The sequence below is a fragment of the Lactuca serriola genome, chromosome 7, assembly GCF_051521515.1.
Source record: "Lactuca serriola cultivar US96UC23 chromosome 7, Lser_US96UC23_V15, whole genome shotgun sequence".
Lineage (NCBI taxonomy): Eukaryota > Viridiplantae > Streptophyta > Magnoliopsida > Asterales > Asteraceae > Lactuca > Lactuca serriola.
Genome location: NC_136414.1, coordinates 42,882,573 through 42,954,661, shown reverse-complemented (window position 1 = coordinate 42,954,661; position 72,089 = coordinate 42,882,573). Strand labels below are relative to the sequence as shown.

The 72,089-nt window shown below is 35.8% G+C and overlaps 1 long non-coding RNA gene across 3 annotated transcripts; it reads right to left on the bottom strand.

Annotated features, from left to right (window-relative positions):
- Positions 1-50,403: 50,403 nt before the first annotated feature.
- On the bottom strand, positions 50,404-52,905 carry LOC145062775 (uncharacterized). 3 transcript variants are annotated; one of them, XR_013687714.1, is made up of 7 exons: positions 52,575-52,905; positions 52,343-52,457; positions 52,026-52,100; positions 51,849-51,916; positions 51,656-51,756; positions 51,048-51,247; positions 50,404-50,707 (listed from the first exon to the last, which is right to left on the bottom strand). It is a non-coding gene; the product is annotated as an uncharacterized LOC145062775 (long non-coding RNA). The 3 variants fall into 3 exon arrangements; XR_013687713.1 differs by having other exon boundaries at positions 51,656-51,916; XR_013687715.1 differs by having other exon boundaries at positions 51,656-51,916; positions 52,026-52,091.
- Positions 52,906-72,089: the final 19,184 nt, after the last annotated feature.

Genomic DNA, 72,089 nt, shown 5'->3' with positions numbered 1-72,089 from the left:
GCTTTCAGTAGTACGGGACCAATGCTACCTTCCACACCTATCCGTACTTTCCTCAAGAATCCTCCCAATCCTCTAAGTCACAAAACTAAATCCAAAATACAGAATCCCTATGCTAATCATCATACAAATCCCATTATGGCACTCCCTAGGCTATCCTTGGAATCATCTACTCACTGGCCTCTGCAACACTAGAAATCTCTACCAACACCAATGGTTACCTTATGCATGCAAATTATATACAAAATTGGACCACATAGGCTGTCAAATCAATGCTTATAACCTAAGCCCACAACCAAACAAGGAACATGAAATAAGGCCAAACCAAACATTTTAGGGCTATATGATCCTAATTGTATACAATTTTTAAAGCATACACTTAGCAATTAACAGAGTCGATATAAATCCTGAGTAATATATAGTGTCGAATCCCCCTAGGCTATAAGGCATCACACAAATCAAGCAATTCTAGCATACAATTCCTGAAGGTATTCATAGCCCTACTCAGCATGCAATTCACATAACATGCATACTAGTCATAATACATTGGTATAGGTATTTTGGGAATCACTTACTTGAGCTCGGATGATTTCACACATCATACCCCCCTTTTCTTCTTAAAATCTTTTTAGAAAACTCATTTTTCTTTTGAAAAGATTATCAATTCCTCAGTTCGAGTTTTGATACACTCGAGAGTGTGCCCAAATCCCTCAAACCAAGGCTTTGACACCAACTTGTAACATTCCAAAAATGGTGATATTTTTTTTTCAGTTTAAAAATCATCAATTCATACATCAAGTGTCTCAAAATCAAGCACCATACAGTGTATCAAAATCATCAGAATAAAATAGTCATAAATGCGGAATCATGAGGTGGATGTTGTGCGATCATGTTAGGCCCTTCATTTTCGAACTGTAAGTACTTGAAAATGTTAACCCACAAAACTGTAAGCAAAAAGTTTAGTAAGTTTCTCAAAATACCACATACCATATGTTTCAGTCAAAAATTACACAAGTACTAATCAACCAAATTGAATGAGAGGTTGTGATGTTCGAATTGTGCAATAACAAATGATAAAAGAGAGTGACACAATGGTTGACAAGGAAAGCCCTTGATCCTTGCTAGGATCTCCAGCACAAAACCTTGGGAGGTGATAATGATCACCTGACTTGATGATTTTATTGATGTAAAATGGTAGTTACAAAGAATATTTCAGTCAGAACAAGTGACTTATTTCATAGAGTAAATTCAGAGTAAAAAACAGTGTGTTGTGTGCCAGATACAAGTGTCAATTTATAGTCTAAACTAGCTAACAAGATGTCCGATATTACTAGGATCCTCCATGACCAACTTCTTGAATGTTATTTAAGTTGGTATTCCAGGTCTTTAGCATAGTTGAGATGAAACTCTGTTGATACTAAGTCTTCTCTTGACTATTTCTACACATGTGTCGATTAAGAACAAAATATAACCGTTATAAATATTAGTAAATAATGATAACGGTAATAGTCGAGATATCGAGATAGTTGAGGATCCTGAAATTATATGAGGGTTGAGGATCCTGGCCCCAGCAAAGTCCAACAAACCTTCACTTCTTTCACAAGATCCAGTAAAAGGTGGTTTTTTCATCTTACCCAAAAGACAAGATTCCCATGCATCATCCGACCTTAGGTCAAATGATTACAACACTCCATCCTTTTGGAGTTGAGCGATGCGTTTCTTGTTGATGTGTCCACGACGACAACGCCACAAGCATGCTTTGTCTATACTATTAGATGAATCAATGTGAAATACACTATTGCCTAAATTGTCTCGACACATCACAGTTTCATACACACCATCACAAGGTAAAGATTCAAAATAAAAAACAACATATTTATAAGTAGAAACAGAACTATTCAAATCATTAAATGAATATCTAAACCCTTTTCTGAACAATGCATGAAAAGAGATAATGTTTCTTGTCATTTCTGATGAGTAACAACAATTGATTAAATCTAAACTAACACCATTATTAAGCACTAGACTATAAAATCTAATATTGGTAACATGAGAAGATCGCCTATTCCCCATGATCAGGTTCATTCTACCGTGCTCTACCTCCTCACTTCTTCTTAGTCCCTGTAAATCAAAACAAATGTGAAATCCACATCCTGTATCAAGGACCCAATAACAAGAAGATGATGAGTTATTAGATGAAGCAGTGTATATACCTGCAGAAGTTGGCTTCTCCTTGTCATCTTTTATCTCTTCCAGATACTTCAGGAAACTTTGTTTCCAATGCCCCTAGTCGTTGCAATAAAAGCAGATAACCTCTTTGGGGTCAGAAGAGGGTGGATGATCAAAACTGGACTTTCCTTTAGGAGCACTACTGGATGACCCTGCATGAGACTTTCCCTTCCAGTTTTGTTTGGGAGGGCGTTTCCTATTTTTCCCCTTTCCTTGTCCAATGGCTAGGACGGGAGCAGTTTCAGGAGTTGAGGAAATACTTTTTCCCTTCATTCTTTCTTTAGGTGTCTGCAGGAGGTTATGCAATTGAGCCAGGATGGTCTCACTGTTATTCAGATGATAGTTCAAAATGAACTGATCATAAAAACTAGGTAATGAGTTTAGGACTATGTCAATAGCCAACTCCTCATCAAAATGCACATTCAGCCTAACAAGTGATCCACGTAACGTTGCATCCTTTGTCTGTGGCAATATACAGATTCTCCCTCCTTCATCTTGCATGCCACGGGGGACTTGACCACTTCGTACTTTCCTTGACAAGCTCGCTTATGGTACTTTTCCACAAGGTCATTGTTCATCTCGTAGGGCCAGTAATCCTCATAAAATCTTTGCAGCCCATGGGTCATGGTGGCTACCATGATGCAAGAAACTTTTGTTTTATCATCGTAGTGCTTCTTGTAGGAGGCAAATTCTTTAGGAGTGGGCTTCTCTTTGTCAATCTCATTGAGTTTCTTGTCAATAACATATTCTTTGCTCTGAAATCGAAGGGCCATTTTGATATTACACATCTAATCATTGTAATTGGAACCATCCAATATGAATTTGGAGTATATGGAAAGCAAGGAGAAGTTATGGTGATTGGAGGAGGAGGAATCAAAAGCATTAGTTGGAGTAGACATCTATTAGTTAGATAAGAATAATCCTTAATATAATAACCCAAAATAAAATATTAAGGCTAGGATCCAACTATATAATTTACAACTTAGAAAAGGGATGTTGTAATCTAAATGTAAATTTTATAGAGGTAAGTAAATGACGATTTACCAATCCCACCAAAAGAAAATGAAATTTGAAAGAAATTAAGTTAAGAAAAATTCCTAGATCTTTTGAGGTTCATTGAAACTATTCAATGGCATATTTAATCTCAAATTATGGTCTTCTATTTGTGACTAGGATGCCAAGGATCACAAACAAGATGTGAATAACCATGCAAATGTGCTTGGTAACCTCAATGTTGTTTATCATCTCAATTGATGTGCTCGTAAACTACACACGCTCCATCAACAATGGTAATTTATGAGATACCCATTACAACTCTTTATTTGTCCCTATAAGTGTGCTAGTTAACCACACACACTCCACTAACGACTTATAAAGTGTAATGTGTAATTTCATTGGTTAGCATACAAAATCACATTTTTCTAAAGTAACTAAGATTGGGATTTTTAATAAAAAAAAAAGGTTTAGTTACTTTTAATAGCATTATACTTTTAATGATAATTAATTTTTCCTATCAAATTCGTTTGGCTAACAACCATCCACTAATCAAAGAAGCGGTGGGTGAGAGTAGACACTCATTCAACTACCATTTTATAGATAGTTTCCTTATACCCCCCTTATTGAGTAGCTTTGTAAATGAGACGTACTGGTGATTTGACTGACTTGGTCTTATACATATAGTAATAATTAAACTTTTACGTTTACTTATAGTATAAGGTGTATTTTAAACTTTTCAAAATACTAGGTTTATATTTTAAATTTTGAAATAATATTCAATTAATTAAATTTAAAATAAACTAATAAAGATTTATTTATTAACAATTAAATAAACTAAAGCAATTAAGGATTATATAATTAAATTAATCAAATAATTTAATCCTAATCCTTACCCTCTAACTTTCAAAAATTAGGGTGAAGGATTCAAATTTTATAATTATCCCTTTTAATCAAATTAAGCTAACAATTATCAAATATGGAAACCCTATAAGCCTATCATTTTCAAAATTACTTGGGGAGGAAGGCTAGGGTTTCAAAACCTTAGCCCTTAATTTTGAAATCCAAGGGGTGGAGGCTAGGGTTTCCAAAACTGTAGCCCTGGGTTAAACTATGGCCTCTTAGGGTTTAATTTCAATAAACCCTAATTGATATATCTTCTATTATAGCTATTCAAAAGAAAACAAACCAAATTCTCTTATACCACTGATGGGATTTAGATAAACAAATTAAAATAAAACCCTTAAGATTACATGCAACCTACATAAGATTTATGTTCTCTTTTGAACCCATAACTAAGAACATCAAAAAGAAACCTGCAAACCCTAGGCCATTTTTCGAAATTATGATGAGAGGGTTTTAGGATTACATAAATTTTAGTTGTTATAACAAACAACTAGAATTCCTCTTTGTTGATCTCTTGGAAGCAAGTGCCACAAGTGTCGTGCCTCTAATGGAATCACACCCAAACTAGCAAGAGAATGAATTAGGGGAGAAGAGAGGGATTTTCGTCCAAGGATTGTGGAGGGAAGGCATGGACGAAATCAAGAGCTGGGAGGCTTCTTATATAGTTGAGGAAACTTGGTTCCAAAGCTAGGGTTTAAGGGATAAGCATTAGATTCCCTTGCTTGGTGACCAAGCAGCCCAATCCCTTTATCCAAGGGGGCTTGGACGAAATCTTTTAGGTTTTCCCTAGAGATTTTCATCCACCTCTTTCATGAGGTTGTAGAGCCTTCCTTTCTCAAGTATTAATAAATAACAAAACAGTCCCTACACTTTTAATTAATCTGATTCATCCCAAAATTAATTCCAGTTATTTTCTTATTAATTATTAATTAAAGAATATAATTTCTAACTAATATATTATTTTCTTAACACATTAATAAATCATTTATTTAATATATAATTTACATAATAAATTAATCTCTCTCTCTCTCTCTCTCTCTTTCTCTGTCTCTCTCTCTCTCTCTTTACAATCAACCTGTCTAATTGCTAGGTTTGAGGGAAACCCAAAAGGATTGTGCTACAATCAATTCAAGTATATATCAATTTTAGTTATTGGTTTAGACACCTAATCAAATAAAATCAACCCATTGAGAGTTAAGGATTTAAACCCTAACTAACGATTTTGAATAATTGATATTTTACAGTTAGATTATAATGAATTAGGTACTGGGAAATGCTTAATTCATCAATTGAATGAGATTTTGAGATAGAGAATGAAAGATAGAGTTTTAACCCAATAAGTGGTTGTTTTGATATTAAGTGTAAATAAGCTTAATAGGCTAAGACAAGTATTAAAATGCTTGTGAATGTGTATGAATATACCTAAGAGCAAAAGATGGGTCAAGATGCAGAAATTGACAAAGGAGCTGAAGTGGGACAGTTAGTGTTTACTTACTGATACAATGAGTTATCACTCTCACTCTTTCTTTATGATTGTTATATGTTTGATTTTATATTTATGCATGTATGTATGAGAATCTTGAGGCTCTAAGTGAATTCCATGAAATTATGAGTTAAAGACAGAGCATGATTATACATAGTTAAACTGTTCACTTTCTTGGTATTGGTTCCATGATAGTTTTTGGGCCCAACTAAAAAGTTGGGCCGTATTAGGCTTTGGGTTACCATTTTGGGATTTTTGTGCTATTGGGTTGGGCCTTGGTTTTGGACCAAGTAGGAAAAAGGTAAAATGGTCTTTACCTTTTGGGAAGTTGCTTTATGGAGTGGGCCTCGGATTTTGGGTTATCAGGATAATTATTGATTAAGATTGTATGTTGTTAGTTGGCGCAAGGTTATCCGGTTCAGTGACCCGAGTAGTCAATCAAATATCAATGGATTGAGGTTAGTTTTCTCACCATGTTCATGGGTCGAAGGCACCAATGTCGGAGCATTACTTGTTATGTGTAATGTTAGTTGTCTCTATGATGCTTGCATGAAAGACAAGGATCCGACCCTAACATTTGTATGAAATACCATGGGGGTTACCCATGACACTTGTATGTAAGACCGGGACTTGGCCCTAGACATTGCAAGGAAAGACCATGGGGTTAGCCCATGACACTTGTATGTAAGACCGGGAGTTGGCCATTGGCATTGCAAGGAAAGACAATGGGGGTAGCCTATGGCATTTGTATGTTTTGGTCTGTGGTATTTTGGGGAACTCACAAAGCTTTGTTCTTACGGTTTTATGGTTATGTTTGCAGGTACTTATGGTTCAAAAGGGAAGGGTTCGTCTTGATCACGGCGCATCCACCCATGTTTCCGCCTTATGATGATTTTGGGATTGTACTCTAATAACTGTTTTCTTAGGAAATACTTTTGAATAATTAGAAAAAGGATAATGAATGTTTGGCTAAAAGATAACTAGTGTTTTGATCGAATTAAAAATGAATTTTTTACCTCGTAATGTTTGGGATGTTCCAAGTTGGTATCAGAGCCTTGGTTTTAGGGACTCAGGCACACTCTCGGGTGTGGATGGACTCAAACTGAAGAATTGGTAATTTTTTGTAAAAAGAAAATGATTTTCTAAAAGGATTTTTGTAAAATGGGAGAAATTTCTAAAAGGATTTTTGTATAGACATAGGGGGTGTGATGTGTGCAATCGGTCGAGCTCAAGTAAGTGATTCCTAAAATACCCATACATGTTTGTTATGATTATATGTTATGAGAATTGCATGCTAGGATAAGGGTAGGGATACTTTCAGGAATTTCATGATAAATTGGCATGATATGTGATGCCTTGTAGCCTAGGAAGCATTGGATGCTATGTTGGTAATATGTATTGTACCGGTATTTGCTAAATGTATGCTTTAAAATTTTTATACATCTAGGATCATATAGCCCTAGAATGATTGATTTGGACTTATTTCTTGTTCCTTGTTTGGTTGTAGTCCTAGGGTAGAGTCTTTTGTTCAACAGTCTATTTGATCCTGTATTGTGTATAATTTGCATGAATAAGGTAACTCTGCAGCAAGAGTGGAAGTTCCTAGCATGAGTTGTAGTATGTGAGTTTGAATGTTATTTGGTGATTCTATGGATTGGAGTGCTACTGCACAAATGTTGCTTGCTTTTGCTTTGTGGAACTCTTAAGTGATGTGAGTTAGCTATTAAGTGAATATAAGTCACATGTTAATGAGGTGTCCAAGGAACTGAACCTCTCATAACCAAAACTTGCACTTCGAGAACTTGTCATACAGTCGTTCTCGCCTCAAAACTCCCAATAGCACACGAAGATGCTCCTCATGCTGATCCCTGGTCTTGGAGTACACCAAGATGTCGTGTATAAATACAATAACCGAGCGATCAAGCATCGGTCTGCACACCCGATTCATCAAGTCCATAAACACTGTTGTCGCGTTGGTGAGGCCAAACAACATCACCACGAACTCGTAATGTCAATAACGAGTCCTTAACGCGGTCTTCTCCACGTCCTCCTCTCTAACCCTGACCTGATGGTATCCGTACCTCGGGTCTATCTTGGCGAACCAAGATGCTCCCTGCAGCTGATCGAAAAGATCATCTATCCTCAGGAGTGGATAACGGTTCTTCACCGTTAACTTGCTCAACTCCCAGTAATCAATGCACATCCGGTGTGAACCATCCTTCTTCCTAACGAAGAATATCGGCGCTCCCCATGGAGAATTGCTCAAGTGGATGAACTGCTTTCCTAACAGTTCCTGCAGCTGAGATGACAACTCCTGCATCTCAGATGGTGCCAATCGATATGACGCCTTGGTGATAGGGGCCACACCTGGCACTAGGTCGATCCTGAACTCGACCTGTCTCTCCGGAGGCACTCCGTGTAACTCCTCCGGAAACACATCAACGAACTCTCTGACAACCGGAACATCCAAAACCAAAACCTGATCCCTGAACCACATATCCACTACATACACTAAGTAACCCGCACACCCGTGCTTAATATACTGCCGAGCCCTGACAGCTGAGCAAAACCCTGAACCCAATCTGGTGCCCTCGTTGTAGATAATCTGTTCTCCCTTACTTGGGTTTCGAACTATTACCCGCTGACCCTCGCAGTCGATCATGGCACCGAAGCGACTCAACCAGTCCATACCCACAATCACACATACATTCCCCATGGGAATCAGAATCAAATCTATCGGGAATGACACCCTGAAGATCTCCAGAACACAACCCCGATAGACTGAAGATGCATAAATCCCATGTTCGTTGGAGATAGAGACTCGCAACAGACACTCTAGCTCTCCTACAGGCAAACCGAACTCCTTACTGAACGATCAAGAGACAAATGACCGACTCGCCCCCGAGTCAAATAATACCAAAGCATGTAAGGAGTTCACTAAAAATGTACCTAATCATAGGTACAAACATATATGCATAAAACAAATAAAATCAAAAAGATAAGGGATAGAAACAAACCAATAACCATATCTGGTGTTGTCCTAGCCTCCTCGGATGTAAGCTGAAAGGCACGTCCCCGAGCTTTTGGAGGCTCTGCTCTACCCTGACTCCCATTAGTAATCCTCAATGTAGCCGGCACTGGAGCCTGCGCCAGCCTGGCAACGAGCAATGGACAGTTGGTCTTCATGTGACCAACCTGATCGCAGTGATATCAAATCCTCATATTCTGAACCGGGGTTGGCTAGCAGCAATCCCTCGCAAATTGCCCCTCGTTGCCGCATTTGCGGCACACACTACCAGATCTACAAACTCCCGAATGACCCTTCGCGCACTTCCCATAAATGCGGCCACGCTGGCCCCATACCTAGAATCAGTGGTCTTGGGCCGCTTTGGCGCAGAATGCGACTGCGCCGAGGCCTGCCTCTGCTCCCGCAGCTGTAACTTAGTCTCAAGCTCACGCCGCCTAACGGCCTCCTGTAACTCTAGCAATGTATCACAACGCTGGGTGGCAACAAACTGACGAATGTCAAGGGGTATATAGGTAAAGTGTTAGTTTGGGCTTTTAAGAATATTGGGTTTTTTTCGGGAAGTTGTAAGCCAGGAATGAGTTGATAAAAATGTAGAACTTCTCGTTACCTTTCCGTAGATATAAGGATCGTCAGAATCGAACTTATAACAAGGAAGTTATGGCCTTCGGAAGTTTGGTGGTATTAGGGTTAAACCTAGTACGCGGGGCCTACATAAGAGTATGTTAGGCGTACTAGTGTTAAGCCTAGTATGCTGGTTGTACATTGGAGTATGTTGGGCGTACTAGGTAGAATGATCACAGATGCTTAAGGAAGTACGTTGTGCGTACCAGAAGTGTGCAAGGTGTACTCCAGTCAGACCCAAACCTTAATTTAGGGTCTTGGACCCTATTTAAGCTCCTTAACTCACCATCAAACCCTATTATCTCCAGCCTCCATCCCTTTCAACCCTAGAAATGCAACCTTAGTCCCCATTTGGGTGGTTTTTGAGCTTTTGGTGGTATTTTATGCTTTGTGGTGTTCATAGAAGAAGAAGGAACTTCTTAGAGAAATGTGGGATTGCTTAAAGATTGTGGATCCAGGCTTGTTGCATCTTGATCTACCTTTTGGAGGTATAAAGTTTCTATCTTGATGACTCTAGGTGTTAGATCTAGTATAAGGAGAATTTTAGGTGCATTTTGGTCCTTAGAGTCATCCTTGTGAGTATGAGCTACTCGACGAGCTTATAATTTTGGATCTTGGCCTTTGGGAGGTCCCTTGTTCATAAAAATGTCGTATTTATGGAGTATGTTGTCCCATGAATGTATTAAGACCCTTTTTAAGTTCTTTTTGAGCTCTTGAGTCCCAATAAGCCATGCATGAGTGTAAAGTTGTCAACTTTACGTGATATGTGGCCTTATGGAGTCAGATCTTCGAGTTTAGCATGCTATCTTAATCGATTGTGTGCTTATTTGAGTGAAAAGGTAGCCTAAGGAGTACGTTGGGTGTACATAAGTGTACACTCAACGTAATGCTGATTTATGTATTATGGGCTTGTACTCTGTGCTTCGAGGGTAAGTACGTGGGGCGTACTCCCCAATATGTCATTTTGGGCATTTTGTGGTTTAGGCCTTGTTGGCCCATTGGACTTCTGGATTATGGCCATGGTTAGACTGTAGGCTTTCTTGGTATTGGTCCCATGATAGTTTATGGGCACAATTAGGAAGTTGGGTCATATTGGACTTTGGGTTACCATTTTGGGGATTTTGTGCTATTGGGTTTGGCCTTGGTTTTGGGCCAAGTTGGAAAAAGGTAAAATGGTCTTTTACCCTTTAGGAAGTTGGTTTATGGAGTGGGCCTCAGATTTTAGGTTATTGGGATAATTATTGATAAAGATTATATGTTGTTAGTTGGTGCGAGGTTATTTGGTTCAGTGATCAGAGCAGTCATTCGATTATCAGCTGATTGAGGTGAGTTTTATCACCATGTTCATGGGTCGAAGGCACCAATGTCGGCCCATTACTTGTTATGTGGAATGCTAGTTGTCTCTGTGATGCTTGCATGAAAGACCAGGATCTGGCCCCTGACAATTATATGAAATATCATGGGGGTAGCCCATGGCACTTGTATGTAATATTAGGTTTTGGCCCTCGGCATTGGAAGTAAAGACCATAGGGGTAGGCCATGACACTTGTATGTAAGATCGGCATTTGGCCCTCGACATTGCAAGGAAAGACCATGGAAGTAGCCCATGGCATTTTTATGTTTTGGTCTGTGGTATTTTGGGGAACTCACTAAGCTTTGTGCTTATGGCTTTATGGTTATGTTTTAAGGTACTTTCAATTTGAAAGGGAAGGGCACGACTTGATCGCAACGCATCCACCCACGTTTCCGCCTTATGATGATTTTGAGATTGTACTCCAATAACTGTTTTCTTAGGAAATACTTTTGAATAATTAGAAAAGGGATAATGAATGTTTGGCTAAAAGACAAATAGTGTTTTGATCGAATTAAAAATGAAATTTTTACCTCGTGATTTTTGGGATGTTACAGTATTCAACAACCATGGTACTGGAAAAGAAGACACGAGCATAAGATCAATATTTAAATAGTAGGATGTTATTGTTGTATTCTTCATTTTATATAAATAGATAAATTTATATTGCGTTTGATTGATTCAACCTGGGATGTAAAAAGTTTAAAATTTTGAGAATACTTTCTGCTTTTGTAAATAAAATTTTGATAATTCTTAAAGATTAGATGTTAGAGATTAAGGGTGTCACATTGTGGAATTTTCCAATTAATCTCGTTGATTAATTAATATTCAAGCCCTTTAATTAATTAAAACAACTTAATTAATTACCAACAAAATTTCTAATTAATTTATTAATTCCTTGATAAACTAATAATTTGTTTTCTCCATTTCCTTAATGCTATTTGTGTCATGAGGCCAACCTAAAAGGACCCCACTATTATTAGAAATACTACTAAAACAGTTAATGACCTTGAACACCATTTCTAAAAGTCTCTCACTTGTACATGTCCTTAACTTCTCATGGTCAAAATATTTCACTAACAATCAAATGAAAGTAGTTGTCCAATGCAATTGCCAAACTATTATCATAATCAAAATTCAGTCCTTAGACAAGTGATTTTTTTTCTTTGTTCTAGATATTTCTATGAACATGAGACATGGATAAGGTCAATCTCGTGGTTCAACATTCTATTTCCCAATTACTGATTTCTGACGTTCACATCTGACTTCTAAATTGAACACATAAATTTAGTAAAGGCTCAGCCAAGCACTTCAAATGTTAGTACCAAATCATCGAGGGACCCATAGATATCGTTACCAATTACGAAAAGGAACAAATAGAATTTGACTACATAGTTTTTTTCCTACTTGTCTAATCACACATGGAATTACCCTTTATGACTACCAATTACGGATAACATTGAAGCACACCAACGCGCAATAGATTTCACAAAAAAAAAACCCATATGTATCTCAGTTTGAAGAATAAAAGATATTGTCATCTTAGAATTACTTGTGACCAGATCCATGAAGTAATCTCTAAGTACGAGTTGTTTCAATACATAAAGCTTTATTTTCAAGCACTCATGAATATTAGTGTAATCTCAATTACGATGTCCAAAACAACTTGTCCAATCAACCAATACTCATGACAATCTTAAATCACTCACTCACTTCCTAGAGTGTGACCGACTATGGATATTCGAATATAATTAAACATTATAGTAGGTTCAAAACATGCAAAAGTGAAACACAATATTTGAATTAACACAATTTGATAACACTGAAAAATCTCTTTATTAAGTCACTACGAAATAAACCTCAAATGGTTACAATTCATTCTATAAAGATGTTTAAAAGTTAATTCAAATAAAATGATGAAACTGTTACATCAAATCATTATCAAGTCTCATGTTAATGGTCCTCACATGAACATCATGTTTCTTTCTTGATAATGTCCCATAAGCTTGGTGTTCATGGGAATGGCTTACTCTAACCACAAGAGCTGTTATTTCAGACGTTTTGAGGTACTAAGAAACATAAAAATGTGATCTTAGTCCTTCTATACCTTCCATGTAAGAATTATGATGTCTTAATGGAATAATAAGTTAGGGTTTTAGCTTTTGGACGTTTTCTAGCCATGGAAAGTCATAAAGGTGGAAACTTTACGACTTAGAATGATGTTTTGGTTCTAGATCTGAATTTGGATGAAAAGTCTTTAAGAAATAAGTACTTAATGATAAGGAGTTGGTCCAGGCGGAGTACACCGAGCGTACCAAGTGGTACGCTACGCGTACGGGGCTAAAGGCCTGATAATTGCTTAGGTCGCGACTACGCCCTGCATAGTAATTCAGTACATGGGGTGTACTCAGTCAACTTGACTTTCCTTGACTTTTTGATTGTCTGACTTTGACCTTTGACCTGGGGTTTGACCAAGTTTGACCTAGGGGGTTTTGGGTATTTTGAGTTGTAGTTTGAGTTTACGTCACTATTTGTTGTATATGTGACCTGTAGAGTTGGCATTCGGAGCAATGTTCTTTTCTGCTATCTTTTCCGACTATGAGGTGAGTTTCTCCTTATTGCACTCGTGGGTCGCAGGCACCAATGTCGACCCACTAGGTTATGTATCCTAGTATATAGGATGATGTGATGTTCATTATATATATTGGATTAGTATATCTATATGATTACCTATATCTGCTAGTTATATGTTTATCTGTTACATATGTCGACATAGTGTGGGTAGGTTGAGGCTGTATTGCTTTGTGTTGTCGGCCAACAAACCCGGGCAATCCAATCGGGAGATTATTGGCTAGTGGTAATCCAATCGGGAGATTGTGGGCCAGAGTGGCAATCCAATCAGGAGATTGTGGGCCAAAGTTGCAATCCAAACAGGAGGTTATGGTCCAAGGTAATCCAGTCGGGAGACTGTGGACCCAACATGCATTTTGTATCTTTGCTTGGTTGTGTGTGGTATTTGGGGGAACTCGCTAAGCTTTGGCTTACGGTTTAAGTTTTATGTTTCAGGTCCTTTAGATGATTGAGGCAAGGCAAAGGGTTGATCGTGCATATCCTTCAGTTTTTATGAGATTTGATTTCGGGATACTTTGATTTGTGATTTTGATATTTGGAAACTATATTTCGTAAACATTTATGGTTGTGGTTTGGTTCTGAATTTTACCTTGATTTTTGGGATGTTACAATTAGGGTTTATACAAAAGTCACTAACCCTAGGAAAGGGGTTATGAATTTTATCCATATATATATATATATATATATATATATATATATATATATATATATATATAGAGAGAGAGAGAGAGAGAGAGAGAGAAAGAAAGAGAGAGAGAAAGATAGAGAGAGAGAGGGGGGGAGAGAGCATGGACGAAAGTATGAGTGAATCAACAACTAGGGTTTGACTTATTGCAATCTATTTATAGGCAACTGATGAAACCCTAAAGAATACAAACTCTTAAGGTTTATCCTTACCTTATTTGAAAGCTGCCTTATCCCTATCTGGGATGCAGTCAAAATCTTCCATATGAAGCTCTCCATGAGCTTCTAGAAATTTTCAATTAATCTCTTCAATTAATTAATATTCAAGCCCTTTAATTAATTAAAACAATTTAATTAATTATCAAAATAATTTTTAATTATAATACAAATATTAACATTTGATTATTCATATATTCAATAGAATGTTCTTATTCTACTATAACTTTATGTATGTGCTTTTTTGTAGTAAATTCTAATTTTAGTTTTAACCCGTGACTATTCATTTAATCATTGCTGAATAATGACATAAATTGTGGATATAAAATTCATTACAAAATAATAACATAAAAAATAGTGTTTTTACATTCTCATACTATTTACTGTTTTTACTTGAACTATATATATATATATATATATATAATTCTTTATGTCATTTGATTGACGAATCCATATGAACTGGTGTGAATCACATTTAGCTTATGAAGATATTAAGTTTTCATATACGTTTTCCAACAAAACTTTATCGATTCAAATGCATTAAACATAAGCTTGAAATAGAGCAAAAGCTATAACCATAAGTTTATTCGTTTCTTGTCATTTTAAGTTTTTTTCTTTGGTTTGTTTGTTTTTCTCACCTTTGACTTTTGGCTTATCTGTGGTGTAAGACTGTAGTCTATGTTCAGTTTATTCTTGTTGCACAATCAAATTTATATCTCAATAGATTAATACAAATATCTTTTGTATACGTTTTGAATAAAAGCTTATTCGTGTTGTTTTATATAAACAGTGATTTATATTTTAAAATCTTATATTGTATTTATCTATAAAACATAAATTAATATTATTGATAAAAATTGTTGTGTACGAAACAATTTTTTTGAAACAAGTAAAAAATATGTCTACTATTAAAGACAAAAAATGAAATGTCTTTTATATTAGATCGTTTAAACTGATATAAAAATAGTTGTGTATAACTTATTTTCTTTTAAATACATAACTACGAATAAAAAAATGTCTATTATTAAAGACAAAAGATGAAATGTATTTATATAAGATGTTTAAAATGATATAAAAAATCATTTGGAAGCAAAATCCATTGCAGATCTCAAACATAAGATGTTTAAATAAGTTTAATAACTTGAGAAATTTAATGATATTTATTGAAATAATTTAAAAGGTTAAAAGATAAATAATTGAATCATATTATTAATTTGGAATTAAATAAACAGAAAAAGAAAATGTATTATTAAGAGGAGAAGCAGGAGAGCAATATTCTCGGTGTTTTGGTGGGTCGACAAACGGACAAAATCTGCTGTCACATCAACCAATTCCACTTTACCACCCTAGACCTCTACACACCGAATCTTTTCTTTTACTATGTCCCCACTGCATTTATTTCCCTTCTTACTATTCATATATATTTTATATTTTTGCAAGTAGCAATAATATAGTCCGTTTACACTTTACACGTTAACATGTGTTATATTATTTCTTTATGTGAATTACCATAAATATTAAATTTAAAAAAATATATATTGAATCATATTAAAACAAATTATATTATTACAATATTATAACTTTTTTGAATAAAAAATTTCTATATTATTTTTAGTTACAAAATAAAATAAGTAAATTTTTTACATCATTAGACTATACGGTGTCAAACATTCTTTTCCAGCAACAAATCTATATGGACAATGTTACCAACGATAAACACCGCACCTTGACTAGTATTTTTACTGGTGGTGATTTTCATTTGCATATTATTACCAACGAAAAGGGATGATGTGCATGATAAACTTACACAACTAGCATTACATAAAATACATTATATGGATTTTATTTTTTTAATTAATAAAAAATTGGTAGGTACCACACCATATTCATACACAAAAAATACTCATACACAAAAATGGTGAGAATTACAAAGCTAACATAGCACCTATGTGCCATAATTTTTTCATATGTAATGTAACCTTGTAAAAACCACCTCAATCTTTATTCTTTTATTTTTCTCGGATGGAATCCACTCTTAGCATTTTTAAGAATGATATGTACGATACCTTTTACAACAAAGTTATATAACAAGTTAATTTTAATATCCTTTTTTTCGTGACTTCTACCTTTCTCTAGTTCTTTTTTTAAACCGGCCAATATTTTGATCCATAAAACAAAATTGACGTTACAATCATTGTATCGAATTTTCTCTTGTATTTTGAGTAGGACTTTTGACAAATTTTTCTAAAAAGTATTATTTTTTGAAAACTACTATAATTATGTAAACTAAAAAGGGATCAAATGGTGCCACGCTACCAAAACAATTTACTAAAGCATATTTGATTCAATGTCAACATTTAGAACCCATACACGTATTATGTCATGTCATGTTGAGTTATTAAATAGGTTGACATTAACCTCATCCAGTTAATTTTCATATCTTCGTCAAATATTTGTGACTTTCTAAAGACGATTAATATCAAAATAAGATAGCTGTTTCTAAGAAGAAGCTACAACTTCTTCAAAATAAACATAAGTCTTGGGTTGTAGATGGAAGGTCGAACAAAAAAAATTTAAGAAGCTGTCAAGTATGCGTGACTTTCTCAAGGTGATGCATATAAAAACGAGATGGTTGTTTTTAAGAAGTTCAACTTTTTAATAATAATCTTAAGTTTTGGGTTGTGGATATAAGGTCAACTCAAAAAGGGAAGAAAATTGGGCTTCAAAATAGAGAGAATTATATCGAGAACCTTATAAACAACAATACTGCTTCTTTAACCTAGTTGGACCCGATGTGACCCTAACAACATCTAATTTTTCTGTCCGCAATGAAAAAAATTTCAATTTTTCGATTTTTTTAATCTATTTTTCATGTATCGGCAACACCTACTATGTATTCATGCGTCTGCCCCTGGTTGGAGTAACGCATGAAGTGCCTAAAGGAATTGAAAAATCTTAATAGGTTAGAAGTTATGTATTTGATATGTAACGGGATAAAATTCTCATCATTTCATGATTTATTGAATAGAAAAGACAGACAAATTTTTATTAAAGGATTCTTGATTGATGTAAATAGATCAAGACAAATCTTCATAAATGGTTCATGTGATTTTCTAGAATATCAAATTTGTCTCAAATTTTTTCAGTATCATGGAAGGTCCATGTGGTTTCAATCCCTAACCCCCACTCCCTCTTCTCCCCCCATCAATTTAAATCCCTTCCCCTCTTCATCTTCATTGGTGACAAGAAATGAACTCGAGTGCCAAGTTAGAGAAAATGAAGGGCTCTGATTGTAACGACGTAAAATTTCAAACCAAAATTTTCAATTTAAACACACATTTACCGCAATAATAAAATCCCCAAATGTCACAAAGTCAAATCATCAATTCTCATAATAAAAAACAGTACGTATCAACTCCAGGATCCTCTAAAATATAACTCAATCTCTGAGGTGTGTACAACCAAGCCGGTGCCCTCCCGCGATCCAAATAAGAACCTGAAACACATAACACATAACACGGTAAACACGAGGCTTAGTGAGTTCCCCAAAATACCACATCCCATTAGCCACCCGAGGCTATAACATTGTAAGACCCTCCGGTCTGTGTGTCTCAGCGGGACCATCCAGTCCCATAGCTCGTTAGACCCCCTGGTTCGGTCTAGCTCGTTGTACCCTCCGGTCCGGTCTGTAAAGCTCCGCTGGCATAAATCACAAAGAAATAATGCACAACATAACACATAAGGCAGGATAACATAATACTCAATGTAAGCACATAAGACCTTCAGGTCACACATAACTACTACTCAAGGTAAAGTATAGTGAGAAGACTCACCTTGGATGATGAACAACCCCTATAAACGCTTTTGCTACGCACCGACCACTAACTCTGTGTCAAACCCAAAAATTATCTCAATTAGAAATTAAGTCCAAACTCTCACTCATTGGGTCTAGAGGTTAATCTATAACCAGCCCGTCAATGACCTAAAACCCATTGGTCCCACCAAGGCCCAATAATAAACGGGCTCTCCCAAGGCCCAATTCTCAATCTCCATGACAAGCCCAACACAAAGGCCCAAGGCATACTTATAATATTTCTCTGCTCATAGACTCTAATACACAAGCCCAAAGATTCAGGCCCAACCGCTAAGGCCCATTAATAAAGTCTAGCCCAAAAGCCCACAGAGAGGTTACGTTGGGCGTACCTCCTTTGGTACGCTCAGCATACTCAAGCATGCACAAATCAGACCGGGGACCTTAACCCAGTACGCGGGGCGTACTGGAATTACGCTGGGCGTACGCTCAGTTTTGCTTAGGCCATTTTCTTAGTCTTAACCCGTTAAGACCTTAACTCATTTCTCAGATCTGGACTTCCTAATAGCTCTTACTCCATAAAGTTTTGGACTTTAAGCCTTTGCATGGCTGATGTGGTCACAAACAAACAAAACACTCATTCTCTTTTCTTATTAAGCTCTTATCTCATGTATAACTTGATTCTAACATCCAAGATCTCATTTTTATGAAACTACTCCATCAAAAACACTCAAAAGGACAGATAATGGGCTATGGAGTTTAACAACTCACAAAGCTTCAAGATTTGGGACCAAAACCCTAAAATGAACCATACAATGCACAACTCAAAAAGGAATATGAAAGATTTGAGCTTTATACCTTCAAATGATGCTCCATCCCCATAAAAGTTCGGATCCAAAGCCTGGACTCCAACTCCTTTCCCCTTCAATGCTCCTTCTTCACTTCCAAGGACTCACAAGGTCACCCTAAGGGCTCCCATGCACTCACAAGCTCTTATGGACGAAGGTTTAGGGTTTTGGAGGGTTTGTTCTCTAAGAAAGGTGGCCAGGAATGAGGCCATTTCATTCCTTATATAAGGTCACTTAAAATATTAGGGTTTGCACACTGTGCCTAGTACTCCTAGTGTACCCTCTGGTACGCCCAACGTACTAGGTGGCTTTCGCTTAAGGATCACTCGCATTCGTACGCTAAGCGTCCACATATGTACGCCCAACGTACTCCGCTGCCACATTTCTTAACTTAGGGGCTTATCTTGCCAAATCTCCAAACTTCCATAGCTTTTTTGATACAATTTTGATTCCAAAGGTCCTCATACCTACGGAAAGGTGACAAGATGCCCTATGCTTCTAGCAACTCTTCGCAACCTCGAGGCTCCCTCCTGCCCGGTTTGCAGCCCATGAACTCTGATTAGGGATGAAAGTGGGTCCAAACCCGGAACCGGAAAACCCGGAACCGGTTAACGGGATTTTATAGAACCGGAAACCGGACCGGTATATAGGAACCGGTTCCGGTTCGGTTTCGGGTATGGTTCCGGGTAAAGTGGGTCTAGAACCGGAAAACCCGGAAACATCAAAGTGGGTAGGTTGGAACCGGATAAAGTGGGTTTAGGCCCGAAAAAACCGGAATTTTTTGGTAATTACTTACAACTTAGTGGGTTGAACTTTGAAAATTTTCATATTGATATCCCCACTTTGGGGGGCTGTTACTTATTAAATACGAAACCACAATTAACAAAATTAGAGTCTAAAATCATGTACAAACTCTAAAATACACTATGGAAAAACCCGCATGTTAATCCGAATTTAAACGAATGAGATATACTTGTGTTAATATTTTCACATAATACAAAGTACAAAAACAAATAGCTGAAAAGTTGAAAATTTTCAGTTTTGATATCCCGACTTCGGATGACTGTAAATCATTGAATGTTAAACCAAAAATGACAAAATTATAGTCTAAACTCATGTACAAACGGTAAACTAGAAGTTGGAAAAAACCACATGTCAATCCGACTTCAAACGAGTTAGATATGCATGCTTTAAAACTTTCACCGAATACAAAAAAACTAAAAAACTAAAAACTTTCAGCTTTGGTATCTCAACTTTTGAGGACTGTAAGTCAATGAATATAAAACTAAAAATGAAAAATTTATAGTCTAGAATCATGTACAAACTCTAAACTACATGTTGGAAAAAACCGTATGTCAATTGGAGTTGAAACGAATAAGATATGCATCTTGTAAACGTTTCACAAAAAGTGGTTCCGGCCCTAAAAGTGGTTCCGGTTCCAAAAATCGGTTCCGGATTTTAGACCCGGTTTACCCGGACCCAATGGACCCAAACCCGGATTACCTGGAACCCGGATAAAGCCAATTTTTAAACCCAGAACCGGAACCGGTTCTATATATTCCGGTTTTAACGGGTCCGGTTCCGGTTCTGGTCCGGTTTTTCAGTTCTAAATCTCATCCCTAACTCTGATCACAGACGATCCAAAACAAGATGTTACACTGATGAAAGGGTGTATGTGTATGTGAAATCGAAACTGAAATTGACTCCCTATTGAGTTTGAAAGTCCTTTACACTTGTGTATGTGTGTGTTGGCCCATGTTCCTCTAACATTGTTAGTGGTGAGGCGATGGTGATGAACATGGTAGTGGTTAGATTGTGGTTGGAAGATAGTAATTTATGGTGGTGATTTGAAGTTGTGGTGATGCTAGAATAGAGGGATAAGGGTTGTCAACGGTTCTTCCCCACCCTTTTTCACCACCGGCAACAACCATAAACACCTCAAGAATATCAAGACACGCCTATCAATTATGTTGTAGGTGTGTAATTTGTAGCCTATCCCTATCCTTTAAACCCAATTTCTAGAAATCTCAATGAAATTAAGACCCACTTTTACTTTCGTTGTGTGTGTCTAAGACACTGGTGTTTCCAATGAGACACCATCATTTTCAGCAATTGTAACCGTCGTCGAAGAGGTGGAGCTTGAGGATTTCTTTTCTATGTTGTTGTTGGTGGATGTAACATCTATTGCAGGTACTTGATCTTTCAATGTTTTGAATTAAATAAGAATAATAAATCCCAAATTGCAGAGGGTCACGACATGAGAAATGATGTCTCACGACGTGACATTCAGCTGAATCGCGTGACCATTTTGTAGGCTCACGACGTGACACGTAGGCGCTCACGTCGTGAGATTAGGCTAACCCTAATCCCTTGTTTTGGGACCTATTTCAGGGAAGTGTGAGGCTACGGTTTGCAAACCCTCAGCCTTCATCACATCCTTCCTGACCAAATCGATTTTAGCCTCAATTAGTGACCTTGAAGAGCTTTTAGTGGTGGTTTTGGCTCTTATAAAAAGAAGAAGACTCCTTGGATTCATCACTTTTGGCAAGAAAGTTCCTTACTCATCATCTTGTAGTGCTTTTGGACCTTTGTAAGTCCTAAAGCTCTTTCATGTATCTCTTATGCATTCTAGATCTAAGATTTATGCTTCTCTTTTCATGGTTGGGTTGGGTAGCATGCATGAGATCCATATAGTTAACAACTTTATCGTACATTGAGGTATTTTCTTTAGTATAAGTTTCAGATATAAGGTGTTGGTTTTAGATTCTAAGCATGAGTCTTAATCTCATTTTCCACTTATTGACCTAGTTAGTGTTCAAGCCATGCATTAGTCATCCATTATTGAAAAGCTATGATTTTTATGGTCCTTAGGGTTGGAGAAGACCCTTTGAAAAGTCTCAAGGAATGGCTTAACGGGTTACGAGCTTAATGCTCAAAGTTGTTCAGAATGAATCTCGCGACCTGAGGAATAGCATGTCACGTCGTGAGAATAGAGTCTCCACGATTATTTTGTCCTGGTTCAGTTATGACATGACCTATGGTTGGTCACAACGTGACCGTTGGCTAAATTTGACCATGGTTGGCTTTCTGGGTCAAACTAGGGTTTTAAGGATGTAGGCCGATAGGATATGACTTTATTGTTGTTAGGTATCTTGTTGCTCCTTTCTACTGTGTGTGTGAGAGATGTTGTATTTCTAACTGCTATTCGCGAGGTGAGTCTTCTCACTACTTATACTTGTATGGTATTTATGTTTGTGACTATCTAGGTCTTTATTGCTGATTGTTGTTATATCTGAATCGAATTGCTTATAACTTCGGGAGTTGCTGAGAATCCCTAGGGTTACTGATAACCCCTGAAACGTGTTGTTAACCCACAGGGCATGTTGTTAGCCCACTGGGACTGCTGATAATCCCCATGGTTGCTGATAACACATTGTTGTTTATTATGTTGTGTTGTATGGTTATTTTGAGAGGGACTCACTAAGCATTAAGCATATAATGTGGATTTAATGTGTTTCAGGTACCTCAGGTGATCGCGGTAATGCGAAGGCATGACTTTATACTCCGACTTGCAGATCTTTTTATGATTTCCATATTTGGTACTCTGATTTGGGATGATTGTATTGATTCACCTGGTATTTCTTGACTTGGTTTTATATGATATTCCAGGTTTTGCTAAAATAAAATTGAAAATTTTGTTGTAAAAATTTTGGTTATTACGGTGGAGTTGTTGATGGTGGTGAGGTTGCAGTGAAAACTGCTAGACTCAATGATGATATTGATGTGATGATGTATTGAACATTGCAAATAGAAGCTTTGTGTAAGTAAATTTAAGGTATGTTATGCTTAATTCAATATATAAGATTCATGGATTTGTTTGCTTTTATAACCTTTTGTTTCTTCATATCTATTACAAGATTGCTTAGATCTCAATTGAGTCCTAAAAAGGTTATTTGCTCATGCATTCAAGGTTATATATCTTGTTGTTTTCTTGTAAATGTTTTGGTTCTTTACCCATTTATGGTGTTGTTTTGGGGAAGGATGAGGGTTATTTATGAAGTTTAAATTTGTAATACACAATTGTTGTTTCTTTTTTACTAAGTAGTTAATACATACACCATGTCTTATTTTGTTAAGTTAAAGAAATAGACACTTTTTACCAAAGTTGTAAAAATCGCTCGGCGGTCGACTGGCGTAAGCGATTAATCGGTTTGGCGGAGATTAATTGGAGGACTAATCGGGGACCATAAATTACTAATAAAATTATTTTAAAACTTAATATATCCTAAGAAAAAAATAGTATTTGAAAATTTAAAATTTTAAAATTTTGAAATATTTGGTATAATATTTGAAAATTTGAATATTTAAACATTTAAAATTTTGAAGTTTTGAAAATTTTGGTGTAATATTTGAAATTTTGAATTTTTTAAAATCTTCCCGCAAAGGACCGCCGATGACCGCCTAGCTTGAGTTTGACCGCTATTGATCAATTTCCGCCAAGCACCCCTAATCGTAATCAGTTGCATACCGCCTAGCTCCTAGGCGCCGCCTAGGCCGATATTTACAACACTGCTTTTTACATATTTTCCCTTCCTATTCTCACCTTTGTTGGACTTAATTTATGTCAGGTGAAGAAGGGTGATGAAGATTGTGTTAGTGGTGGCTGGAATGGAGGGATAACGGTGGTGATGTAAGGTTAATAGTAATAATGGTTGTGGTGGTGGATAGGATCTTTGACGATGATTGTAATTTTTGGTGGTGCTTCGGTGACGGTAGATGTCCAGTATGGTGTCGGCATTGACTGATGGTGGTGGCCTATTGAAGAGGAGTATTGTAAAACAAAAGGGGAGGAGGGGTGGGGATGGGGTAGGTTAGTATTTATTTTTGTTTTTTAATTGTTGCAATAAAAAGAAAATAAAAAAGTTAAATAAGTCATTTTATATGGGTCAAGGATCAGCCACGATAGAAATTGAAACCCCATGGATCTTTCAAAAGACTAAAAACACTTAGGGACTAAACTTGATATTCTAGAAAACAGAAATGACCATCTATTAAGATTTGTCTTAGATTAACGAACCACTAAAAATCATTTTTTTGATCAAAAGTTAAGTTATCCTACTTTGGTACGACCCAGTAGATGAGCTCTCAATTCATGAAATAATCTTTTAGTCATGTTATTGTTATTGAAGATCCTTTTACTTTTGATGAAATAAAGAAAATTGTTTCACATTAGAATGTGGATAAAACCTTAGGTCCCTATGTGTAATGCACACAATTTCGAGCTAGAAGTATTAATTCTTAAATATAATTTTTCATCAGATTATTTAATTTATAGACTAATATTAAATAAAAAATAGTTTTTTTTTTCTGAATGGTGGAAATAAAATAACATAAAGAGCTAGCAAGATGCTAGAAACCGTTACAAGGTACAAATAAGAGTAGGAGAAATACACCAATCAAACCATCTTAACATGTTAAAACTAGCCCTATGTTTTATCCAACCAAAAGACAAGTTGCACATTATCTGCCATTCTCAATGAGTTGCCTTTTCTTTTCTTGAAAATAAGATCGTTTCTAGATTTTCATAAACACAACACCGAGTAAGATAAGGCCATGAACAATTTGTGTTTTCTTTTGTCCTCCTTCAAAGAACTAGCCACCGAGATCAAGGAAGAGAAGCCCTCTGGGGAAAAAGTTGAAAAGACCAGACCAGGAGCAAAACCACTTCCAAACCATAACAACAAACTCACACTTAAAAAACACATGCTCAACTTCTTCAACCTCCATGGAGAAATGCAGACATTAAACAAAATCCATGTTTAACCCTCTAAGAGAGAGATTAATCGCCAAAGGAATCCTATTTTACAAAAGTTTATTAAAATTTGAAATTTAGTTAGAACATCCATATTTTATGGGTAATTATTAATATAATAAAAATAATAGAATTTAGTCAACAAAAAATCATAATAAAGTGAATTTCATAAATTTAATGAAACTAATTAATGTTAAAAATTAGGTGTTGCTTAGTATTTAAAGAAAAAATATATATTTGTCACAACTAACATTTTGGCTAGGAAATTGTAGTCTCATGTAAACATCCTTTATTGTGATACTTGTAACCCTAATTTGATATTATACCCTATGCTTATTTAATGACAACAAACTTAATCAACATTCTTCAGTAAAGCTCAAAATCTTATACAATACATCTCCTATAGTCAATTAGGTGTTGCAAACCCTAGAAAAAATATCGGTTCAAGTTTAATATGAACTAAGATTCTCTTATTGGGCCTAATGGACCAATAAACCTTCAACTTGATTATCCTGGGCCTAGGAACCCTAATTGGGCTCTAATTGGACCCACATTCATGAAACTTTAGCATTTTGGACCATGTGAACCTAGAATAATACATCTTATCTATAATGGGCCTTGTTGGGCCATAAATGATTTCATTTGCCCTAATGGGTCGTAAACTCTTTAATTGGGCTTCATTGGTCCGAGAACCTTAATAAGGGCCTAATGGGCTGAAAAATATTATTAAGCTTCATAAAAAAAATTGAGCAAAACCAAGAATGGGCCCAAACTATTCCATTTCTCTTCTTCTTAGCCCAATTCTCGGCCCAAAACAAACAAAAAAAATAAATAAAGAAATGGAAGAAGGTTTGATTAAACGTTGACAACACATAATGTATCTAGATAATCACCTACCTCAAGGAGATCTATTATCCTTCATGCCAAATTCCTAATCTATTCTCCCTCTCTTCTTCTACTCCTCGGCTGAACACACCCTCCCACCACCTCCCATTTTCTTTCAAACACTTTCAAAACTATCTCAAGAACTCCTATCTGCTCCTCAAAATTTTGTGAGCTTTAGAGGGTGCTTCTAAGAAGTTTGCATCAAGTCCTCATCCATAATTGGTAATCTACACTTACTCAAGCAAGTTTAACTTCACAGTTTTGTTAAAACTTGTTACTTATTTGCTCCAAACTGTGGATCATACTTCACTAGAACCATCTAAGTTCAAAAATCATCTCAAGGAGCTTACTAGGGCCGAGAATCACATCATCTCTTTTCATCACTTCATCAAACCGAGTACTTCAAAGCAATGTGAATTTCATACCCCTTGTTTTCGGTTTTAACATGGTTTGGGGGAGAGTACAAGTTGCATATGTGGTAGATCTATGTATTTATGCATGTTATGCGTGTTTTACTTTATTTAAGTTGTGATTATGTGATGAAACGCTATAGATCTCGAAAATTCTAACCAAAAGTTGTGATATTTGTAAACTAAAACACTTCATACAACTTACTATAAAGATAAATGTGTTAAACATTTGAAGATTCATAAGAAACTAAACAAAATCTTGAAAAAGGGACATTTTTGACAAATAAACAAAAAAATGAGACCTTCTTGACATTTACGGTTTTTGCAAGGGTCAAAAGAGTCATATTCGATACAGATCATAAGCATAAACAATACAACATAGGCCTTACTAAATTATTTCGTATTTACATGCCTAAAATCCCTTAATCTCTCATCCCAAGACATCACATCTCCGCTCATGCGCCATTACCTGTAATACAAGAAACTGAGTTGGTCAGGCTTGGGATCCTGGTGAGCACATAGGGTTTTCAACCCACAATAAATAAGTTTATTAATTTCATCAATCAACAATAACCCGATTACCCATTCCCGTTATCCTCTCTTTACGTCCCTAAACACCTATCATAAGGGACCTAGCCTAAGGATCATCATCGGGATGGACACTACTACAAAGGGGATTCCTTACCAGTAAATGTCCTTAAGGCAACCATGTGGGGGATGGAGTACACCTAGTGAGCACACAGTTCAAATAAACACGAGGTTCAAATAAACACCTACAGGTTGCGAGCCTGCTAGCGTTCCACTGGACTGTCTAGAATAGTCCGTGGTCGTCATCTATCCTCCGCTAGATGACTGGATCATCAATAATATCTATAACGATGCCTATCATCATTTTATTTTGTCACACAGCAACTATTACATCTACCGATGTTTTACCCAACACATTTTGTAGATATAAAATACATATACAGTTTAAATCATTTAAAACATGTATAGAACTGTTCATCTAGCATAGATAGCAAGTATACAGATAATATGCACACACCGCACGTAATTTATATAAAATACTTCATATCTATGTGTAAGCTGAAAGTAACTATGCACTCACTTGATAAGGTGGTGACTTGGTACTCAGATAACGCTTCGTTTACTTTAAAATAGTTTCTTTCGACGAAACCTACTATTATTACCACTAGATTTTAGTTTAATATTTACTGTGACTAATTATTATTATTATTATTATTATTATTATTATTATTATTATTATTATTATTATATAAGTGTTTAAACAATACTTTCCAACCACTATGTACAGACAGGGGCATACATAAAACACCGGAAGGCAGGACCATTTTGGCATATAGCACTTCTGACATCCAACAACCCTATGCGGCCCTTGAAACCAGATTCCCCGTACCGTGAGTAGTTAAAAAGATATTATAACGACACTTATATAAGTCATAATAATAGTTCAAATATTTATTATAAGTTCATAATAATAATACTAATTTTAAATATAAACTATATTTAAAATAGGGTAAGCATAACTTACTTACAAGGGGATTTTAACTAGGAGCCGGGCTCTACAGGGGCAGAACTTCATCACTGAATCTTTCTAAGAAAGATTCGTGCAACGCTTCAGCGCTCACCTTACTATACTAAAACTACAGAAAGAGAAGTCGAATCACGAGCGACCGAAATGCTCGGGGGATAAGAAGAGAAAGACTCTTGAATCAAGAGAAGGGTGCAAGAAATATGAGAGCTAGAGGCTCTTATTTATACCAATTGAATTTTCAAAAACTATCCTCCATAATTACTTAATGACCTTATAGTTATATAAACAACTAAACACCCCTTTATAATATCATTTTAAATAGATTTAACGATATTTTTACTAAACTACTGTCGAAAGAACTCAACATTAGTCTTATAATGACCGCATCGTCGATACCTTTCTAATGATATATATATATATATATATATATATATATATATATATATATATATATATATATGTGTGTGTGTGTGTGTGTGTGTGTGTGTACGTATATATGATTTATACTTTATTTTAATACGTAAATATGCTATTATAATTTGTAACTCGTTCATACGAACTCTGTTTTTGACGTTATTTATATCCACGCGTAGGTGGAGACGTACTCTACAACTTTCGTTTAAACTCCGTCAGCTAATTTTGACTTTATTTTTAAAGTTATATTTTTAACAGGCCGAGACAGGATTGGTCCGTTAAAATCTCATAACTTCTTAATCCGACGTCCATTTTCGTCTGTCTTTTTATCGTTACGCTACTAATAACGAGATATTCGATTCTCGTTTAGTTTGTGTCGGCTAAAAACCGCTCGATCTAATACTCGAACTTCGGGCTGTATACCGTTAAGCCGAAACTTCGAAAAATCATAACTTCCTCATACGAAGTCAGATTTCGGCGTTCTTTTTATGGACGCTCTCGGTTTAACATATTCTATGAATTTTGTTTAGATTGATAAGGCTAAAAGTCGCTCTATCGTAAATTCACTATTTACGCTTCCTGGTGTCTCGCCGGTTCTGTCGTGAAACTTTGACGAGTCATAACTTCTTCGTTATAACTCGGATTTCGGTGTTCTTTATATCCCTGGATTCCTTGTTTCGACCACTACAACTTTATGTAAAGATATAGGGCTTATCTCACACTTTAATTTTGACACTTTTTTATTCTTTATTTATTACACATTTATAAATAAGTATTAAGCATATAAATTCACATAATTCACATAATCCTCAAATATTTCATCTTTATTATCTCAAAAAGTGTTATAATAGTTGACCTAGACTATTAAATCATCTAAAAATGCTTAGCCCCGAAACCCAGGCGTTACAATTCTTTCCCCCTTAGGATGATTCCGTCCCGGAATCATGCATCAGCAAACAGATGTAGGTAGCGACTCATCATGTCACTTTCTGTTTCCTAAGTGAGATTCGGCCCATTGGAATTGTTCCATCGGACTAGCACTAAGTCGACCATCTTGCGTCGTAACTTCTTAGTCTTACGGTCAAAAATTGCCTCAGGCTCTTCGATTAGCCCCTTATTCTCATCCATTCTGAACTCTGAGATTGGAATTATGTCGGGAACTTCTCCCGTGAATTTCCTCAAATAAAACACATGGAAGGTGTTATGAATTCCATCCAGTTCTTCGGGCAATTCGAGCTTGTAAGCTTGGTTCCCAATCTTCTGAAGAACTTTGAACGGTCCAATAAACCTAGGACTCAACTTTCCTCATTTCCCGAATCTTATAAGTCCCTTCCACTGTGAGACTTTCAGCAAAACCGAATCTCCAACTTCGAAGGTCATCGGTCGTCTTTTCTTGTCAGCATAAATCTTCTGACGATCCTGAGCTGCTAACATCCTTTCCCTGATTACCTTCAGTTTCTCAGCAGTCTCATGGACTATCTCGGGGCCCATAAACTGCATCTCTCCGGCCTTAAGCCAACAAGACGGCCTACAACACATCTGTCCGTACAAATCTTGGTAGGGCGCCATCTTGATGCTCGAGTGGAAACTATTATTGTAGGAAAATTCTACCAGAGGTAAGTGCTCATCCCAGTTACCTTGGAATTTCAGGGTACATGCTCTCAGCATATCTTCCAGTGTTTTATCGTTCTTTCGCTCTGGCCATCAGTCTGCAGATGGTAAGCTATACTCAAACACAACTTCGTACCCAATTCCTCCTGTAGACTTCTCCAGAACCTTGACGTGAAATGACAATCACGATCCGATACAATCGTAAGAGGAACACTATCTCCATCATGTAAGCATTTGCGAGCTTATCCATAGACCACCTCTCGTTGTATGCTATGAAGTGTGCACTCTTAGTGAAACGATCTACGACTACCCAAATCATGTCGTGACCGTTCTTCGTCCCGGGCAGTTTAGTCACAAAATCCATGGTGATGTCTTCCCATTTACCCATGGGTACGGGTAAAGTTTCTAAACTCCCATACGGTTTTTGATGTTGTGCCTCAACTCTTGCACATGTAACACACTCGGCCACATATTTCGCAACATCGAGTTTCATCGTCGGCCACCAGTAGTAGGGTTTTAGGTCCCTATACATTTTAGTGCTACCGAGATGAATCGAGTACATGGTCTTGTGCGCTTCTTCCATCAGAAGGTCTCTTATTCCTCCCGTCTTAGGTACCCAAATCCGATCTTGGAACACCTTCAGTCCTTGACGGTTTGTACCGAACACCAACGTTTTTCCCAAACGTTCTTCTTTTCGGTCACCCTTTTCTGAAGCTTCTTCTTGAGCTTTCTTGATACTTTCCACAATCGTCGAGACAACTTCTATTCTCAAGGCTCTTGGCCTTTTTCTCTCAAGGTTGATTTTTCGACTGAGTGCATCAACAACAACATTTGCTTTACCGGGGTGGTAAAGTATCTCACAGTTGTAGTCCTTGAGTAACTCTAGCCAGCGTCGTTGTCTCATGTTCAATTCTTTCTGATTAAAGAGATACTGCAGACTCTTATGATCAGTGAAAAGCTTGCACTTCGTGCCATAGAGGTAATGTCTCCATATCTTTAGAGCAAAAACTACTGCTACCAACTCCAAATCATGAGTGGGGTAGTTCTTTTCATGCTCCTTCAATTGTCGAGACGCGTATGCTATCACCTTTTCTCTTTGAGTTAGAACACACCCTAACCCGAATCCCGACGCATCGCTATACACGGCGAAATCTTCAACTCCATCAGGTAGATAAAGAATCGGTGCTTCACATAATTTCTTCTTTAGCTTCTCGAACGCTTCTTCGTGCTTCTCGCTCCATGTGTATGTAGCTCCTTTATGAGTCAAAGCTGTCAATGGAGCAGCTATCGAAGAAAAGCCTTGGATAAATCGTCGATAATATCCAGCTAATCCAAGAAAGCTTCGAATCTCCATGGGACTCTTTGGATGTTTCCACTTCATTACAGCTTTGATTTTTGTTGGGTCAACCATTATTCCCTCCTGGTTAACCACATGACCCAAGAATTGGACTTCTCGAATCCAAAAATCACAACTTGGAGAACTTTGCATAAAGCTTCTCCTTCTTCAACACTTCTAATACTTCCCGTAGATGCTTGCCATGATCCTCTTGGTTTTTCGAGTTGATCAGAATGTCGTCGATGAACACTATCACAGATTTATCGATGAATGGTTTACAAACCCTATTCATCAAATCCATGAATGCTGCTGGAGCATTGGTTTGTCCAAACGACATAACCAAGAACTCGTAGTGTCCATATCTCGTTCTAAATGCAGTCTTCTCAATATCATGATCTCTCACTTTCAGCTGATGATACCCTGACCTAAGATCGATCTTTGAGAAGTAGCTCTAACCTTGTAGTTGATCGAATAGGTCATCAATCCTTGGCAAAGGGTACTTATTCTTTACCGTCGCCTTGTTCAACTCTCAGTAGTCTATGCACATTCTCATGCTCCCATCTTTCTTCTTCACGAATAGCACCGAAGCTCCCCAGGGTGATGAACTAGGTCGAATGAATCTGTTGTCCAACAGCTCCTGAAGTTGCGTCATAAGCTCCTTCATCTCCGTCGGTGCTAATCGGTAAGGTGCCTTTGCTATCGGTGTTGTACCTAGTAACAAGTCTATCCGAAACTCCACTTGTCTATCAAGTGGTAATTCGGGATGATCTTCGGGAAAGACTTCCGGATAATCACATACGACCGGTATATTCTCCACCTCCTTCTTTTCCTTCTTAGCATTGATAACAAATGCCAAATATGATTCACATCCCTTGGATAAACATTTCCTGGCTTTCATCATGGAAATGATTCCATAACTTACTCTGTGTTTGTCCCTGAACACCATAAATGACTCTTTCCCCGGTGGGTTTACCCTTACTATCTTCTTTCTGTAAAGGATGTCAGCATCATTGGCACTAAGCCAATCCATACCCAGAACGATGTCAAAACCGTTCAACTCTATGGGTAACAGCTCCTCGTGGAATTCGTTTCCGTTTAAGTCGATGACTACATTCTTAATACGATTACTAACAGGTACGAACTTGCCACTGACAACTTCTACAATCAGGGCGTTATCAAGTTTTTCTACAGGCAATGTTAATTTCCCACCAAATTTACACGATACAAAGGAGTAGTTGACTCCGGAATCACATAGTATATTAGCAGGCAAATCATTTACAAGAAAGGTACCTGAAGCAACGTCTGCTACCTCCTTCGCAGCCTCGAGCGTTATCTGGAAGGCTCTCCCCTTCGGCTTTGGTGGAACATTGGGCCTTCCCGCATCCTTCTTCTTTGGGAAATCCTTGGCAATGTGCCCTTTTTTCACGGCACTCGTAGCACACCCTCTTGTTGATGGTGCACTCATTGGCATAGTGTTCTGTTTTCCCACACTTATAGCATGTTACTGATGGGTTTTAGCCATAAGAACTTTCCTATGTGCGCATGCAAAACCCTAATGCTTGGATCTAGGCTTTCTAATAAACATGCTTTGAATCCAAGACTTCTAATGACTAATTAGGTTAAATAACAACATTGAAACAGATCTAGAATCATACCTTTGAGTTCCTTGTTGATCTTGAGGTCTTGGAGCTTCTAGAGTCACAAATGTCACTCCTCTAATGGCTTACAAACACCAATAGCAAGGAGAATGATTTAGGAGAGAGGAGAGGGGAGGAATTCGGCCAGGGTTCTCTTACTTTATGAGATGTATCGAATTCCCTATGCCATGGGGTCTATTTATACTTGTAGACTCCTTAAGGGTTACAACCTAAACCCTAATTGGATAATCTTCTCTTAAGGCTATCCAAATCCATTCCATAGATAAGCATATGGACGATTTTAGCTATCCAAAAGCTCTTAGAATTCGTCCATACCATATCCCAATGGATTTACAGTCTAAAGCTTAACTATCAAAAAATTGACAGTTTATACCCCTTTATTTAATTAATCTCTTTAAGTCACCAAATTAATTCTAATTAACTCTATGACTTATATTAATCAAATAACAAATATATTATTCATTATATTATTCTCATAATATATAATATTTACTCTCTCTTAATAAATCATCCTATCAAGTTGCTATGGTGAAGGCAACCCAAAAGGACCATGCACAACCGGATCAAATACTGGCCTAATATAGTTGCAGCCTTAGACACTATTCCAACAGTTACTTCCTCGCCACATTTTCCCGAGTGCTTCTTCTTGGACTTCTCGTACCATTTCGATTCATTTCCTCCTCCCCCGAACTTCTTTGAACCGAACTTTCTCTTCTTTTTGTTGGGTTTAGCAGACCCTTCAAATTTCCTCTTCTCGCCAACCTCAACCTTGCTGGCGGCTCTTTCCTTGATCATATCCTCCACAGATTTGGCAACCCAGATAGCTGCCTCTTCTCTGTGAAGTTGTTCGTGTATTCATCGATTGACATGCTTCCCTTCTTCGGGGTCAAGAACTGGTTCTCTAGCTCGAGCAAGTTTTGGTCAGAGTAGTACTTTCGTTTGAACTGCACCAAAAACTCTGCCCATGTCATTTGCAGGGGCTCATTGGGGCTTAGAGTCTTCCCCAAGGTATTCCACCAACGCATAGCGCCTCCTCGGAACTGACGCACTGCAAAGGTGGTTTGCAGCTTGCCTCTACAGCCGCACGTCATAAAAGCTAACTCCATTTATGAGATCCAATCCATGACTCTGATCGGATCTTCCTTTCCAGTGAAAGTCGATGGCTTGCAAGTCAGAAAATCCTTGTACTTGCATCCGTTTCTCTCGACTACATCATCTTGTCCGTTTCTCCTATTAACTGGCGGATCAGCTTGGGCCACTAACCTACTGTAGTTTCCTTCCTCTGATTGTTCGAGAATCAGCTCCTGTTGCACAATGGGCACGGTGGCTTCGTCCCTATTCTCTTGCATCATCCGCCTCAGTTCTTCCCTTTGTTCAGCTAACATATCCCGCTTCATGGCTTGTACTCCAGCCATGGTGATTGGCTCAGGTGCAACTTCTACTACGACTGGTATTTGCTGTATCACTGGGGGTTGATCTCGGTTCCCATTTGCATTCACGTTTCCGCTACCGGTCCTTGCCATCTTGATCTATACACCGAATAAGGTGAATTTAGATCTTTATTTAGGACTGACATTCAAATCATCCTTATCACTCCGAAACGTTTACATGTTAGATCTAATATTGTAGTCATACGTTTAGAATCCTAAACACATAAGGTTTCCAGATCCTGTCGGCAACAGACCATAGATGCGAACAAATAACAACATATCAGGCACACAACATTTAGCACATAAAAGCATTTTAGGCATAATTCCTAAAATAAACTAGTGCTCACATCTCACAATCATCACTTAACATTCTAAGTTTAAGTCTACAAATCCTACAAATTCCTAGTTCGTTTAAACTAATGCTTTTATACCAACTGTGACATCCCCATTTTCACGGCCAGAAAAGACCGATTTTGTTTATGCTTTGTTTGAAAATCAGAGTGACATTTTAAATAAAAGTGTTGCAGAATTTGTCCCAAAACAAAATATGATAAAGATTTATCAAAAGCATTTCCATAGAAATGTATTTCATTAAAAAGACTTGGGATGTCATGTTCGATACAAATCATAAGCATAAATAATACAACATAGACCTTACTACATTATTCCGTATTTACAGGCCTAAAATCCCTTAATCTCTCATCCCAAGACATCACATCTATGCTCATGTGCCACTACCTGTAATACAAGAAACTGAGTGGGTCAGGCTTGGGAGCCTGGTGAGCACATAGGGTTTTCAACCCACAATAAATAAGTTTATTTATTTCCTCAATCAACAATAACCTGATTACCCATTCCCGTTACCCTCTCTTTACGTCCCTAACCACCTATCATAAGGGACCTAGCCTAAGGATCATCATCGGGATGGACACTACTGCTAAGGGGATTCCTTAGCAATAAATTTCCTTAAGGCAACCATGTGGGGGATGGAGTACACCTGGTGAGCACACAGTTCAAATAAACACCTACAGGTTGCGAGCCTGCTAGTGTTCCACTGGACTGTCTAGAATAGTCCGTGGTCGTCATCTATCATCCGCTAGATGACTGGATCATCAATAATATCTATAACGAGACCTCTCGTCATTTTATTTTGTCACACAACAACTATTCCATCTACCATGTTTTACCCAACACATTTTGTAGATATAAAGTACATATACAGTTTAAATTATTTAAAACATGTATAAAATTGTTCATCTAGCACAGATAACAAGTATACAGATAATATGCACACACGACACATAATTTATATAAAATACTTCATATCTATGTGTAAGCTGAAGGTAACTATGCACTCACTTGATAAGGTGGTGACTCGGTACTCGTACAGCGCTTCGTGTACTTTAAAATAATTTCTTTCGACGAAACCTAGTATTATTACCACTAGATTTTAGTCTAATATTTACCATGACTAATTATTAGTCTTATTATTATTATTATTACTATTATTATTATTATTATTATTATTATTATTATTATTATTATTATTATTATTATTATTATTATTATTATTATTATTATTATATAAGCGTTTAAACAATACTTTTCAACCACTATGTACAGACAGGGGCAGACATAAAACACCGGAGGGCGAGACCATTTTGGCATATAGCACATCTGAAATCCAACAACCATATGCGGCCCTTTAAACCAGATTCCCCGTACCGTGAGTAGTTAAATAGATATTATAACGACACTTATGTAAGTCATAATAATAGCTTAAATATTTATTATAAGTTCATAATAACAATACTAATTTTAAATATAAACTATATTTAAAATAGGGTAAGCATAACTTACTTACAAGGGGATTTTAGCTAGGTGTCGGGCTCTGCAGGGGCAGAAGTTCGTCGCTGAATCGTTCTAAGAAAGATTCGTGCAACGCTTCAGCGCTCACCTTACTATACTAAAACTACAGAAAGAGAAGTCGAATCACGAGGGACCGAAATGCTCGGAGGATAAGAAGAGAAAGACTCTTGAATCCAGAGAATGGTGCAAGAAATATGAGAGCTAGAGGCTCTTATTTATAGTAATTGAATTTTCAAAAACTACCCTCCATAATTACTTAATGACCTTATAGTTATATAAACAACTAAATACCCCTTTATAATACTATTTTAAATAGTTTTAACGATATTTTTGCTAAACTAATGTCGAAAGAACTCAACATTAGTCTTATAATGACCGCATCGTCGATACCTTTCTAATGATATATACATATGTATATATATGTGTACGTATATATGATTTATACTTTATTTTAATACGTAAATATGCTATTATAATTTTAACTCGTTCACACGAACTCCGTTTTTGACGTTATTTATATCCACGCGTAGGTGGAGACATACTCTACAACTTTCGTTTAGACTCCGTCAGCTAATTTTGAATTTATTTTTAAAGTTATACTTTTAACATGTTGGGAGAGGATTGGTCCGTTAAAATCTCATAACTTCTTAATCCGACATTCATTTTCGTCTGTCTTTTTATCGTTACGCTTCTAATAACGAGATATTCGATTCTCGTTTAGTTTGTGTCTGCTAAAAACCGCTCGATCTAATACTCGAACTTCGTGTTGTACACCGCTAAGCCGAAACTTCGAAAAATCATAACTTCCTCATACGAAGTCAGATTTGGGAGTTCTTTTTACGGACACTCTCGGTTTAACATATTCTAAGTCTTTCGTTTAGATTTCTAAGGCTAAAATTCGCTCTATCGTAAATTTACTATTTACGCTTCCCGGTGTCGCGCGAGTTCCGTCGTGAAACTTTGACAAGTCATAACTTCTTCGTTATAACTCGGATTTCGACGTTCTTTATATCCCCGGAATCCTTGTTTTTACCACTACAACTTTATGTAAAGATATCGGGCTTATCTCACACTTTAATTTTGACGCTTAATTTTATTCTTTATTTATTACACATTTATAAGTAAGTAATAAGCATATAAATTCACATAATTCACATAATCCTCAAATATTTCATCTTTATTATCTCAAAAAGTGTTATAATAGTTGACCTAGACTATTAAATCATCTAAAAATGCTTAGCCCCGAAACCCGGGCGTTACATAAACTATACACTACATGTTACTGGGCCATAGTGGGCTTACTATATGTCTTTTAGGCCTCGTACATTCATTTACATAGTCGTTGGATATTTTATTAAAAACATGGGACATACAAGCAAACATTAGATAACATAATGCAATAATCGCATAAACGCAGTCAAGGTTGCTAGTGAGGCATGTTAGTTGACACCTCTAGAGTGTATGATCGTAGCCTGTAGTTATAACCAGAGTCTCCTGGAGGGAGAGCGAGAGTTTGTGTATAGATCTATATGGGGTGACACCGCATACCTGAGCTATTTGCTACAGTTAGACTAGGCCAATATAGGGTGACAAACCGTAAATCAAGCCGGTGCCTAAGGACGTCACGACAGGCGAATTCGTCATAATCAAGTATGGTTAAAACGGATCACTTAGAAATCCGCTCCAACATAATTTTATGGAATACCTATAAAATGTTGTGGATACAAAAACATACATATACTATTATTCGGTCTTAGGGTAGAGACCACAACACTTTTATAAACATAAAATATAGGATTTTCTGGGGTAATACATAGTTAAACAATATCTTTTACTTGCTATAGAAAACACAGGGTTTTTATCTGGATTACTGATAGTTTGTTTTATTTACTTTTTTTTATAGTTTATTTTAGCACATTTCATTCGCATTTTAGTTAATTTCCATGCATATTTTCCCTTTTGTTATTTTTATGACCATTTCAGGTGCTTTCTAGTTTCTTGAGCAATATTGCAAATTTTCTTGGAAACTAGCGGAGCGGGACTCTTGGGAAGAGATTGGGCTTGAAGGGAAATGGGGATTTCATGCTTGATGGCTATGGAGGTGATTCATGGAGTGGACTTGTCAATTGCTTGAAGGCTTGAAAGAATTGAACTTTAAATTTGAAAGGCACGGGAAAATCATTGAGTGTGCAAGATCGATGTTTAGGAGTTCGCGGAAGCTTTGAGTGATGTGGAGAGACAAATTGGGCTCAAATTGAAGAAATATTGAAGAAAAATGGGCTAGAAGCTGATTAGACTCGAACTGGGCCAATGGTTAAGCTGTGGGGGCCCAAATCTTGAAGAAGCCCAAAAACTCCGTCATAGTCACGCGGCCCGTGTATGATTCCCCGCGGCCCGCGTGGATTCCTGACAAAGGCAATTTTGGGATTTTATCTAGAGCTCTATATTGGGAAGGTTGGTGTGCCTCTTCAGCCTTATCTTAGAGGTCCGATTTTGATACTTTCTCTCTGGAGTTTGGAGCACTTTTGGAGGCCAAGAACACTCGAAGAATATCTTCTTTTCATCTCTTGATTCTTGTCAAATGTTTGGTACAATCTTAACTAACTTTGTTTCTTTGAGTTAGTCATGCTTGGCTAAACTAATATTGGTTGACTTTTTGTTGAATCCTTTGAACTTTTGTTAGATGTTGAAGAATCCATGAACTTGTTCTTAAATCTTTAAGGAAATGTTTTGTGTTTTATCATATTATCACTACTAGTATGTTTTTATTCATGAGTTTAAATGTGTTTGTGGTGATTAGTTGGCTAATTTCTTGATTAAGTAAAGGATCCTCAAATTAGCAAGAAACAAGTGATTTTTTTTGTTGTTTTTGCTTCACACAATCATAAAAACATTTTCTCCAACATGGTAGTGAAAGCAATTGACTCCTCTTGGATTTGGTGACTTTTTGGTTCTTAATGCTAGTTGACTTTCACTAATTACATGCTATTTAGAATTAGTGACTTTGACTAAGGAAATTGTTATGAACTTTTCTAGCCATTTCAACAATTAAGAAAAGTCTAGGTAATCTCAAGCTCTTTGGATTACTATAGTCAAATTAAGGATTTAAATCAAAGTATTGCACCATTGGATTCTAATGATATGTTCATCAAAAGTCAAAGTGAGGAAACTTTAAGTCAACCATCTCTCCCTTATTGATTTTACATCAAACCCTTATTTTTGTTGAAATTGTCTATTTAAATCATAGTTAATTCTAGTTTGTTTCAAGTATTTCAAAATACTAAAACCCCCCATTTTATTTTTATTGTTATTTTACAAGTATTTTACAAAGAGATTTTTCATAGAGTTATAACTTGAACCAATCTCCGTGGATTCGACCCCTTTACCACTATACACTATTTTAGTGTGTAATATTTAGGGTTATTATTTTTGTTGACCTCTACAAACACCAATTACATTTTTATACATTCCAAATACTGAACGCACACATGCATAAATACTTGATTTCGATACATCACGTTCAAAACATTCTATTTTAGAAAATATCGGATTTTCTGGAGTTTTACAAATAATTCAAAACTTTTCATTCAAATATGCTTATGAACTCACCAACATTATATATGTTGATGTTTTCAAATAACTTGTATTCTCAGGAAATCATTAAGCGGAAAGATCAGTAGGAAATGTGGAATTTGTTATATTTTGTTATTATCATACATTTAATAAATTGGACAAGTAATTTATGATACTGTACTTGATGTAAACAATGCTGGTTGTATTTTTATATGTATGATGATGGTGTTTTCTAGTTTCAATTATATACAATTGTGATGATATTACAAGATGAGGTCACGCGCAAGCCCTCGAACATTTTCGCCGTCTGGTTCAAGGGTGTGACAATATTTGACCAAGACTTGAATTAACTAACAGTTTGAAAGAACATTTGAGTTGGGAAATCGTTAGGTAGGGTTAAGTTCTTAATTTTAGTAAGTTGGGGATACATTGGAGTAATTTGGTGATCAAAGAAAAAGAAAATGGGATTTAGGGACTAAAAGTGAAAAAGTGCCAAAATTTAGATCATAAGCTCTATATTCCCTCTTCCTTTTCATATGGAAAACAAATTTAGAGATTTGAGAGGGAGAATATGGAGAATTTTTATATTGTTATGAGGATTGTAGTTCAATTAAATTTGTAAGTGGGAGATTAGAAGTATGGAGTAACATCTAGCTTTGGAAGAGGTAACTAACTAACTCTATCTTCTCTAAATCACATCTAACCCCCCCATGAAACCTTCACACTTCTATCTTTTTAAGATTCATATTATGGAAAAGAGTGTCGATGATGAATATCTGGTTAGAAATGAGTTACAACTTCACATTCTCCTTTTTTAACATTGGATTTATGGTAACCCATGATTTGGGAACTCAAAACCCTATAAATGATAGATTGTGAATATTAGTGTTAATATATGGATATGATACTATTTCTAGACTTTGTTTTGGTTTCCTAAACTAATTTTGGACTAATGAGTCCATCATATGAAGACGTTATTACACATTGACTTAATTGTGATTTCTCAAGATGTAAGGAGCTCTAGTGAAGTTGTGAGCTTGGTTCATGATATGAATTAGTTCTGGATTCACTAGAACATAATATATTGTCATAAAATAAACTTATCAAGTCAGCTGGAATCATATTTGATGCTAGTATTATCTTAACTGAAGATCGTGTTTTAAATAGAAGGTTATATGTCTTCAACTGAGTTTAATCAAGTTGTTAGTGCATTAGAACATTAGACTAGCAACTTTTAATCTTGAATAATCATGAATTAATAATATTAAGACGTTTGAAACATGTTTTGAAGGATAGTGGGCCATACTATGTCATTGGATTCAAAATAAATAAGACTAGGAATGAATTGGACTTGATCTGTTAGAGTGTGAAGCTTGAATTTTGATTTTTGGCCATCAAACTTATTTACTTGATCTATCTAGTTTGATTCATAATTTATTTGATGCATGACTCCATCGAGCTAAAGGTTGTTGAGAAAACAACAATCATTCATCAATACAAGTAAAAATCAAGTCTACTTTTCGTTTATGCTTTCTAATGGTATTAGGGGAGATATAAAGCGATTAAAATGCTATGTTTGAGGTTATGATTACTAATTAGAGTAATTAAAGTGTAATTTTGAAGTTATTAACACAACTATGTGTATCATTAAGTGACTTCTAGATTACCAAACAAACTTATATATAAATGAGATTAGTGCAACTATTAAAGGTGAGATATTCCCATGAATACATGTCCCTAAACTTATTTTATGATAATTAATTTCTATTAAATGAATGTTTTTATGTCCTATTTGTTGGGGTGTAAATACTTGATCAAATATGCTTGAGCATCCTAATGGAGCGTCTAGATATTGAATGAAACATCTAGATACTCAATGAAGCATTTAGAATTCAAAGGAGCATCTACATATTGAATGTAGTATCTAGATATTCAATTAATCATCTAGAGTTCAATGGATTATATATATATATATATATATATATATATATATATATATATATATATATATTGAATGGAGCATCTAGAATTCAACGGAATATCTAGAAATAAATGGAGCATTTTGAAGCACAATTGAGCATTTTGAATTAGGATGGAGCATCTGACACAAGACTGGAGCATCAAAAGAAGCTTCATGCACATGGTACATCACTAAGTGATAAAGTGTTCCCCTCATGAAACAAGGTGCACCATTGTTGGTCAAGTTGCACCACCTTATGATCGTGATGCATCATCTTAGTGACCTTGATGAGATTCTGAGTGTTGACGTGTTGCATATGTACTATTGGAAGGATGATGCTCCACTAAAGGGCGTGATATGCAATCATGGCACATGATTCACCATTGGTGGTACATGATGCACCATTGTGTTGGATTAATGTCTAAGTCCATAACTATATTTGGTATGTACTTGACCCAACCCGGCATGGTCCATTTGGGTTGCACTTCACCGACACAATTTATATGGATAGTATTTTGAGAATAGTATATTTATGATTTATATTAATATATTATAAGTTCTAATATATTAATATAATCATATTATTTAATTAGTATTGATCAAGAATTAATTTATAATTAATTAAGTGATCAAAATGAACTAATTAAATATGGACTCTTAGATATATATGTGTAGTGGGCCAAGTTCATTTAGGTTGGGCTAAGTCTTCATGGATAGTCCATGGAGCTTTAACCCATGGATCCTAGGAAATGAAAGGTCATGGGTATTAGGGTTTAACCCTATTCCTCCACACTATATAAAGATGTCCTTGGTTGGTGAAATGGGCACTAGTGTGGGTACACTAAGAAGGCTAGCCAATTTCACTAGAGAGAACCAAGTATCCATATTCTCTAAAGTTTTCCAAGGTGTTTTGGTGATTTGTGATTCCATTTGAGGCTTCCACACTATTGGGGCTAAGCTCTTAAAGCTTGAAGACATCAAGCTACACCAAAAGGTATGTCATCTAACTAGTCTTTGTAGTATAGTTACCTTATAGTATGCTAGTTAGGATTAAAGCCTTGGAAAGTTCTTATTTGCATGTATAATAGAGAAAACATAGATCCAAGGTTTATAGGGTTGCATGTACACCATAGGAGTGTTAGAATGCTCAAAACCCAACAGTGGTATTAGAGCCATGGGTTGTTTTCTGTTATATTGATGCAAATGTTTTATTTTCAAAGTTGAAAAAAAGGAAAAAAACATGACATTTGTCAAATTTTAAGATAATTACTTTTTTTTGTGAAAAACTAATTATTTATAAAATTTGAATCATTTGCTATATGAGTTGAATTAGGTCAAATTTAGTAAAGGATAAAATAATATGATTATTTTATTAGTTTTAAAAGTTTCATCTAAAGAGTTTTTTGAAACCTCCATAAGTTATGGATATGAAAAGGTTTAAAAAAAATTGATTCAAAGTTTTTAAGGAGTTACAAAATTTGGTGTTAATGTTTTAAAGAATTCCACAACTTATTCTTAAGTTATGGAACATGAAAAGTTTCATCATAAAACAAACATTTAACTCCATAAGTTATGGATTACCAAAAGTTTTATGTTTCCTTGTTTTATGAGTTATTTTTTAGATTAATGAAAAATATGTGTTAGATGTTTTCAATCCAAATTAATCTAAAAGTTGTTCATAAAATGTGTTTTTGTAACTTGTCCTCAAGTTATATGAAAAGTCACATTTATGCATCTTAAAAACTCATAAAAATGCCTTAGGTTATAAAAAAAATGAAGAGTCTTTTCTTATAAATAGTTTTTATGGCTCCATAACTTGTCCTCAAGTTATGGATGTCCAAGAGTCTCTTCATTAAAAGTTTTAATACTTTAATTAAAACTCATAAGTTATGAAAATCCAAGAGTTTTGAATAGTTTCAAAACTTGCCCTCAAGTTTTAGAACTTGAAAAGTTTTCTTTTATGAATACTTTAATTCCAAGTTAAGCCCTTAGAATTTTAAAGAGTTAAAATTCAACCCTTATACTTTATAATATTATAAGTTAATAATATTTATATATATGTATAAGAGTAAAGTCAGTCTTACCGTTAGTAGGCCTCATTCACGAAGCCGGTCTATAAGGGGGGTATAAGGTTACTGCCTATAAAATGGCAGTTTAATGGGTGTCCACTCTCACCCACCGCTTCCTTGACTGGTGGAGGGTCGTTTGCCGAACGGGTTTGACTGGACTATAATTCTCCCTTCATTAAAAGTATTAATGATAAATACTAAGTAACTAAACTCTTAATAATACCCAATCTTAGTTACTTAGGAAAATGTGAATAAGGTGCTAATCCATGAAATTACACTTTGCACTTTGTTTAAGTCGGTTAGTGGAGCGTGTGTGGTTAACCGACACACTAACTCGTATGGTAGGCAAAGGGTAACTTAATGCTTATCATAGTATCGATGGAGTGTGTGTGGTTAACCGACACATCGATTGAAGGGTAAACACTTAAGGGTACCAAGTAATTTGCATGGTTACTTCACACCTTATTTTGTGATCCTCGGTATCCCGGTCACAAAACCTGAAGGGCACACTCGAGATTGAAACATGCCATTGAAAGTTCAATGAATCTCAAAGATCTAGGAATTTCAAATCCAATTAAAACCTAATTAATTATTTCATTTTTCATGGTGGAAATTGGTGAATCGTCATTCACCTACCTTCAAATATTCTATAGCTTGGATTACGACATCCCTCTTCCAAGTTATAAAATAGTTTGTTGGGTCCTAGCCTTAATATTTCATATTGGGTGTTATATTAAGGACTTTAAATCAACTATCTTGAATATCTCCCAAAAGATGTCAAGTTCAGACATCTATGATCTTCCCAAATATCTTAGAACCTCACTTCCTCCACCTCCTCCAATTATTCTCCCTAACCCACAAGTTCAAGGTCACTCAAGCCCTATTGGCAAGGCAAGGTCTAGGTGTGATCACATCTTGGAGATGAAGTCACATGCTGACAAGCCGGGAGAGTTGGGTGTCAAAATCTTGAGAAAGTTAGTGGTTCAATCACTTTCTAAGTCACATAGTGAGATCCTTTGGGACTCCTATGAGATAGACTATGACAAGACCCTTAATGATCCTATCTATTTGCTTGGTTCTACTAAATCAGAAATGATTTAGTGTACTAGTAAAGCAAATTGGATTAGGAGATCAACTTCCCAAAACTTTATGGATAGGGACAATAGTGACACAGGAAATCCAGAAATGCATTCTCCTCCCAATGGAAAGGGATTGGCCATAGTCAACTTGGTTAACCAAATGGTAAAGAGAAAGGCTAAGTCTGAGATAGTCCCATGTACTATTACCTAAGGATCCATATATTTCTATTGCCAAAGGAAGGGGCTTTGGTTATGAAGCTGCCAAACTTTCCTAAGGATGATAAAGTCAATAAGTTTGACTTTATTTCAGGTAAAGTCCATGGTCTAACTCTATTAAGTTCCTACTTGGAGATTCTTATTACATGATGTGGCTGGGTCACATGTTGATGTTTTAAGAATCAAAGAAAAGTAAAGAAACTTAAAGGAAGTATATGCTGATTCTGATCGCGAAGATGGTTTTCGATCGCATGGTTCGGTGATCAGAATTTTGAGCATGTGCTTAAGAGTTATGATAGATTGCTTAGGAATAGATGACAACAAGTTTTCATATACATCTGCATTGTAAGGATTAGTTTTTCCGCAAAGTTTTAAAATAAAATAAAAGTTTTTAATTTTATTTATTTTAAAAAAATATCCTTACAATGGCATTTGGAAAAAAAAGATGTTGTTTATATGATTCCATTGATAGCAATATTGGAAATATGAATTTGAGTCTTTCATTTGTGGTAGTGTCTAAATTTACCAAATAAGGAAAGATTCTCATCACCCAAGTTTCAGTTGGATAGAAACTTGGAATCATGCAAGTTGTATAGTATGATGAATGAGAACTTTCGAGCATTGGAAAATTAAGACTAACTGCTTGTTCACATGGATGTGTGAGTCAAGAGAAGGACTAATGGATCAAGTACACTTTCTTGTGCACTTGTCAAAGTCCACCACAAAAGATGGATAAGACTATTCGTCATGATTTACTAAGGTTTAGTAAATATGATTATACTTACAAGCTTAAGTATAATTCTGAAGCATTGGAAAAATTTTCAATGAATGACAGAACGAATAAGAAGAATCAAATTAGACAGAAGGATAAAAGTTTCTCAAATCTGAAAAGATGGGAGAGTCCTTTTAGTATCATGTTTTAAGATCATCTTAATGATTTTGAGACCTTATCACAATTCATCCTCTAAGTACATTCTGAGAGTTAAGAAGAGGAGTTATGAATTGTTGAAGTGGTTAAATCAAGAAGATGATTCATACTTCATTCGAAAATAGTTCATAGAGTTATACTCTAAGATTGTAACTTGAGTGACATGTCTTAAAGAAGGTTTAAAACACTTGTCAAATGTAAGAGTAAAAGTTTTCTACTCTTGTACATTTGAAATTGGTAAGTTGTGATGTTTTGGATAAAACAAAGATCAACTAAGGCTAATTGTGTTAAGGGTCTGTCTTGATTAGAATCCACACACTATCTCTTGAATATTTGGCAAGAAAGTCTTATAGGTCAAGGAGACAGTGGGAGTCTAAAAGATCTTGAAAGGGTTTCAAGAAGTAATCAAGAAAAAAACCTTGTATTTCATCACTAGCACACAACTTGAGGTTTATAACCTATCGTGTTGACATTTCTGTGCCCATTCTAGTTAAATTGGCTATACATTTGAGTTCTACATGTTCTCAATTGTTTGGATAACTACTTGGAAGCAATGGCAGGCCCTTGAGCTGCCAGGTGGCAAGAAGTTAAGATTGCACAAGTTCAATCCATATGAGTTAGGATTTGTCACTAACCTAGTCATGTGGTTATGGTTTTGACAAATTCACATGGATAGGAACGCTTACACCATAAAATCTAAGTGTCATATGGTTTCTCTTCGATTCATGAAAATGATGGTAAGGAAACTCTTTCACTAAGTAGATTTTAAGTAGGTAGCAATTGTGATATTTGCAGTTCTCAAAGTCGTTAGTGGAGCGTGCGTGGTTAACCGGCACACTAACATTGACTTATGAGAAATGGCAAAAGGTCTAAACAATTTAGACTATGATTACGGCATCCCTTTTCATAGTTCTGAAATTGTTTAGACACACATGTGAGCTATCTAAGAGAGGTGTATGATATTGATAAAGTCTTATCAAGGCAATCTAGTATCAGAAATCTGAACTTTGGTAAGAAAGTCAATAAAGTATTGATTTCTAGAAGTCCAGTTGATTTTTGGATACACGTCGAAGCTAGTGGGAGCATAAGTCTTATGCTATTAATCATCATGTTAGTGGGAGCATGATAAAGGTTTCAAGTTAGCAATGTTAATTATAGAAAACAAAAGGTCTCAATTGGGAAAAGTTGTTTTGCTATAATTAAGGGAGATGAAATTATACTTCATCTCAAATCTAAAAGCTTAGATTGAGGTCTTAATCGTATTTAGTCAAGAATATATATATGAATTTCATGTTGGAATGGCTCAACATAAGGAAATTCTATGTATGGGTTCATTATTTGCGTTCTAAAATTCGATTATGATTATGGCATCCCTTTTCATAATCTGAATTATGAGAACTTGGCAAATAGAAATGGAAATATTATAGCAAAAGACTGGTTTAGTCTTTATGTGAGACATCATGAATCGTGTCCCATATGCTTCGGATATAGGATCGATTACATGTGCTATATTCATCCTTTCTAAAATTTTCCAAATGCCTGGGGCATTATGAAGGGAAAAGGTCTAGAATTAGATATGACTAAAATGATTAAGCAATTGTTGAGGACAATCTAAGGTTTACCAAGGATTGGTTGCTCAAGGACAGTTGGAAGTATAGTGTTGACTTTGGAAGGACCATATTGACATAGTCTGAAAAGAGGCAACTCTTGTTCGGAAGTGATAGTCAAAATGGAATATGGAAATGGTTCAAAGTTAGAAAGTATTCAATCTGTAAGATTAGGAAACTTAATGCAAGAAGGATGTTTCCAAGGAGTTGATCTCCGTTGGAATACTCTGTAATGATTGTTGCCAAGTCTGGTTGAATTTGTGCATAATCATTACAAGAGGATCAATGCATATAAGTTTAGAATCTAACAGATTTCAGTAAATGGCATGAATTTGGAATTCTTGCATTTGCAGTAAGGGTTTGGGACTGTGAAAAGATGATCATTGGAGTTATGCTCAATTGAACTATTTCACAAAGTAAAGATCATAGACAAACATAGTATGCATACTTTGTGTATGGCATGACTAGTGTTTAGAAAACATAGTGTACATGCTTGGAGCATGGGACAACTATTGTTTTAAATTCAAGTATAAAGTTGATAAAACCAAAACAATGAATAATGAGTAATCAGTATGGTGATAAATAAAAGTGTTTATTTATATTCATAGGGTTTGATACCATATTTGATTCATTTATTCTTGTGTTTCACTTTGCATGTTTTGACTTCCAGAATAAACTAGGTTATTCTTCTGGAATGACTAAATTATTCAAACCATCCACAGTCGGTCATATGTTGGAAGTAGATATGAATTAAGACTGTCATGGGTTGGCTTGTAGAGGTCTAAGATGTTGGACAAAGGGCTACAACACTCATGAGTGCTCATAAGTTTTGAGTATTGGATTCAACCCGCACTCATTGGAATCACTTCATGGATTTTATCACGAGTGATCATGAGACGATAATATCTTATATTCTTCAAACCTAGAGATATGAGTTGTTACTATGAGTTGGTTGTACATTGATTGCACGAAAACGCATTCGGTAACTCGGTGTTATAAAACGTGCCTTTGTGTATGATTCAACAAGTAGTAGAACAAGCAATATGAGTCAAAGTTTATCCATTCCTTTTACCTTCGGGGTAAAAGCGATATCTGTGGGCCCCTCGAGGATTTAATGATGATACATGTGAGTGCTTGGCCAAGCCAGGACTGATTTGATTTGTTCAATCAGTCAGTCATCATGAATCAGAAATCGGGAAACAACAAATGGACAGAGAGAATGATTATAATCCATGTCTCAGTCCATATGATATCTAGAATGGAGGAATATATGATCCCTTATCTAATGGAGAAGTTCGTTGACAAGATCAGAGTTCGACAGTGGCTTTAAGAGCTACGATTTCCAGTTAGGTTTTGAAGTCATACTCAATAATAGTTTTAGACTTATCCAAGTGGGAGACTGTTGGATTAATGTCTAAGTCCATAACTATATTTAGTATGTACTTGACCCGACCCGGCATGGTCCATTTGGGTTGCACTTCACCGGCACAATTTATACGGATAGTATTTTGAGAATAGTATATTTATGATTTATATTAATATATTATAAGTTCTAATATATTAATATAATCATATTATTTAATTAGTATTGATCAAGAATTAATTTATAATTAATTAAGTGATCAAAATGAACTAATTAAATATGGACTCTTAGATATATATGTGTAGTGGGCCAAGTTCATTTAGGTTGGGCTAAGTCTTCATGGATAGTCCATGGAGCTTTAACCCATGGATCCTAGGAAATGAAAGGTCATGGGTATTAGGGTTTAACCCTAATCCTCCACATTATATAAAGATGTCCTTGGTTGGTGAAATGGGCACTAGTGTGGGTACACTAAGAAGGCTAGCCAATTTCACTAGAGAGAACCAAGTATCCATATGGGAAAATTATGGAAATTAGGGCACCCATTTATGGGAAAATTATGGAAGGGTCTGGCCATAAGAATTAGGGTTTCCCATGATTTTCTATAAATAGACTCATATCTCCATTCATTATTTCTCACGCAAAAATATTTCAAGAGAGCAATCATTGTGATGTTAAGAGAACATCCTTTGGAATAGTTAGTAAGAAAGAGAGATTCATTTGTTTTGAGAGCTCAAGTGAAGTGTATCCTTTGTGTGTGATTTTAATTGTTCTTGAAAGTTTAATAAAAGACAAAATTATGAAAATTATGTGGTTTTGGTCCAAAAAAGTTTAGTGGTGCATCGGTGGTCCAATTTCGGACACTTTGTGTGATTTTGGTCCTTATAGTTAGCATTTTTTTGTGTGGTTTTGGTCTCTACCCCACCTAAAATGACTAATACTCCCTTAAAATTGTTTTTTCTATTTCTTTTAATTGAATTGTAATTCCTTTAATTAAAAAGAAAATAAAAAATATATTTCACCCCACTTATCTCTCTTTCTCTCTCTCTCTCTCTCACACACACACACACACAAAGAACTCAACTTTTGGGATCAAGCATTCACCCAAAAAAATCATCGGTGTTCTTTAATGTGTTTATCAACAAACTTTTCAGATCACACGTAGCTCAAATCTCAAATTGATGTACCCCTCCTTCAATCACATTCCTAATGAAACTTCAATAGACATTGCTTTATTTTACCTTTCTAATGGTATCACAAACTCAGTAGGATGAACCATATTAAAGTGAAAGGGTTGTTTCGGTCGCTTGATATAACCAATGAGGAGAAAGCAGGTTGTTGTTTGTTGGCATTATTTGCATTGACCAGGTTACTATTATGAATCCAACAACAAGAATATAATAAGGGATCTAATTCTAACGTGAATGTAGAAATTGAATGTCGTGAACTCTATAACATGCTTTAGACCATGATATGAACCACCAACACCAATTCTTGTGAAGCCAACCTAAAAATATATATGGGAAACTATGTCTTAAGTACATAAAATAACAGATTGATCAAAATGAAAGGGTCCACACTTTTGTAACAATCCTTTCTTGTCATTTTTCAAGTGTATAGTCAGTTGGTCGGATATCTTTTAGAAATATTTATCCGGACAACACTTGATTATATAGAAAGAGAATTTAAGCTTAGTTATGTAGATATATTGATAATGCTTTGCAAAAATCCAAAAAAAAATATGAAAACTAAAAGAAGATTAGTATTTAGTGCAATTACCACCTAAATCTGAAAAATACAAAAAATAGCAATGTACTTTGTTTTTTGGAAAAAAGGAAGCAGATTGCATAAAACAAAAAAGGAGTAAATTCAAAGTACATTGTTATTTAGTGCATTTACCACCTAAATATGAAAACTGGACCAAATGGCAACATACTTTGTTTTTTGGTAAAGAAATCAAAATAGATTGCAAAAACCAAAAACCAAAACAACAAACAAACAAACAAACTTGCTCAACAATGGAATTGTCTGTTAAAGGGATTCGTTCCTTGTGAAGCTCGTTATATCCTTTCTTGTAGATCAACTCCTACACACTCTTCAAGTTACTTTGGGAATCATATGTAGAGTTTGACACCTGCAATAAGAGAAATAGTAAGTAAATAAGCTCCAAAAAAATCATAGCATTCAAATGGCAGAAAAGTAAAAACACATCATATTTGGCATGTGTTTCTATTTTATAAGTTCCAATGCAAACTGCAATACATGATGGACACACACAAAAATTTAACAAAAATAGGATATGATATTAAATAGAATCATGAAAGTATGCTGCCAGTTTCAATCAATTAAGATAGTTAAGGACTTAGGGTTTTTGGCTTGCGTCATTCCAACACCCAAATCATATTAAAATCCATGAGAAATGCTAGAACTAACACCATCCACTGCTATCATTGGTTGTATGAATATGTTCTTACTAAATTGTGGGAGTAGGTGTGTTCCATCCATATATTGTGACTCCAAGATGGGAAGTAATTGCTTGCACAGTTATAGATTTTCCAATTCCAAGAAGCCTAGTAATCACAAGAACATGATTGCAATGATTGTTGTTTTTGATTTTCATTCTTTCTTTAGTAATTACAAGGTTCATGCGACGTAATCTTCCCAATAACATAACCTGTACACAATACAAATGGGTAAGAATTTAACCTAATCTGTGTAGATTGTAAAGATTTGAAACAAAGACAAAAAAATATTGAGGGTCCGCCTGCAAAACAAAAAAAATCAATGGTCATAAGGTAATCTGGTTATTTAACCTAATATGTGTTAGCTTGTAAAGATTTGAAACAAAGACCATTTTTATAATGAGACGTAAGATGAGTAATGAATTCAATGTTTCCTGGTTCAATGTTGCATTTCATCGAACATGTGGTGTGCCATAATGAGTTAGCGAGCTAAAAGTGTAAAACACACCACCCACATCCAATTGGAGGGAACAAATATAATAGAACAAAATTAGTTGATAACTTAATCAAAAATTGAAGCCAAAAATGGAAGAAGTAAATAAAAAATCAATACAACTTACAAATTTTAGCACAAAATCGAGTGACCTGATAGGATAAGAGAAGTTATAGCTTTCTTGGGACCCTGGGCGCTACTTCCTCCATCCTCTCCACTGCCTTACAACTTTCAACATGGAAATCAAACATGAAGTTGTAATCAAATAAAACAGAGATCAATAAAGATGGAATTTTTTGTTAATAATCGACTTCTAATACCAGCCGACGACCCCAAAACTCAGCCAAAGAAGCCAAAACCGGAAGGCAATTCAAATACTTCAAGATAACTGCCAAACAAAACTAGAGTATCAATTCATGAAAACAAAATCGAAGGTATGATATGCCGACATAGATGGTTAAAAGGGAAGTGAGATGTCGTCAAATCATAGGACTTACCTTCTATGTTGCGGTTGAAAACCGTAGTCCTTAAAATTTAACCACACGAGGTTGAACTAAGTGTGCCTGCATTCACTAATCGAATAAAAATCAAATTAACTTATCAAAGAAATATGCCCTAGATTTACCCCCCCCCCCCCTAAATAAACTTACATCCTTCCTAAATCAAAGTACATAAAAGAATCACTTGCTGTACCAAGAAACGTAATGAAGAGTTTATAGGTGTGTTGGACAAAAATGAAATTTGTTGAAGCAAAAGTGAAAAAATAAAATCAATAATCGACTTGAGAAGCGTCCATTTGAAAAAAAAATCAAACCTCAAATTGTTTGTTGCTTGAAGGATGTACCTTCGTTATCCTGCTTCTCTTTTCCATCTGCCGATCGGAAGCAGCGACGTGGGGCGAGAGGAAATCAAAGTCAAATCGAAGCTGCCTGAAAGGAACAATCGGGAAAATATGAGAAGCAGTAGGGCGAAACCGAAAAAATCTGTGGGAAGCATCGAGAAGAAAAAAGATAAAGAAGGGATAAGATATACTAATTGTCACTCACAACCATCTTATTGGATGCGGAAACAACTCATCTCCCGGAAAGCCGTCTTCAGCGCAAATCAACACAGAAAAGGTTTCGTCTTTGAAGAATGAATCGTGACAGGTAAGTCAAAAATTAAAAGCCATGGTGGAGGCGTGAAGATGAAGAGACCCACATAGGATATGGGGTATAAGCAGAGGACATGAGAGGTGTCGTATGGAGGAAAATATGTGTAACCTAGATGTATTGGGAAATCATTTATTGTCTGAAACCAAGCAAGAGCTGGCGAACAACTTTGGAGGAAACGACATGAAGGAAGAAAACCCAACAATGAAGTATAGTGACGCCACCATGAAAGAATCAAGTTAAACGAAGAACATAATAGAAGAAGAAAGAAGAAACAGAACAAAAGATGAAGGGTGAGTGGGCCCGAAAATAAACGGAAACAACAAAGCACGTGTACCCAACGACGCATGAACCAAAGGCGGTAGACGTTCACAAAAACCTAACGATGAAGCAAAGGACCCAAAAACAAATCCCTAAGAAATAGCGTGGCTAAAGTTAAATAAAAGGAAGTTTTATGAGAAAAGTAGAAGAAGGAAAAACTTTACTCTTGGTAAGGTTCCTCACAATTAAGGACATTGTGGCTTGTGGATGGGTCGGAGGGAAACACGCATGTGTGGATCTTATAGGGGTATCCCCTCTCGTGGGCCTGAGGGCTAGGGGTTTCACAGCGGGACATGCTGCTTTATGATAGCTTATTTTATTTCCTTACTTTTATTAGTTTATTTTAGATATTTTAACTCTTTTTAATTATTAATGCATTGTATATTCTTTATTTTCTTTATTATGGATCGTACCGGGTGCTTTTTATTTTGCATGAGGAATCTTGTAGGGTTTTGGAGCTTATCGCGATCGTGGATTAGATTGAAGACGGACTTGTGGGCTCCCGAGGAATTGTTGGGCTTGGCGGAATCAAAGAAGAAGAATTGGGATTTTAAAGTTAATGGCTTGGATTATTTAGGCTTGTGAAGATGGATCATAAATTTCTAATTTTGAGTTTAGAGCATCCATTTGGTAGTTAAATGATGATTGGTGGATTCAAATTACATGGACAAGGGGGGACCAAAGGAATCTTTGGTAGTGGAAGGGTGGAGTAGTGGAATGGTGGACCAATGGCAACACAGCAGCGTTTGCGCGGGTGGAATTTCAGCTGCGCGAGTACCCACGCAACTGCCCAGTTTTGGGCATTTTGGTCATTTGGCTCACCATAACTCTTGGGGGGATCAGATCTAGAGGCTCATTGACGATTTTTCACCATTGGAGACCCGCAAGAGGCGATTTTGGGAGCTAGGAACCATTTCCTTTCATCTTTCCAAATCTTAGGTAGTTTCTTTATGCAATTAGATTATTGTTCTTGTTACTTTGTTGACATGAGTGGCTAATACTCTTATTTGGTTGACTTTGGCTGAAAACCAATGAATGTTTGTGGGTTTTGAAGGATTTATGTTGATTATCAATTTATTCCATGTTTATGATTCTAGTTTGCAATTCTTAAGCTTATTTGATGCTTTGATCATGAGCTTAGCAATTGAATGAGAAATTGTTGATTTGTTTCTTTGATTTTGCATTGGATCATTGAATTTATCTAGAACAAAAGCTTTATGATGGTAGAAATCATCTCTAGCTTATGAATCATAACTCCTTTATGGATGTGTAAGCATTTGACATCCTCTAGGAATTGGGGATTCCTTCATTCTTAAGGCTAATTGATTTCTTCGGATCAATTGCTTCAATTGACCCTTGATCTTAATTAAGAAGGTGTGTTGTGGGCTTCTCCAACCTCCATACTACCTATGAGGAATCTTGGCATCTCATGCTTCATGATTGCTATAACCAATTTGGGATGAAGGATAAGCTTTGTATTAGATCCTAATGATAAACACATAAATGTTCATTGTGTTAAATTGCCATAGTTAACCAATTATTCCTAACCTTTGAGCATCTCATCAACTTGCTTAATTGCAAGATTTTTAATTATTCAACTTTTTTTTTAGTTTTCAAGGAATCAAACACCCCCGTTTTTTTAGTCTAATTGTAGTTAATTAGTTTAATTACACTAGTTCTTTTGGATTCCATTGGTGATTGAATACAACCATTTCCCCGAGGATCGATATCCCTTTTTACCATTATATTACGTTTTATTTGCAAACAAATGGTGTAATTTGCTTGGTGGACTTGACATCCCACCACTTTAAAAGCAGCCATAAGCAAAGTCACCAAACATGAGAGATTGTGCATGAAAAATCAATATGTGTTCATACCATTTGCATTTGATACGTTTGGTTTCCTCGTACCAGATGCGATAGAGCTTCTTAAAATAGTACAATGAATCATGCATAATAATGTTATATCCCCTAGATCTTCGAATGTAGTCTTTAAAAGAATTAGCTTTACTATTCAAAAAGGCTTAGCGGCACAACTTGTTGCCTGTTTGCCATCTCACTCATTGTACGATGACAATTGAACTTTTAGTTTAATTTAATGGAATGAGTGTTGACCTTATATATAATAAGGCAAAGACGCTAAATTTTGTCCGAGGGCCACTTATGTCAATAAAGAAAAGATGTTGTACAGGGCCATTTCTGTAAGTAATGAAAATATGTTAATTTTTTTCTATAAGTATTGAAAATATGTTAATTTTTGCCCAGGGGCCATTTACATAAATAAGGAGAACTTTTTGTCTATACACCATTTTTGTAGAAAATAACAAATATTGTAAATTCGGTTTTGACACTGCACTGAACAAAAAATCGAACCGCATAGTGAAAATACCGCAAAATTTTGAAACACAAAAATCTAATAGTACAATTTATGTAATTGGAAAAACCGCATTTACGGTTTGCAATTCAATTTCAAAACTACAATGAACCATATCATGCGCACTTTTAATAAGTTATGATCGGGGTGAACTTTTTACACCCATTCCGTGGTTTCATGTGTAATGGTAATATGACTCAAGCCCCTATGCAAGTTGAGAGGATCGAGCTAACACTTTGTATATGCTTTGAGTTTACTATCTTGTCCTTAGAATGAACCACTCTTGTGAGAATAGAAACTTGGGAAATGGGAAATGGGAAACAAATGCATATGCACTGCATAACTTTTGGTGATTTATTGTTGGTTATACTAATGGGGTTATAGTGTTTTTATCTACAATTTCTTCATTTTCCCGATCATATTAAAACAAAGTAAAGGAAACGAGAGCTAACACAACAAAGTAAAGGAAACGAGAGCTAACACGAATTAGGTTTTTTCGGTTAATAATCCATTAAAAAAAAAGACAAAGAAATAACAAAACAAGAACTAACTCATAAAATCTTAATATTGTTAGGATTTTTTACCGTGTCAAATATATCCGAGATGTCGCGTATTTCAGTTTACATTCCAGAAGTTCAATAAGTAAGGGGGCACATAGTTCCGAACTCACTTCGGAACAGGCCAGTCCGGGCCGTACTCAACTACATAATAACCCGTTGCGGACTAGGTGGCCGTTTTTCAAAATAGTAAATAAATTAATTATTTTCTTTAAATTGTCATTATATAATGGTTAGTTTGATTAATATCTTTGTTATGTAATGGATAATAAAAACATGCATGAAAGTTTTAGTTTTGAGTAAATAAAAAATAAAACTTATTATAAACTGACGATCAAATTACTAAATGTTAAAAAATCAAATTCAATATGGATTTTATAAACTAACAAAAAACATATGGATACGAAAGTCAAAGTACACTTCAAGGTTATATATGTTAAAAAAATCAACGACAGTACTGCTGTATTAGTATAGAAACACCCATATCGAAAGAACTATTTAGCACATAGAAATAATTATTTAAGATTAGAAGAAATTTAAATGATTAGAAATTTGATGTGTTGAAATCTACAAATATTAAATTTGGATGTATTGGATGAATAAAATAACAAATAAAGTGTTCAAAGGTGTTTAGCGATGCTTGTGCATCGGCTTCAACTCGTCATTAATATATTTATTTTCTTGTCGTTTGTTTTCTAATTATTTAAGTTTTGCTGGACAATTTTCCAACATGATATGAAGGCAACAGTCTTATATTCTATGATGTATTCATTTTTAATTGATATTGAATGTTAATTGCCAAATGATTTATTAGCGTCTTGTGTAAAGTAATTCGACAATTAACTTTACAAACTAGTTTTTTTTGGAACCGGTGGAAATTTATTAAACCCAACACCTAAAAAAGAAATAAGGTGGGGCAAAAGAAACAAAAGACAACAAATGGGTCGTTTGATAATGGCTAACTGGGTTAAAGCTCACTGAGTTAGAAGTTCCGATTGATTTAACTTCTGACGGAAACCATACTGTTTGATTTTATGTCTCATTAGTTTTGCTGAATGATAAAAATGACATTTTTACCCTTATGTTTTCTTTTTATATAAACAATTTTCCAAACAAAGTTGATGTTTAAAAGACAATTGTTTCACAAAATATTTTCTAACTAAATATAATTTGAAGATATTCAAATATATCATACATTTGATTTACAAAACATGAAATTAATATTGTTTATACGTCAAAGGATTTGAAATAATAGAACTAACAAATTGCAAAATTATTCAATATTAATTTTTATAAGAAAAATATTATAATCAATATGTTATTAAAATATTTAAACAAATCTATTAATGTACATATACGATTATTGAAAATAAATATCTTTAACTAATACTATTATACGATTATTGAAAATAAATATCTTTAACTAATACTATTAGTATATGAAATTATAACAATTTAACAATAAATTCCTAATAGTTATCACTTATCATATTATTTTTAGTTGTATAAAGTAAGAAAAGAACAAGTACTCATGTTGCATCGGGCAGTATGTTTTCTCTTTCCTTTTTAAAGCCTTAGGTATTAAAGAAAAAAGAAATTTGAAGTTATCTCCATATTTTTGAAATGCTTTCCTTCGACAGTAAAAAGGTAAGAAATGTTGAAATTGGTCAATCCACAAATGCAAATCAACGTCCATAAGACAAGGTAAAGCCAGAGATGTAAAGCATCGCTGCTATCAAGACAAGAAGGTATAGTCACAATGTAGGGTTGAAGCTAAAATGGTGCAACGGTGGCATTGTTTCATTTTTTTCACTGATTTGTCCACTATATTCTTTATTTCTTGTAATTGTGTTTGATTAGTATCATATTGTTTGATACGTCGCTAATTAGCATGCAAAAAAACAGAGGGGCAAAGTGTGTCATTTGGGGCTGACTGAGGACCAAAAGTCGGTCGGGAGGTTTTGAAGTGAGGACTGAATCATCAGATTTCTTTGGACCGAGTCCCTTTGTTGGACCGAGTCCGAAGATGAACAAGCAAAATCAAACACAGTAACTTCTGATTGAGGACCAAGTCCCTCGTTCTGATTTGGTTAGAACTGATATCAAACAACCCCAAAGAGTTACAAAACATTAAACGAAGAAAAACACCAACCCGCCCAATTACAATTGACGAAATTACCCTGACCCACTCGAACACCATAGAAAAAATGTTATCTGCAAGCATGTTGGCTGAGATTGAGACCTTCTTGAAAATTTTGTCATTTCTCGACTTCCAAATGTTCAATATAAAACTGTAAATTATAGCCAAAAGAATGTGACGTTTTTTGGGACACCGACTCCAATTAACCGCAAAATCAACAATCTCATCGACCTTCGAAAATTGAGGAAAACTTATGTTAGACCACCTGAGCAGCTAAGACAAAACCTCTTTAGCAAATTGACAACCCAAAAAAAATATGGTCAGCGTCATCATTGTCGATAAAACAAAACTAACAGGAATTAAAATTGACCAAAATGCTCCTCCGAGAAAGCTCCACCGCTGTAGGTATATGATTCATACGAGACAAGTCCAAATTGTAGAATTAGGCATGACAGAGGTCAATTTAGAATCAATGAGGGCGCGAAGATGTCTGACATAACAAATACCATTGCAAGACAACCTGGAGGACCAACAGTCCCTTTGATCCGAAGGTGAGAAACCCAAAACCAGAACCTCGAGCTCAGCCAACTCCGTGAGCTCCTGCACGCTGCTCGACTTCCTTTTCCAGTCCCAAACTAACCCCGCCTCACTCTGCCGTTCCGAGAGAAAACAAAATTTTCCTTTGTCAAGTTTGAATAACAACGGGAAACGATCATTGAGGGCATCAGTATTCATCCAATTATCTATCCATAACAAAGTATTTTGACTGTTGCCCACATGGATTTTGAAAACCAAATCAAAATTAATTCCAACCTCCTCCAAAAAAAATTCAAGGTTTTAACATTGTTAAACCAAACCCTAGGGATGGTTTTTTGGCTAACGCAGAAACCGACTTCCTTTCAAGGTTATGGACCCCAATGATGACTTTTCCCCACAACGAGTTTGTATGTGATTGAAAACATATTAAAAACAGATTGTCAATATTGATACGCCAGTTGATAAAAAAATTGGTTACGTTTCAAACATGTATTCATTAAGCATATAAATCCAAATGATGAAAACATTTTTGAGTCAAAGGAAGTTCATGTTTGACTCGTGGTACATTATATATTATTATCATTAATTTTCTTATCTTTTTATTTTTCATAAATTTTGAATGCTCCACAATAAAGATCTATCATTTTCTAGAAAAATTTATATTATTTTGTTTTCTAGTATTTAATGATGATGCAACGAGTCAATAGCCGTCTAATTATAGTTAGCCCACCGAATGTGTCATGTCTTATTTTTTGAGTTATAAGGTTAGTGGATACGAGTCATCTTTTCTTCATTGTTTTTTCAACATCATCTGCATATTATGTTTCACATCATTCAATTTTTGTTAGGTTACACTATTAGGTTTGACCACCTTTACCACGTTCCACCTCATCTTACCACCAAAAGAACCATGCATCCAACACCGTATATAATCTTTTCCATATATATATATATATATATATATATATATATATATATATATATATATATATATATATATATATATATATATATAGGGCTAGGTTCAAATGTTTCTAGCATCTATTGTTTGCTCGTATGTACAAATCTGGACCAACAAATGAAATAAAATCAATGGTCATGATCTGAAGGTGTAGGATATTAGAATAGGATAACATGTACCATATAATCACACAAATTTTAACATAAGAGTATTTTGGTCAATTAACCTATATTAAAAAAGGAAAATTTCCGGTTTTTAGGGATAATAATTTTCTTAATTTAATAAATCTGGATTTTTTAAATTAATTTAATTTTAATTCTAAAGTAATTCATTAAAATAAACCGAATTTATTCTGACAGAATGTCAACCATAAACTAGTAACGATATTTCCGATTTTATTCTTACAGAATATAATTCCAATTCAGATATTTTTGATAATTAACCATATTTAAGAATTTTACATATTCTTCATATATTCGACCTTAAATACAAATTCATACATATTCTTACAGACTAATAGCCTTATACATTTTTAATATAGTTACATAGATTCTAACAGAATATCATAAAAAATGAGTAAATTTATTAAAAAATAGAATTCTTCAATATACAATTATTAAACAAATTCACTTGATCTTCTTCAATGGTCAAAATGATCCACTTGATTCCAACTATTCTTACGAAAATGTGATGTATTATCGTAAGAATGTAATTCTTCGCAGATATACTTGATGTTGAATTCGCTTCCAAGTCTTTCTCTTGTATGATTAATATTAGATTCCTTCTTCAAATCATTATGAAAGGATAACATGCATTACTCATTAGCATTACCAGTTAAGCAAATATATTTTTTATTAACAAACAATCTTAAAGACATTCTGACCGAATGCATTTATACAAATAAATTCTGATAGAATACAGTACAAAATATTCTATAAGAATGCATATACTTTATTCTAACAAGATATTTCTTAGAGTCTAATAGCTATAAAAAAAAACATGTTTATTCTGTAAGAATGATGCTATAAATATTCTCCCAGAATGATTTTGATTATTCTTAAATAGTATGAAGTTAATTCAAAGAAATAAAACTAAATCATCATGTTTATGGAATAACTAACCATAAGAAAAGCTAAAATTGATAAAATAAAGACCCCATTAGACCAACACAAATCATATTAACAAAACTACATTGGCTAATTTTCAAATGACTTATATGTGGACATCATATACAAATGAATGGATGAAATATTTGGTTCAAGCATTTTAACAAACAGCTGGTGGACAAATTCAGATGTTGTTTTAGTCTGAAGCTAGACACTAGTTTAGGGAACAAGACCTTCAAGGGACATATAATGCAATCAAAATTCAATAACAAAACAAGCCCACATTTCAAAATGGCAAAACATACAGTATAGTTTAAAAAAGCAGCATATTAGTATCATGTTTTTCCCCATCTTTATGTTTAAAAATTCCCCGAGATTTCGTGGTGTTATTGAAAAACATAGATGAAGATCAATTACCTAGATTTATAGGTCTGCCAACGCCGATACCAGCACCACAACCGACGCAAAATCCAGTGAATACATTACCCACCTTCAAATCCAGTCAAAGACCTTTTATTTTTCACAGAAATTGATGTCCCATTGATGTAGTTACTGTAATGATATCGACTTTTCTTATGTAAGCATTCATTGTCTCAATCCGGTTTGGAAAGAAACAAAATCGAATCGGAGGTGTCTGGTGGTGTTGGCTGGCGGAGGGTCCAGCTCCGATGGAATCTTCAATTGGAGAGGGTGGCGCCGATGGTGAGGTATGAAAGAAGAGGGTGTTGTAGGTGTGGAGGAAGTCGTAGATGATGATAAAGGGGTCGATGGGTGATTCTATAGAGATCGAAAACTAATTTTCCTGATTTTAAGGATATTAAATGTTTTAAATATTTACCAAAATTAAATGTAGCCAAGATTACTATTATACCCTTTTTATTATTTATTAGTGAATTTATTTTTTCTTAATTTTGATTGGTTTTTAGAGGCACACAATACTTATTGGAAAGATACGAACCTAACTATATAGAAATTCTAAACATTTGAAGTTTGAATTTATAAAAAAAATACGAAAAATTAACATTAAAGTGTTTTTTCTCTTTTAAATTTAAACAAATTGTTTACATAAATAAATAAAGGAACTTAATAAGACTTTCATTTAATAATTTTGAAATTAAAAGGAAATTTAATTAATAAAATTAATATGCATTTATTATTACATTTAAATTTTTTTCGAACAACAGCAAATATCATTAAAACAAAACTAGCAAGACGCTAGAGCATTACAAAATACAAGATATAAAAATAGGAGAACAACACCAATTTATCCAGTCTAAGGACTTCAAACAAGACATATGTTTTAGCCATTTGATGGAAATTAATTGTATATCATCTGCCTTCTTCATTGGGTATCCACAAGCATTTTTGAACAAAATGTCATTTTTTGTCTCCCAAATTGCCCAAAAGTAGCAATAACTCAAAGCACACCTTAACTTAAGCCCTTTTTTGCTTAGCCTCAAATTCGCCAACATCGTCAGGAGAGCAGATCTGTTTCTAGGAGAGAAAGGAAACAACCTAGACCATTTTTGCAACCAATTCCAGACAACAACCGTGAAGGAACAATCAAAGAATAGGTGATCAACACACTTATCAGAACTAGCATAAAGGGGGCAAAAGGTGGAGTTCAAGTTCACACCTCTTTTAGTAAGATTTCAAGCAACATGTAACTTATCCAAAAAGAGTCTCCATGAAAATCAATTGACTTTGATCGGAACCCAACTAACCTATAAAAAGTTAATATAACCAACCTCCATATCAGCCTTCGCCATAATCATTCTTAAAGATTACACAGAGAAGGTTTTGGACTCATCTCCTTTCCAAATCCAAGAATCAGGCTCATTAGATAACGAAACATTTTTTATTTTGTTGCACAACTAAATTAGAGAATCAGATTCTCTGCCCATCCTTGGGTTTCTCAACCAATCCCAGTTTAAGCTACTTGATTCACATTATGGAATTCTCTCCTTGATCAAACAATTTTTTTGAGCTTCTATACGATCTAAATTCGGAAAAGCATCTTTAAGAGCAATATTGTCACACCAAAAATCTTTCCAAAAGTGTGTCTTATCACTCGACCCTACATTTCTCTCAATCAAGCCTTCAAGATTTATGTTCCAATTATCCAAATCCTTGTCAATTTTGAAATTATAAGCCACGTACCAGGGAGAGAAGCTTTAGCAATTCGTTTTCCATCAATACAAGAAATTTTATGCCAATATTTAACACACTTTGACCAAAGACTATTTGTCTCGGTTTTTAGTCTCCATTTCCATTTGGATAAAAGGGCCAAGTTTAACGACCTAAGACATCCAATACCCAAACCACCATACTTTTTTGGTTTTACCAAAGTCTTCTAAGCAACCCAATTGATCTTTCTTTTATTCTCCTGACCACCCTAAAAAAATCTCCTCCTTATACATTCCAAGATACCAACAACTTTCATGGGAGCTTTAAAGAGAGAAAAGTAATATAATGGAAGGTTTCCTAAAACGGATTTGACAAGCGTAAGACGTCCCTCGAAAGAGAGTTATTGGATTTCCACTTAGAAAGTTTGGAATTAAATTTATCAATTATGGGTTTCCAATTTTTTGATAAATTCATGTTAGCTTCAATTGGTAGACCATGGTAAGAAAATGGGAAATTAGCGGGTTCACAACAAAGAATACTAGCAAGACGATTAATCTCGATATTCTCCACTCCCACACCATAAACTTTATTTTATGGAGATTCACTTTCAAACCCGAGGATAAGTAGAAGCATCTCAAGATTCTATTAAGGTTGACAAAGTTCATTTCGGACCACTCACCAATAAATGTAACATCATCCGCATACATAAGGTGGGAAAGACAAGCATCTTCATTTCGAAGAAAGATACCTTGATATCAGTTTTGATTACAAGCTTCTTTCATTGCGATGTTGAGCCCTTCCATGGCAAGTATAAAAAGAAACGAGGATAGAGGATCACATTGCCTTACATCCCTCTTGATATCAAACTGCTTCATGGCGGATCCATTTACTCACCCCTATCCAGCATCGGAAAGGAAAACACTGACTCATGAAGCTCGTCCGATCACTTCACAAAAGAAACGAAGACTCCAAATCTCTTCAAAATAAAAGCATAGGGAAAATACTAATAAAGTACTCCTGTACGCTCCCGTACCCCGACACGTAATAGTGTCAAAAAGAAGAATTAATGGATGAACACATAGTTCAAAAACACCTAAGGAACATATAGTTCAAGAACACTTTATGAACATATAGTTCAAACATATGTACCGATTACGAGTCTACTAACGTTCCACTGGACTATCTAAAATAGTCTGTGGCCGTTGTCTATACTCTGTTAGATGACTAGATCATCTTAAACATCGATACCTCTCATCACTTTATTTTATCACACACCAACTAGATCATCTTAAACATCGATACCTCTCATCACTTTATTTTTCCACGGGCGTTACAACTCTCTCCCCCTTAGGATGATTCCGTCCCCGGAATCACACAACGACAAACAACTACGGGTAGCGACTCACTATGTCACTCTCCGTTTCCCAGGTGGGATTTGGCCCATTTATAAGTTTCCAACGTACAGGCACTAAATCGACTATCTTACGTTACAACTTCTTAGTCTTACGGTTAACGATTGCGTTAGGTTCTCCAATTAACCTCTTATTCTCGTCCAACCTTAATTTAGAAATGGGAATTATGTTGGGCACACCTCCCGTGAACTTTTTCAAATAACACACATGAAAGGTGTTATGAATACCCTCTAGTTCTTCCGGTAATTCTAGCTTGTAAGCTTGATTCCGGAGTCTCTGAAGAACTTTAAATGGTCCAATAAACCTTGGACTCAACTTTCCCCTTCTACCAAATCTTATAAGTCCCTTCCACGACGAGACTTTAAGTGAAACCGAATCTCCAACTTTGAATGATATCAGTTGTATTTTCTTGTCAGCATAGCTCTTTTGAGTAGCTAACATTTTTTTTTATCACTTACAACTTTTCAGCAATCTAATGGACTATTTCAAGTCCCATAAACTGCTTTTCCTCAGCTTCCAGCCAACATGATGGCATCCGACACTTTTTCCCATGCAAAGTGTGATAAGGTACCATCTTGACACTTGAGTGGAAACTATTATTATAGGTGAATTCTACTAAAGGTAAGTGTTCATCCCAGTTACCTTGAAATTCTAGGGTACATGCTCTCAGCATATCCTCCAACGGTTGAATCGTCCATTCGCTCTGACCATCGGTTTGCAGATGGTAAGCTGTATTCAAACACAACTTGGTACCCAATTCCTCTTGTAGACTCCTCCAAAACCTTGAGGTAAAACGGCTATCACGATCGGACACAATCGTTAACGGAACACCGTGAAGCCTCACAATTTCCTTCACGTAAGAATTCGCAAGTTTATCCATAGAACATTTCTCTTTGGCCGCTATGAAATGCGCATTCTTAGTGAAGCGATCAACGACTACCCAAATCATGTCGTGACCGTTCCTTGTTCTGGGTAGTTTAGTCACAAAATTCATGGTGACGTCTTCCTATTTACCCATGGGTACGGGTAAAGGTTCTAAACTCCCATACGGTTTCTGATGTTGTGCCTTAACCCTAGCACAAGTTACACACTCGGCCACATACCTAGCAATATCGAGCTTCATCGTGGGCCACTAGTAATAGGTTTTTTGGATCCCTATACATTTTTGTACTGCCAGGATGAATCGAGTACATGGTCTTGTGAGCTTCTTCCATCAGAAGATCTCTTACTCCTCCCGTCTTAGGTACCCAAATCCTATCTTGGAATACCTTCAACCCTTGGTTGTTTGTACCAAACACTAACGTTTTGCCCAAACATTCTTCCTTTCGGTCATTTTTCTCCAAAGCTTCCTCTTGAGCTTTCTTTATACTTTCCACAATTGTCGAGACAACTTCAATTCTCAACGCTCTTGGCCTTTTCTTTTCAAGGTTTACCTTCCGACTGAGAGTATCAGCAACAACATTTGCTTTACCAGGGTGGTAAAGTATCTCACAGTCGTAGTCCTTGAGTAACTCTAGCCAGCATCGTTGCCTCAGTGCATACGCTATCACTTCATCTCTTTGGGTCAGAATACAACTTAACCCAACTTCTTTAACAATGAACGTGATACTTCTATTGATCGCTTTGATCAGCCTTTACTTCAATTCGGCTTAAGTCAACTGCTACATCGAACTTGGTTCTCTGAACCACATAACCAACTCATCGTAGTCGGACTCAATTCGATATGACGACTAGGGTCGGAATAACAATCATCTTCTTAGTCATTACCGAAACGATGGTAACAACAGATTAGAACAAGACGGAATCAAATAATAGCTTCTTGGTAACCTTGTGACTTTCCCTGATCCAAGTGCGAGTCGTGTGCTTCCAGTATTATAGATCTCTACTACTATTCACACCTACTCATACTCGTCCCAAGTACTGTCTCACAGTCCCCAAGTCCTAAAATCACAAAACAATTTAACACATGAAAATGTGTCCAATTAATCATAAAATTTTCCTAGACTCTACTAGGACTTCTTTCATCTGTTCAACTAACATCGTACGTACCATTGCCTGCACTCCAGTCATCGTGATTGGCTCAGGCTGTGGATTATCACTTTCGAACCCACTTTGAGTACTCGGCATTTCGATCTATACACCAATCGTAGGTGAATTTAGATCCTCATTTTTGTTAGATGTTAAGTCTTCGAAACGTTTATATGTTAGTTCCAATACCGTAGTTATACGTTTAGAATCCTACACACATAAGGTTTCCAGATCCGGTCGGCAACAGACCATAGATCCGTACAAATAATGGCACACATGGCAAACACATAGCATTTAGCACATAAGGGCATTTTAGGCATCTTCCCTAAAATAAACTAGTGCTCGTGTCTAAAATATGGTAGACACTCATCTCACAGTCAACACTTAGCATTCTAAGTTTAAGTCTAGAAATTCTACAATTTCTTAGTTCGCTTAAACTAATGCTCTGATACCAACTGTGACATCCCCAATTTCACGGCCAGAAAAGACCGATTTCGTTTATGCTTTTTAAAATAAAATCAGAGTAATCATTTCATTAAAAGTGTTGCGGAATTTGTTCCCAAAGTCAAACATGAAAAAATTTATCAAAACCTTGCTTTAAGAAATATATATTTTTATTTCATAACAAAACCTCGGGATGTCATGTTCCGATACAGATCAAAAGCATAAACAAGACATTATAAGCCTTACAACAGTTATTTATAACTAATGGCCTATAATCCAAAATCACTCATCATCATCATACGACTATGCTCGGGGTCCACTACCTGTAATCATAAAAAGCTGAGTGGGTCAGGCTTGGAAGCCTGGTGAGCATATAGGGTTTTCAACCCACAATACATAAATTTATTATGTTTAAACATCAATCAGTCAACCAAATTACCCCAATTACCCATTCCCGTTATCCTCACGTTACGTCCCTAAAACAACTATCACAAGGAACCTAGCCTAAGGACAACATTGCTTTCCTCAACAATTTATGTCAAAGGGTGACAACATTGCTTTCTCAGCAATTTATGTCAAATAAAACAAACACCGGGATGACAACATTGTTTTCCTTCAACAATTTATGTCAAATAGGCACGAAGTCACATTTTCGCCAAGATTTATCTAATCGGCACGACGTCACATCGTCACCAAGATTTAATCAACATGAACTAACAACATCGATCCCCACATACTAACTTTATATAGTGATCTTACTAGATCTAGCCTAAAGAATCGATATGAACAACTAACTAACTAAACTGCTTTAGAAATCCTCTAGTAGTAAACAAGGATCGATAAAGATATTGAATGAATGAACTAAGTTTAACTACGAACCTTTGTTCGTAAAAGAAAGAACCACAAGACAATTAAGTCAGGGGTAGTTATCAATGCCTAGGTTGTGGTCTGAATATCATGAGGTATATAATCCCCAGACGCACCCTATCCAGCATCGAACTTTTCCTAGGCTGTGGTCTGAATATCGTGAGGTATATAACCCCCAGACTCACCCCTATCCGGCATCGGAAATGAAAGCACTAACTAATGCCTAGGCTGTGGTCTGAACCCCCAGACTCACCCTATCCGGCAATGGAAACACTAACTGATGCCTAGGTTGTGGTCTGAATATTGTGAGGTATATAACCCCCAGACTCACCCCTATCCGGCATCGGAAATGAAAACACTAACTAATGCCTAGGCTGTGGTCTGAACCCCCAGACTCACCCCTATCCAGCATCGGAAAGGAAAACACTGACTCATGAAGCTCGTCCGATCACTTCACAAAAGAAATGAAGACTCCAAATCTCTTCAAAATAAAAGCATAGGGAAAATACTAACAAAGTACTCCTGTACGCTCCCGTACCCCGACACGTAATAGTGTCAAAAAGAAGAATTAATGGATGAACACATAGTTCAAAAACACCTAAGGAACATATAGTTCAAGAACACTTTATGAACATATAGTTTAAACATATGTACCGATTACGAGTCTACTAACGTTCCACTGGACTATCTAAAATAGTCTGTGGCCGTTGTCTATACTCTGTTAGATGACTAGATCATCTTAAACATCGATACCTCTCATCACTTTATTTTATCACACACCAACTAACTACCCATGTTCTACCCAACATATTTGTAGATAAAAATATATATACAGTTTAAAACTTGTATAGAATATCAACACAACAGTCACCTCAAATAAACAATTAATATATTTACACGTAACACGTATTTTAAGGTAAATACTTCGTATCTATGTGTAAATTGAAAGTGAATATACACTCACTTGATTTGATGATAATCGGGCAGCAATTCGTTTCCTAAAACGATCGTTTTTAATAAAACCAGGAGTTTTATTAAGAAACCGGGCTCTGCGAAAGGTCGGGCTTCGAAACCGAAAATATAAATTTTCCGGGCCTTCGGGCACTCCGGGACTTGTTCCGGGCGTTGGAAATGATGTCGGGGCATCGGGGGAAGCAAAAATGGCTAAAATATTGAAAAAGGGGTGAAAAATGGCCATTTTCCAAATGTAGCCGGAAGATCTCGCAAGCCCTCTATTTATAGGGTAAGATCCGAAGTCGGCTTAGAAGAGGAGTCATCAGGCGAGACACGCGGCAGCAGGAGCTTCGGACAGGTATGCGAGGGTTCGGACACACGAAGGGCACGCGGCGCCTTCGGACTGGGCCAGCGAGGCTCGGATGGTGAGTCAGAAGCGAGGCGTCGGAAGATCATTGGACCGCACCCTCGGTCCAATCAGCAAGCGACACGCTGTCGGATCACGTGGGCTGCATGCGAGGATCACGTGGCTACTGTTCATGCGAGGGTGACTCAGCAGACTTCGGTGACTCAGCAGGACACGTGTCACATGCGAGGCGAGGGTGACGTGGCAAAGTGTGACTATGCGAAATTTCTCGGTTTTTTGCGCCAAAACTTCTAAAACCCATAACTTTCGCATACGAGCTCCGTTTTTGACGTTCTTTATATGCACGCGTAGCTAAAATTACGATCTACAACTTCCGTTTAGACTTCGTCGGCTAATTTTGACTTTAATTTTTATATTATTATTTTTAACAGACCGGGACAGGAAATCCGTTAAAAATTCATAACTTCTTCATCCGACGTCCGTTTTCGTCAGACTTTTTACCGTTGTGCTCCTAATGACGAGACCTTCAATTCTCGTTTAGGTTGTGTCGTCTAAAAATCGCTCGATCTAAAATTCGAGTTTTTAGCTGTCTACTACTACGCTGAAACTTCGAAAAATCATAACTTCCTCATACGAAGTCAGATTTGGGCGTTCTTTTTATTGAACTTCTCGGTTTAACGAATACTACGACTTTCGTTTAGATTACTAAGGCTAAAAAGTAGTTTATCAAAAACTCACTTTTTACGACATTCAGCACCGTGCCGGTTTTGTCGCGAAACTTCGACAGGTCATAACTTCTTTGTTATAACTCGGATTTCGACATTCCTTATATCCCCGAAATCCTTGTTTCGACCACTACAACTTTATGTAAAGATATCAGGCTTATCTCACACTTTAATTTTTGACGCTTATTTTTATTTTTAATTAATTAAACCCTAATAATTAAGCATAAAACACATAATTCACATAAAATTCACATAATTCCTTTTCATTTCTTCTAAATGAGTTACAAAGGTTAACCTAGACCATTATGTCAATATTAATGCCTAGCCTAGAAACACGGGCGTTACAGAAACCTAGTGAGTACATAGGGATTTCAATCCCACGACATGATAATGATGTATATCTCAAACTTGCAAAACCAACTATTATCATTAATACTAATATATCATATCTATAAAACAGTTTATCACATCCTGTCGATTCCTACTTAATGATCCTATACAACGATCTTACAAGATCTAGCTTAAAGGATTAATATGAACAACGAACTGACGAAGCTGCTTCGGAAATTCCCTGGCAGCAAACAAGGATCAATAAATGCATCAAATAAGGGGAATGGAATAAGTTTCACAACGAACCTCTGTTCGTAAAAACAACAAGACAATTAAGTCAGGGGTGGTTATCTAGATAATTGTGCCTAGCAGGGGTTTGGCATCATGAGGTATTTTACCCCTAGACTCACCCTATCCGGCAATACAACATCAGACATAACTGGTAGTGGTCTATTACTAACACACTCTAATGGGAAGTCCACGAAGTTCCCTCAATTACTTCATGAATGGAAACGCTGAAACACAAAGCTCATCAAAAGAAAAGTATGGGGAGATACTAATAAAGTACTCCTGTACGCTCCCGTACCCTGACACACAATAGTGTCAAAAAAAGTACTTTGTACATGACAGTACTTCAAGCACATTATAGTACCCTAGTATGAGTAGGACTCGTACCCCAGTACATGTAACGTCTGTGTTTCTGGGCTTGTCATTAATGTCGATGTAATAGTCTAGGTTAACCTTTGTAATCCGTTTTGAAATAATAGAAGTGTATTATTTGAGTATTATGTGTTTTGTGCTTAACTGTGTAACTTAATTGAATTAAGTATGAAAATAAGCGTCAAAATGAAATATTAGATAAATCCGATATCTGTGGATAATGTTGTAGTAGTTGAAACGAGGTTTCCGAATATATAAAGAATACCGCAATTCGAGTTATAACGAAGAAGTTATGATCTGTCGAAGTTTCGCGACAGAATCGACACGACGTTGAATGACGTAAAAAGTGAATTTATGTTAGAGCGATATTTAGCCCTAGTGATCTAAACAAATGTTATAGAGTTCGTTCAACCGAGAGCGTGCAAAAAAAGATTGCCCAAATCGGACTTCATATGAGGAAGTTATGATTTTTCTAAGATTCAGCTTAGTAGTATGCAACCCGAAACTCGAATTCGAGATCGAGTGATTGTTGGTCGAAACAATCTAAATGGGAATCGAATATCTCGTTGATAGTAGTGCATTGGTGAAAAGACAGACGAAAACGGACGTCGGATGAAGAAGTTATGAATTTATAACAAAGTTTTCCTGTCCCGGCCTACTAAAAATAAATAATAAAAATAAAGTCAAAATTAGCCCACGGACGAAAGTTGTAGAGCGTAGTCTCACCTATGCGTGGATATAAAGAACGTCGAAAACGGAGTTCTTATGATGAAGATATGAATTTTTGAAGTTTATTAAATAATTAAAATATTAAATTTAAATATAAATTCGGATATTATCCAAAGGGGGGGAGTCACCGGGCTTATCCAGGTTACGCCCAGCGTACCTGGATTTACGCCCAGCGTAAATCGAGGATCCAGCCCCCTATAAAAGGAAGTCGAGGCTTCCGAGTTTCAGTTGCTATTTTCTTTCCTTCTCTTGCGTTTTTACATCGTTTTACGTGCAAGAAATATCCCGAAGCCCCGGTATCAGTCCCGAGCCCCGAAGCAAGTCCCGAAGCCCCGGAGATCCCGAGAAGTGCAATTCTCGAGCCGAAGCTTTGCTCGCGAGAAGCCAATTTTTTTGAAGATCTTCCAGATCTGCCAAAGAATACTACATCTACAAGCCGTAGTGCTGTCCGATCACCTTTTGATCAAGTGGGTGTGTATTTACTTTCTTCTAACGCATAATTATGAAGTATTTTATACAAAATACGTTTTATGTGTATATTTTTTTGTTATATGTGTGAATGTATATTCACTTTCTTCTATCTCATAGATATGATTTATTCTCTATGAAATACGTGTTATGTGTATGTGTCTCATCTGTTGTTTGGAATATGTATTGAATGAGAATGCTATACAGGTTTTAAACTATGTATAAAAATATATATTTTTATCTACTAATATGTTGGGTAGAACATGGGTAGATAGTTGATGTGTGATAAACAGATGAGAGACCT